The 60,948-nt window shown below is 47.9% G+C and overlaps 2 protein-coding genes and 1 non-coding gene across 4 annotated transcripts; all 3 read right to left on the bottom strand.

The window, feature by feature from the left end:
• Positions 1-1,580: 1,580 nt before the first annotated feature.
• On the bottom strand, positions 1,581-57,264 carry NT5E (5'-nucleotidase ecto). Of its 2 annotated transcripts, XR_008557183.1 has the most exons (10): positions 56,857-57,264; positions 32,158-32,380; positions 30,017-30,205; positions 12,177-12,374; positions 10,787-10,941; positions 9,344-9,449; positions 8,310-8,459; positions 6,741-6,941; positions 4,659-4,761; positions 3,536-3,601 (listed from the first exon to the last, which is right to left on the bottom strand). XR_008557183.1 is itself a non-coding variant. In XM_008145541.3 (9 exons), the coding sequence occupies exons 1-9, from the start codon at positions 57,193-57,195 to the stop codon at positions 3,438-3,440; spliced, it is 1,725 nt and encodes a 574-aa protein (XP_008143763.3). In that variant the 5' UTR covers positions 57,196-57,264; the 3' UTR covers positions 1,581-3,437. The 2 variants fall into 2 exon arrangements, 1 of the variants encoding a protein (XP_008143763.3); XM_008145541.3 differs by lacking the exon at positions 4,659-4,761 and having other exon boundaries at positions 1,581-3,601.
• Positions 48,682-48,754, bottom strand: MIR9202 (microRNA mir-9202). Its single transcript, NR_130494.2, is given in 1 exon segment — positions 48,682-48,754. It is a non-coding gene; the product is annotated as a microRNA mir-9202 (primary transcript).
• On the bottom strand, positions 49,956-50,982 carry LOC114227307 (RWD domain-containing protein 1). The gene is given in 2 exon segments (XM_028129213.2): positions 49,956-50,514; positions 50,517-50,982. Coding segments are annotated over 2 exon segments (735 nt in total). The 5' UTR covers positions 50,892-50,982; the 3' UTR covers positions 49,956-50,154.
• Positions 57,265-60,948: the final 3,684 nt, after the last annotated feature.

The following is a 60,948-nucleotide window of genomic DNA, read 5'->3' as shown; positions in this document are numbered from 1 at the left end:
GGGGGGCAGTTAGGAGTGACCAGGTCGGCAGGGAGGGGGCAGTTGGGGGCGACCTGGCCAGCAGCAGGGGGCCGTTAGGGGCAATCAGGCTGGCAAGCAGGTGAGCGATTAGGAGGCAGCAGTCCAGGATTGTGAGAGGGATGTCCGACTGCTGGTTTAGGCCAGATCCTGGAGATCAGGCCTAAACCAGCAGTCAGACATCCCCCAAGTGGTCCCGGATTGGAGAGGGTGCAGGCTGCGCTGAGGGTACCCTTTTCCCGCCCCGTGCATGAATTTCATGCACCGGGCCTCTAGTTATTGATAATGAACTACAATGTTCGCTAATGACTGATTACTATAATCATGTTGCATTCATTTCCCTTATGTGCAGGCGCACCATTTCTCTCCACTAATACTAGCAGCAAATATTTTAGCAGCCGATTGCCACATCATTAGTCTTGTACTGACTTGTTTGGTGTGTGCAACAGGAAATATTTCACTTTTGGAGAACAAAAAAATAGGTTTATTTGCATTACGCTTATTAATTTGTGCAGTTATTCAGTGTTTGGTAAGTTAATGTTCAAGAAAAATATTAATTTTTATTAAAATGTTCTATTTTATGTTAACAATTATTTCAGCCCTTTGTATTCAGCATGTCTCTATCGAAATAAACCTACGTTTCTATGAAAATTGAAGCTTTTGTTTTTTGTGGCCCACATAAACCTTGTTTATTTGGCCCGTGTTAGCCTTAGAGTTTGACATGCTTGCAGCGGTCGCCAACCGGTGGTCCGCGGACCACTGGTGGTCCGTGAGGTTCGAAAGATTGGCGACCACTGGACTAGAGAATGGGGCTACTAAGCACTGCAGACTGTTGAATTGCACCAAGTGCTCAAAGTCGTTTTAATTTATGTGCAACAGATTCTCAAAACCTTAGAAGGAACCAACCCTGTCAGCTTGATCTGAGACTAAACCTCCAGAACTGAGATGAATATCTGCTGTTTAAGCCACCCAGTTTGTGGCACTTTGTTACAGTAGCCCCATGGAACGAAGCCGGGACCTTTCCTAATTTAGGCAAACCTAGCCAAACATCCATGGGACTGCATACTCCCCGAGGGAGCAACTTTTTCTAAAGGACAGCTGTTAGCAGTCTAAGCTTTCTCCTAAGAGAGCCAGCTCACTGTCTCAAGCTGCTGAAGGCGCTCGCCACCCAATGGATTTAATGTGTCTGATAGATTAAAGTCTATTGTGTCATCCGTATGCTTGAAGATTCTTAGATGCACAACCAGTTCAGATAAATTAATTAAAATCCCCAACACTAACGTGGACCTTTTTTATTTATAGGAAACTATTACAGGCCTCAAAACAGTTTCTACATCAGATTCTACATATGAAAGCCAGAAAATGTAGTAGTCTTACTTAAAATATTCTTTACTTACTCTTTTCGCCTCCCTAAAAAGTACATGTATTTTTCCATTTTTGGGGTGAGAAGGGGGACAGGGAGGGTTATCGATAGCAAGTGGCCTTTGATCAAGGGAAATGATATCAGTGATAAATGTCAGTTTTCTGTCAGTCATATTGTCTTGGGTTATAGGTGTTCACTTGAGAGAAGAAATAATACCAAAGACAAAGAGCCTATCTTCCATTTTATTGTTTGGAATCTGCAATTGCAAAGTTTTGAGGTCATTTCTTAAACCATTGCACAACACATGCACACATATTTAGAAAAGTTATAAAAATGTTCTTTAAAGTTTGTGCTCTAGTAGAATTTATCCTATTTTACAAGGCCAAGCAGAAAAAATATACCCCAAATGCACCTCTAATTTTCCCTACAATCTTACTGACATTATTTATAGCTAATGTGTATATACATAGAACTGAGGACATTATTTTACTGCCACAACATTTATACAGATGTTTTGACAAGTATATTCTATGCCAAGGGCACTTAATATTCGTAAACATTAAGAAACAAACATATTCCCTCTCCACACCTCTAGCTGGTGTTCACTATTTTAACTTTTTTATACGTATAAATATATTTGGAAATGTGTATAAATCACAAACGTACAGTTCAATGGACTTCACACACTGAACAAGCCTGAGTGACCAACCAGACAGACATGGAATACTGCAGCACCTCAGAAACTCCTCCCAGACTCCCTTCTGGTCCACACAAGCTGCTGTTTGGTTTTATTTTGTGGTCATTGTAGGTGCTCTTTCTTTCTTAGGTGCTCACTGTTTTCTAAGGTGAATGTTTTCCTTTCTCATTGGATCCTGCAACGCTGTGCAGGTTCACATGCTCCCACAACCACCTTTGGGCAAAAATCATCTCCTCAGTTGGGTATTTCCTGAGCACCCACTCAGAGGGGCCCACTCCCAGGTAGGAGCTCTCATATCTAGACTTGAGAATGACTTAAGAGTGACTGTTCCGGTTTGGAGGCAGAGCGACTTCAAACTGCTGTAGTACACCGTTTTTATTTTTAAAAAATATATTTTATTGATTTTTTACAGAAAGGGATAGAGAGTTAGAAACATCAATGAGAGAGATCAGCTGCCTCCTGCACACTCCCGACTGGGGATGTGCCCATAACCAAGGTACATGCCCTTGACTGGAATCAAACTGGGACCCTTCCGTCTGCAGGCCGACGCTCTATCCACTGAGCCAAACCGGTTAGGGCTGTACACCATTTTTAAAAATCAACCCTTGTCTCCCCTCTAGATTTTCCATGACTGGGGGAGGGAGTGTGTGTGTGTTTGTGGTGCGACTAGAATAAGTACAGTATTGGTACTTTCTGGGGAGGTTTAGAATTACACCTGGTCAAAGAAGGTTCTCTTCTCATGACACCTTAAAATTAAGAAGAAAGGAAAGAGCACAGAAGCAGAACTGATGGACTCTCATAAACAGTTAATACCATGTGTCAGGCACTAGGCTGCTAGCTCAGGAAATATTTAATAAATCTATGTACTTTAGCTCTCTTCTGCAATGAAAATCGGTCCTGGGTGCCCCTCCTTTCCTTCCCTTTCTCCCCGCCCCTTGACTTGGCCTGTCCCATTATCTGCTGCATCATTTGTTCCTTGATTCATCAAAGGAACGTAGGAGGCACAAGAAAGAATGCTGCCCTTGTTTAGTCCATGAAACTTGTTATAACAGGAGCTAAAAAGGAACAAGAGACCAGAAATAAAGCAGAGATTTGTTATCCTTGAAGAAGAGAGGAGTCCATTAAGTATTCTGAACAGCTTAAAATTTGCATATGCAAACCGAAGATGGTGGTCTTCCTCTCTCGGGGCTCATTTTAAATTCTTTTCCTGTGTGTTCACTAAGTTGTGGATCCTGAGTGATGATGTCTTCGTTTACGATCTTCCAAGCTCAGCTTCCAGGAGCCTGTGAGGATGGCCTGTGCCATTATAAAGAAGGTTCCTAAAGGCAGTTTCACACAGTGGCAAGGAGAGTTTTTTGGCTATTGGTATAAAACAATGATAGCTGCCAAAATTGAGAGGAATATTAGATAAAAGTTTCCATGGTAACGACTTCCTGCAGAAAACGTGATCCGACCTTCAACTGCTGGATAAATGACTTTCATTTTTGAGATGTATTGAGAAACCACGTTGATATCTTGGTCACCTAGAAAAATACGGACATTATTTTAGTGACAGGAAAGGTATCAACAGATAAGGTATCGTCAGAGAGGAGACGACCAATGTATTTCTCTCAAGTCCTTTATAATTGTAATTGGGGGAACAGTCCTGGTAAAGTGCCCCGGGAGAATAGAAGAGTGGTGAGCACAAGTGCCTTTTCGTGTTCCAGGTGTGAATGCAACTCAGGGAAAGGTTGTGGACATCATCGCCTTTAAAGCTCTTGGGGAACTGGGCAAGAGAAACGCGTTGAGACATACAGTGGCTTCCTTTTGCTTGCCTGCTCCAGAATCATTTCCACATAATTGCTGGAGAGGCAACGGGACTTCATTTCCAAAAGGAGAGCTGATAAAGAAATGCTAATTGCCTACTACAACAAACCCTTAGGAACCCAGCAAAATTTATTTAAAAAATACTCTATAAATCATGTATCTGATAAGAGGCTTATGGTAAATATATATATATGTCATACAACTCAGTAGAAAAAAATGGTTAAAATTGGGCAGAGGATTTGAATAGACATTTTTCCACAAATGTCACACAGATGGCCAACAGACATAAGAAAAGATGCTCAACATCACTAATCATCACGGAAATGCAAATCAAAACCACAGTGAGGTATCCCCTCGCACCTATGGAAATGGCTGGTCATCAAAAAGACAAGGAGTAAGTGTTGGTGACGATGTGCATTGTTGGTAGGAATATAAATGCACACAGCCACTATGGGAAACCTTATGGAGGCCCCTCAAAAAATTAAAAATGGAACTGCCATATGATCCAGCAATTCCACTCATGAGTATTTATCCAAAGAATATGAAAACGCTAAATAAAATATATGCACCCCCATGTACACTGCAGTGTTATTTTCAGTAGCTAAGATACAGAAGCAACCTAAGTATCCATCAGTGGATGAATGGATAAAGAAATTGTGACCTACGTATATATAGGTGGGCAAAAGTAGGTTTATAGTTGTTCACATGGAAAACAATACAATAATAAGAATACAAGAATAAACTCTGTTTCAAAGCATACAACTGTAAACTTACTTTTGCCTCATGCTGTGAATACACATTATTCAGCCAGAAAAAAAAGAAAAAAAAAGAAATCTTGCCATTTGGGACAACACAGATGGATCCTGAGGGCATTATGCTACATGAAATAAGTAAAAAAAGACAGATATCATATGATTTTACTTATATGTGGAATTCAACAACAACAAAACCAACCTAACAGATACTGAGAACAGATTGGTGGTTACCAGAGGCAGGGGAGTGAGGGGTGGGAGAAATTGGTGAAGGGGATTAAAAGGTACAAACTTCCAATTATAAAGTAAGTGTTGGGAATGTAAAGCTCAGTATGGTGACTATATTAATACTGCATTGCTACAAGAGTAGATCTTGAAAGTCCTCATCACAAGAAAAAATATATTTTTTGTAACTATGCATGGTGATGGATGTTAACTAGACTTATTTAGGTGATTTCACAATGTATACAAAGATCAAGTCATTACGTTGTACACCCGAAACTAATGTTATATGTCAATACAATCTCAATTTTTAAAAAATCACTCTAATACTTAAAAAAGAACTCCTCTCTGGTTCTCACCTCTGGGAGTACATTAGATTCACTGGAAGAGACTTTTCTCGCTACCCAATTGAATGAGAATCTCTTAAAAGTTGGGGCCAAGGTACTGGTATTTAATTTAAAACGCTCCCCTAGTGGTTCTGATGTGTAGCCAGGGTTGAGAACCCTTAGGGCCCAGGCTCCCTCAGCTTTCTGGTTGAGTTCCTCTTCTCCAACACCCATCGGCCAGGCTGGGCGTGGTGCTGCCCAGCCATCAGCCTCTGCTTCACGGCGCTAAAGAGAACACCTTGCTAAGCTTGCCTTTGCATCTTCTGGCGTGGAGTGCACAGACGTGGCCAGTGCCTTTCCCCAGGGAGGGCTGCCTCCCCTGCCCTGACTGCTCTCTGCCGCCTTGGAACCAGCAGCTGGAATGGCAGGGCTGCCACGGCAGGGCTGCGGAGGAAGCTGGCTGAGCTGCATCCCGGAGATTCAGGGAGGCTGTGCCCGTGTCTTGCAAGCACATTGATTTCCCCCTGGAGAAGAGGAAGGGGTAGTGTATTCTCTCAGTGGACTTCATGCACATGATGTGGTTCTCAAAAGGACTTTTAAAAGGCTGGTGTCTGATGGCCCTAAATGCCGACAGAAATACTGACCGGCTCAAGTGTGGTTCCCATAACGGGTGCCACCAGCATGCTCTGCTGAAAGGGCAGGTCACCTCCCATGCACCCCTTGACCCATTCACGCTAAAAGCTTCTTGTAGAAAGCTGAGATGATGTACTATGATGATTTTCCATGGTCAACCTAAAGTTCTAGAGGTATGTTTTTTTCTATAAGTGAAAAACTCATTTTTCAACATTTAAATAGCTGTTTATCCTATATAATAGGAGAGGAATATGCTAATTATCTGTCATACCCTGAGGTGTAACGACCCACCACGAAACAACCAGATCACGGATCTGCAGAAGGGTGGGGCAGCGAACTACAAGCGGCAGTGACCTATTGGAGCTCGGATTCGGGTGTGGGGCTACTAGTAGGTACATAAAAGAGTTTTTTGTTTTTTTTATAAGAATCCCACTGTGTGTGAAGTGGTATCATTGTAGTTTTATTTTATTTTATTTTATTGATTTTTTTACAGAGAGTAAGGGAGAGGGACAGAGAGCTAGAAACATCGATGAGAGAGAAACATCGACCAGCTGCCTCCTGCACACCCCCTACCAGGGATGTGCCCGCAACCAAGGTACATGCCCTTGACCGGAATCGAACCTGGGACCTTTCAGTCCGCAGACCGACGCTCTATCCACTGAGCCAAACCGGTTTTGGCACATAAAAGAGTTTTAAAAACAGTTTTGATTTATAAATGCATTTTCCCTGGTGTGGATGGCTGGGTATGTGGGCTGGGAAGGGACAGGCACATGTTCCCACACACGGGAGGGAGGTGGCCACAGGGGCAGGTTCTGGCCTCTGCCTTCGATGCTCTGGCATCGTGAGTAGCTCCCCGCTTCAGACCAGCACTGCTGTTCCTGAGCTCCTATGGGACGTGGAGAGGAGCAGGCACCGGTGCTTACCTGAGTCATGTTGTAATAATTCTTCTTTTAACATCTGGTATCCATCTCCACCGTTGGCAAGGAAGCTCGGGAGGATCACCTTATACACCTCATCCGTTCTGAGAGGCTCGTAAGTGGGCACTCGGCACCGGGTGCAAAGAACATCTAGTTTGACCACTCTGTCCCCAGGTTTTCGGGAAAGATCATACACCACGTGGATTCCTAGAAAAGAAATGCGACGGTATGTTTTCATTGGACCCAAAGGTTCTGTTTTCTGAGAAAGAGATGTTGGCCAAAGCCTGGAGTTGGGGCCCTGGGCTTGGTTTTCACTGAGTTTGAGCGTGAGTGAAACTTCAGCAGGAGTTGCGGTGACACTGCAGCTCCCCTTCCTGGTTAGGGGGAGTCCTTCTGGGAGGTCTGAGAATCACTGGAGGGAAACTGGCTCTGGCTCCGAATGGGCAAGGACTGACTCTGTGGGGAGAAACTACATCTCTCTAAAATCCCAAGTGAGTGGGTTCAGCAGCTTTGGAAAATGAGAAGGAGATGAGAGGGCAGGTCATTTGTGACAATGTTGAAGAGTACAAAATGGCAATAATTTGGACTTGAGTGACTTCCACGGGACATACAACTCCCCAGCACCGTGCTGGAGCATCAAAACCCGTTGTTCCCTCTACTCTCCTGGAAAGATGCAGAATGTTTGGGTTACCCCACAGGCAGCAGGCCCGAGCCCAGGCCCCCCACCTTCTGCAGCCCCTCAGCCCTAAGTGTTCTGCAGAGGGAGAGCGCCACAAACAGTCACACCCATCGAGCGGGGCCACCATCTACAGTAAAACAAAACGAGGCCAGGATATGCTCTCAGGGTCAAGTAAGAATGTTAATTTGAAGGTTAATGCACTGGGCTGTGGGATTATTGACAGAAGCGTTTCAGAAGTCCTTGGCAATTTCGGAAGAATTTATCTTCATTCGATGTTCACCGGAACTCGTGAGATGAGCGGGGCAGGCGGGTTTCCTCTGCCTTCGGAGACGTTGGAGACTTGCCCAGGTCACCGCGGAACCAGACCACTGTGGGGGTGAGGCCAGGGCTGGAGCCCGACCGGAACAAATGTTCCGCCCAATTCGAACCCCTTGCTTCAATAATGAGGTGTGTCTACGCAGCAGGCTGCCCCTCCCGGAAATCGTCCGTGTTAATTGATTGGACGCTGCACGCCTTTGAACCTCTGCAGGGTTCCAGATGGTTATGACTAGAACACAGGAGGGATTTTACTTTATTTTACAAAGAGTACTGAATGTTTGAACAACTAAGATTTTAATAGAAACGCCTTCAAGGCAGCTGGCCTGTTAGAGTTAGGAGGGCCTGCACGTGCATAGGGCCCACCGGATGTCCCAATCGGACTGGGCCATACTCATTTCCAGGCCTCGGGGCTTTGACACTGACCTCCTCTTGGTGGTCTGCGAGTCCGCGTCCTTTAAAAGACTGTGCACCAGTGTTGGCTGATGGAAAACCTGAACAAGCCTGGCCACAGAGGTCCTGGTGAAGAGGGAGCTAAGCCCACCTGCAGGGAATCCCACCTCACCCGGGAGGCCACTTACCGCCCACCTGCAGGAACTCGCCGGTGGACTGGCCGTAGCGGTGCACGCTGTGCTCAAAGGCCTTCTTCAGGGTGGAGCCTTTCACTTGGACCAGGTCAAAGGTCCCTCCGAAGGGTAAGACGGCCGTCAGGCTCTCCCACGTAATCGTGCCTGAGGGCGGTCACAGAGGAGGCAAGAAGGAGCGCATCTTGAGAACAAGCATTCCCCAGACCAGTTTCCTTTAGGGCTGGCGGAGGAGGTGAGGGGCACGGGGGGGCGGGGGGGGGCGATTAGGTCAGCACCCGCGGAGTCTAAGTGGCTCCTGACGCAGCGCAGGTGGGAATGGATTCAAGAGGCCCTCGGCCGTGCCCTCCCCGCCTGAGCAAGATGGCAGGAGCTTGTGGCCGGCTGTGGCTCCCAAGTCGCCTGTGCCTTGCCTGGATCTCCTGGCGTGAGGCTGGACCTGCAGTGAGTGTCAACATTGCTTAGGTCCTCCAGACAGACAGCATTTCCCGGCCGCCTGCCCCTGATTGAGACAACGAGACGAGCTTGGGGCTTACACCAAAACGGACTGGTTCTGAGAGGACATCAGGCAAGACAGCCAGGGTGTCTGAGCAGCTGTCTGGCTGGTGTATTTCACCAGAGAACGTGACCCTGGATATCTGTAAGTGCACGAAAAGGACTGAACCCAGTGGTGTGTTCCCCAGCACAGAAGGCAGTGCTGCCTTTCTCTTTCCAGATAGCAGCGTGGAGGCTGCCAATATCTTGCATGAATCAGCGACAATTCCCATTTAACTCTGTGAGTCAGAGGCTTAGATCAAACTTGGGGTCCACGAACCCCAGTCTGCTGCCTCCACATGCAAATACACCTGAGAACACTCGTGTGTGTGTGTGTGTGTGTGTGTGTGTGTGTGTGTGTGTGTGTCTGGGCTAGGCGGGACTGAGTAGCAGCTAGCTCGAACTGACACTGTGGTGCGTGGCAGGCAGCAGAGCTCCGCTGAGGCTGCCCGTGGGCGCGGCCACCCCGAGCCCAGGGCCCGGCCTGGGGAGCATACCGTTGTTCCGCTCGTCAATGGGAGACCGGACGCCACCGCCGTTTAAAATGCACATGGACACGTGGTTCCAGGACATTTCATCCAAGTGTCGGAGGTTGTTGTTAATCTGCAACGGCAGCAGAGTTTACGTGAGTCATTCTGGGTCTTCCTCCTTGGGATCCGGTCCAGGAACGGGGTTGGCTCTCCTGAGGAAATGAGGCTGCTTCTCCCTGCTCCCGTGTTCCCAGAGCGCTCTCAAGCGTCATCAGAATGAGAAGCAAAAATAAGACATGGTGACCCATCTCAAGCTCCGAGCCCCTCTCCAAGGCCCCGTGCTCTCCATGGGCCTCAGCGAACCGGCTGAGTCAGGACGGGCCTCCGTGCAGACTGGCCCTCCAGGACGGGCCCCACCCCGGCTCCTGAAGGCGGGACCTGAAAGCCTTTTGACTCCAGGCCTCAGGCCCACGAGGACCCTGGCCTCCACGTCCAGGTCCCCAGCCAGTTCCCAAGCAGCTATTTTGAAGGCCCAAGGACAGCCTCCTGAAACTGGGGAGAATCAGTTGCATTCTTACTTTTCTTTTACAAAATATATATTTAGTTATAAGAAATAAAGTGAATATATTCCCGTTTGGAAAAAATAATAGTGCAAAACGGAGAGTTTTCTTACCCTGGCCCCAGTCTCCTAGCGGAGAGGTAAGCACTGCTTACGGCCTGGGCTATTTCCTTCGGGACCTTCCTCTAAACAGCACACGTACTGGCGTCTCTCTAGCTACTTCCCCGGCAGCCTTGGTTTTACCGTGGAGAGCGTGGACACTGTCATGGACTTGGCAGACATTTACTGGGCGTGGCTGTGTCCCAGGCACGTACAGAGCACAGACCGGGAGACGGCCCGTGGGTGTGGGCTTTGCATCTGACCCGGGGGGACCGTGGCTCAGCAAAGCCCCCGAGGGGTGGGCAGAGAGGTGCTTCCCATGGGTCACCGCGCTCAGCCACAGGAGTGGTTATCCTCATTGTGAATGTGTGTTGTCACTCTCTGCTTGTGAAGGAGGTTCTGGTCCCACAAGGCCTCGTTCTCTGGAGCCAAAGGACAGACCCGGGAAATACAGTCTCCAAGTAAGGCCCAAGCAGATGTGTTTTATCTACTGAGTCTACATCCTCAGAGCAGCAGAGGTTGCGTATTCCAATCATCTTATAGGAAAAGCAACACTCAAAATTCAGACATCCAAAAATGAACACCTTACTATAAAGGCTTCAGTCCTTGCAGGTCAAAGCGATGGTCAGCTGGTTTCGTTCACACTCCTCCCCAAGGTGCTCAGCGCGAATCCTGCCCAGCTTTTGTCTGGGCACTGATTTTGTTTTAAATGCTCAATTCTGTAACTACCAGGTTGTCCCCCTTGCATCTCCCCTCCCCCTCTCCTCCTCCCCTCCCCCGGCCTGGGCCCTGCATCCCTGCGGCCCACTCACCATGGCATCACAGATCAGGTTGCCCATGTTGCACTCTCGAAAGCGGCATGACTGGCTGGAGCCGTCCAGGTAGACGATGGTTTTCCCCAACTCCTGGGAAGAATAATTATCTAGTTTTATCCGCCATTTGTTAATGTCTGCTTTTATGTTCGGATCTAGAAGAAAAACAAATAAATCACCAAAAACATCAGTCTGTAGTTAAAGCCGGTCTCACACTGGCCTCCATTTTTAAAAATATATATATTTTATTGATTTTTTACAGAGAGGAAGAGAGAGGGATAGAGAGAAATATCGATGAGAGAGAAACATTGATCAGCCGCCTCCTGCACACCCCCTACCGGGGATGTGCCCGCAACCAAGGTACATGCCCTTGACCGGAATCGAACCTGGGACCCTTGAGTCCGCAGGCTGACGCTCTATCCACTGAGCCAAACCGGTTTCAGCATGGCCTCCATTTTGAGGAAGGAATCAAACACCGTTCCGCCTGCCTGTGTGAGGACGCGTTGCTTTGCCGCGCTGATGTGCATTTTGGTTTTGACTATGCAATCTCCTTAGGAGCCTCTGTTCTGTTTCCTGGTACGAAGGCCTGGAACGAACCTTTATTTGACGACGTGCGGAGTATCCGAACATCAGCTCGTCACCGCCGAGTCCCTGCTGGCCCCCCTGTGAGGGCACTGCTGGGGCTGGTGGGTGACGAAGGCCCAGGGGCAGGTACACAGGCTGCTGAGGTTCGGCTGTCTGCGTGGCCGCCCCTCCCTCTGGCTGTTGGGAGGTCTGTGTGGCTGTGGGGGGACCATTACCCTTCAGGGCACTGTGGCCCCTCACAGCCCCCCTTCCTTGATCCGATCAGGCTAAGCAGCAGACGGCGGGTGAGAGGTGTAGGAGTGTGTCTGTGTATACTGGATGAAAATGGATGAGATAAGATGTGTTTCTTACTCTGAGTCCCAGGCCAAAAAGGAAGAAAGATACTCCTTCATTTGGTAAGTAATGCAGCGGACGCCCCTGAGCTGGGGCGACTTGCCTGGGGAACACTCCTGCCGGGCGGGCAGGGCTGGGGCCCTGCTCTGCCGGGTCTGAACCCCTCTGCTTCGGTCGTCAGCTGTCCTCTGGACGTGAGCGGAGGGTGGCTTTCCCACACCAGGGCCACGCCTGAAATGCCCAAGGGGCAGGACAGTGTCTGATGCTAAAAGGACTCAAAAAAAGCAAGTGGGGATTTGTGGCATTTGGGCGTGTTTTAAGCCTCTTTATCCACGAAAATGATAAATTCAGGGAGAAGCCCAATTCTATAAAACTATTATAGTCTTGTCCTGAAATATTAACAAGAAAAGGGAGGGCAAATTCAGCCACCTCGTTTTGGGGTTCGTGGAATGGGGCCCCAAGTTTCACGTACCTTCAGGAATGCTGCTGTTGAGAAGAATGGGGTTTCCATGGGACGTGATGACATTTCCTTTTGCATCAAACTCAACCTTCAAATAGCCCAAGTATTTGCCAAAGGCATAGGCCTGGACCACGGGAACCTTCCGTCCGTCATCGGAGGTGACAATGAATGGGTAGTTCCCCGCCGGCACCTCTTTGGAGGGTGGGGTGCCTAAAATAGAAGGGCCAAAGCTGATCAAGTCCGCCCTGGTTCACGGCGGGCTGCGGGCCAGCGGGCCACTGGCCCGAGGACAGTGAATTCTGAGTTGATGACTTGCCAGCCGCTGCTCCACACAGCTGGTCTTTCAGAGCCCGCCGGGGCACCTGCCCCTGTGTCCGAACGCCCCTGTGCCACACAGATCCTTCCATTCTCCACTCAGCAGGCATTTGCTAAGCTCTTCCTGAGGCCGGGGCGCTGTGCCTGGTGCTGCGGGGACGAAAAGATGCGATGATCCTCCCTCCCTCCTGGCCCGGCCCATTCTCCCTAGCCACTGCACTTCACTGCACTGTAGTTCCCACACCCGAAAAAGGGGTGACAGAGCTCCTACTTCACAGGGCTGCTGCGCGGACTCAATGTCTGAACTCCCTGGCCCGGTGCCTGGCACAGGGTAGATAATAAATGCGTACTTCCTTCTCTGGTGAGGAGATGGCAGCGGGCCAGCAGGCCACTGGCCCAAGGACAGACACGCTAGACACACACTCCAGACCCTAGAATCGTTAATGAACGTGAACAGAAATGACAGAGGGCTGTCTTCAGTTTTGCTGCTAAATCCTGGGTCCCCTCAGGTGACTTTCGGAAGAGCCACATTCATCCTCTGGCTGACCAGCACGCACACTACCTGTCCACCCGGCCAGACCTCGCATGGCGGTTCTGCTGATTTCCGTCTCAAAGGGGACCCCTGGGAGAGCCGTAGGGGGCCACTCATCACCCCACTGTACCTCCTGGGCATGTGCCTGCATGAGGGCGGGGAGCCCGGCCACAGGCCACAGGGAGCCGACACAGGCACGTCTCAGTTCTGTAACTGCACCCTCCTTCAGGCACAACGCAGATCCTATCTTCCTCCTCAGAGACAATGACCTTGTTTGGGTTGTTCTGACAGAACAGATACCCTTGACCTGCCACTGCTCCTATCACCCCCCTCCTTCCTACCAGATGTTAGGGGTGCAGGGAACTTCAGCAGGCATTGCTTACTCACACGGACCAGTTATGGGAGTCAGCCAAGAGCCAAGCCGGGGCTACATCTCATTTAATCCTCCAAGAATCTCACGAGGTAGGTCCTATTATCCCCACTTACAGACTAGCAGACTGACTGCCATAGGCTCGTGCCCAAGGTCACAAGGCCGGTATGCGAAGGGCACATTGAAAAGCAGGCTGTGAGGCACGGAAACGCTGTTCTCTCCACACCCAACACAGCCCACGATGCTCTGTTCTCCTGCGGCGACAAGAGCTGGTTGCCACAGGCCCCTCACCGAGCCAGGTGCAAGCCCGGGAGGCCCCTCGGGCCCTATGCTGTTTCTGGGCTTGTCGAGCTGCAGTGAGTGTGCTGGAAACCCACCCCTGCTCTGCTCCTGTGCGAAGGGCGCCCCCTCCAGCTCAGTACCCACAGAGAAGTGCTGCAAAGGCCAGCACTTCACAAGCAGGAAGGGCTGCTGCCAGCCTTCATTTCCCGTTTTCCTGCTCCCTTTGGAAAAAAGATAAAAAAGAAAAAGAAGGTCTTAGCACTTTATTCTGACGAAAGCACTTTACTTGAGGAGGCGCGCAGGCCTTGTCCCAGCTCCACCTGCAGTGTACGGTTTGCTGGGCTGCGGCAGTTGTGGATGGTCTGGAGCAGGGCACAGGAGCAGGAAGATTAACATTCTGTTCTGTGCTGGTCCTCCTTTGGGCAAGCCTGGAACCTGCTTTTAGGGGGCCAGGAGGTGTGGCAGGCCCCGCCCACCTTCTCAGCTGGGGAGGGTTACCGGAGGTGGTTCTCTGAGCCCTGAGAAGCTTGGGGAGGCGCAGTTCCCAATATACCCACAAGGTGGCGCAAAACACACGTCCAGGAGGAAACGGCACTAAATGCCTTTGGGAAAGGACGTCTGGCAGTTTCCTGGAAACCCAAGAGAAGGGTTTAGCCCGCGTGTTTCTGCCTTCCATAGACATATCCGAACTTGAACAGAATGTCAACGTTAGAAACCTGGGCTACAAATCCCAGCTCCCATCCAGCAGGGAACATTCTCCACTTCTGAAAGCCCATGATGTTCCTTTTCTTAGAAGAAGAGACGTGTCCTCGGTGTCTTACCTGGACTCACTCAGGAACTGGGAGGCCACTTCCTCTGTGGCGAATCCCTGCCTCCACGGCAGAGCCCTCTTTGGCCTCCCCCCCCCCTTGGGACCCCTGAAAACCACAGGCAGAGAAAACAACCCCGGACTCCACATGTCCCACACCATTCTATTTCCTGCCAAAGACGTTCATACCCAAAATATCCTCTCCTCACATCTGTCTTTAGAAACCCAGCTCTTCATCTTGGCAGAAGTGATTCACCAGAACTCTACTCCAGCCACGGGGCAAACTTGGAGAAGCGGAAGTTGTGGGCTGGCATTTAGAGTTGGTCCGTGGGGCATTTCCCAGCACAGAGTGGGTGCCTGAGAGACCCTAACAGGGAGCGCCCCGCCTGGGAGCCCTGGCCACAGCAGCCCCTCAGGACCCTGATGGCTCCAAGGCCAGAGGGGCTGAGAAGGTGGGTCATGGTGACCCCGGGGCCAGGGAGCAGGTCGTTCACATGGTTTCCAATTGGCTGAATGAATTATAGGTGGTTTTAAAAAATATTTTTATTGATTTCAGAGAGAGAGGAAGAGAGAGAGAGAGAAACATCAATGATGAGAGAGAATCATTGATTGGCTGCCCCCTGCAAGCCTCATACTGGGGATCGAGCCTGCAACCTGGGCATGTGCCCTTGACTGGAATCGAACCTGGGACCCTTCAGTCCACAGCCCAACGCTGCTCTATCTATTGAGCCAAACAGAATAGGGCTATAGGTGTTTTTTTAAAAAAATCCTCACCCAAGAACATGCTTATTGATTTTAGAGAGAGGGGGGAAGAGAGAGAGAGAGAGAGAGAGAGAGAGAGAGAGAATGAATCAGTTGTCTTCCAGTACTTGCCCCAACTGGGAATAGAACTTGCAACCTAGGTTTGTGCCCTGACCAGGAATCGAACCCCCAACCTTTTGGTGTACAGGACAGCACTCCAACCAACTGAGTCATACCGGCCAGGGCAAATTATAGAATACTAGAGGCCTGGTGCATGAAATTCATGCACTTGAGTGGGTCCCTCAGCCTGGCCTGTGCTCTCTTGCAGTCGGGAGCCTTCGGGGGATGTCTGACTGACAGCTTAGGCCTGCTCCCCTAGCAGGCTTAAGCCGTCAGTCAGACATCCTTAGCACTGCTGCAGAGGTGGGAGAGGCTTCTGCCACCACCGCTGTGCTTGCCAGCCGTGAGCCCAGTTCAGGGCTTCTGGCTGAGTGGTGCTCCCTCTGCGGGAGTGCACTGACCACCAGGGGGCAGCTCCTGTGTTGAGCATCTGCCTCCCTGGTGGTCAGTGTGCGTCATAGCGACCGGTCATTCTGCTGTATGGTCGATTTGTATATTATCCTTTTATTATATAGGATTTTAATGCCATTCATAATATGTTCCTTTTTCCTTTTTATTGAATTTGTTGGGGTGACTCTGGTTAACAAAATTATACAGATTTCAGGTGCACAATTCCACAGCACATCATCTGCATACTGTGGTTTTTCATATATATGGGAATCCGTTTAAGAACTTCCAAATTGCTATAAAGGAGTGGATAAAAATAATTGGTAATTAGCATATTTCACACCATTGCTTCTAAGGGACTTCAGTCTTTCTTTTAAATTACTTGGAAGTTCGAACTTCCAGCAGACACTGTTTTATCTGTCTGCTTCTCTACATCTCCTCAGGCAAGGTCACCATTATCTGACGTCTGGCCACAGCAGCCTGAGCGACCTTTCTGAAACACAGTACCATCATGTGCTCCCTGGCTTAAAATATTTCCTACTGGCCCTAGGCAAAACAATGCAACTTCTGGCGTGAATATCATAAACTGTTGTACCTACACGATGTGGCTCTTTCTCTCTTTACCAGCTTCATCTACATTCTAGACCAGTGGTCGGCAAACTGCGGCTCACGAGCCACATGCGGCTCTTTGGCCCCTTGAGTGTGGCCCTTCCACAAAATACCACGGCCTGGGCGCGTCTATTTTGAAGAACCGGCGTTAGAAGTTAAGTTTAAAAAATTTGGCTCTCAAAAGAAATTTCAATGGTTGTACTGTTGATATTTGGCTCTGTTGACTAATGAGTTTGCCGACCACTGGTCTAGACCAACGGCCCTGCCCGTCAGCAGTCTGTCCTTTCATTCCTAGACCACACCCACCTCCACAGCCTTCCAATAAGGACTAAGACCTGGAGCTAGAGACCTACACGAGAATTGCATCATTTTGCTTCAGTTTATTCATCCGTAAAATGAAGAAAACAACAATACCTGCCTTACAGGGTTGTTGGGAGGATTAAAGAAGTTAATGCAACAAGTGAAGCGGACTTAGGTAATTGCTCAATAAGATTAAAGATAATCAGTGTCAAGCTAACTCTTGGACATCTTTCTGACCTTAGCCCAAATGTCATTTCCAGACGTCATTTCCTCAGGAGAACACTCCTATCACCCTGAGAATGACCTCCTCCTGCACAGGCGCCTTACGTCATCCTTAACTCAGAATGTCCTGTATCCCCATGTTTCCTTGCTGTCTCTGAACCTTTCATGTATGTGGGGTCGCTGACTCTCTCATGTATGTGGGGTTCCCATGTGTATGTATGTTAGTTAAATTTGGTTATTTTCTCTTGTTAATCTGTCTCATAATTTAATTATTAGACCAGCTGAAATAACCTTGAAGGTAAAAGTCTCTCCCCCGTAAAATGTGACCTGACTGACTGACTTGCACACTTTAAGAAGAATCGGATCAAGGTCAGTGTGCAGAAGAGACTATTCCGCGATGTGACCACTGCCTGGGATCCAGGCCAAAGAGGCTGCTTCCCGAATTCCCAGGCTGTCGGGCTGACCCTCTCCTGCTCCCCAGACATGCTGGTTCCTGGCACAGGCTGTCACCCCTCCCCAGGCAAGTTTGCAAGTCACCTTCCCCTTATCTGGGGCAGGCCACGCCCCAGTGCCCTTATCCATCCTGCCCTGTCTCTATAACCCCTTAGCACCTGCCACGTTGCACTGACATCCACATCATCTTGCCACCGCCAAGATGTGTCTCCCTCACGTGTAAAGTCCCTTAATAAACTCCACAAGCACCGTGGAGTTTAGGAAGGGCCGCTGTATCTCTGGAATTTGCCTAGCACATAGTAGGTTAGGTGGTGGGTAAATGTTTGTTGAATGACTAAGCTTAAGTAATTTAGCCAACACTTTCCCATAGATCTGACAAGATTTTTATGCCTTTTCTGTGGTGAAATCCATTTGTAGAGAGGGGCAATGCCTGTGTGCCCACCCCAACTCCCCACAATTAAATTTCCTCAACTAAAACTCATTTGGGCTCCCAAAGCGAATCAGGAGCTGGGAGTCAAGAGAATGGGTTTTGGTGCAAGCTCAGTTTCAATCTGGTTTCATGATCTTGGGAGAGACCTGGAGTTCCTGGGGTCCACAGGTATTTCCTAAATCTATAAAGAGAGATTTGATTAGTGTTTTAAGCCAAAAGTGGTTTAAGGTTTCTTTGTTGTGGTTTAAAGCTCTGAGCATGTTTTGCACGCAGGAAATTGTGTGGCAATGAGAGCCGTAAAGCAGGCTGCTCAGGTCGCGAAGCGTGAGGTGAAGTCTGGCTTTAGGTTCTGCCCCGGCACTCCTCAGGGCACCGTGTGGACACTGCTGGCCCGGTGCCCTCCATGCCCACCAGTGAGCCAGCTGCCGTGTGCCCTGCCTCTTGTACAGGAGCAGCTCCGGGTGCCCAGGGCTCCCTCCCATCTTCACGGCAGAGGTAAGAGGTGGTCGGCAACTAGAATGCTGAGTCATGGTCTCCCTGGCCATCTCTGTACCCAACCATGATGTGCCCACTGCCATGTTCCCTTCAGGGAACCCAAGGGGCCACGTGATATTGTCCATATCCAGACTGCGTCCCTCTAATATATTTTCTTGATTTTTTTACAGAGAGGAAGGAGAGGGATAGACAGCTAGAAACATCGATGAGAGAGAAACATCAATCAGCTGCCTCCTGCACTCTCCCTACTGGGGATGCGCCCGCAACCAAGGTACATGCCCTTGACCAGAATCGAATCCAGGACCCTTGAGTCCACAGGACGACGCTCTATCCACTGAGCCAAACCGGTTAGGGCTACTGCTCAGATTCTTGCTCTTGGGCTTTCAATGACAACTGGGAGGTCTCAAAGAGACTAATTATGCATCTTCATGTAATACCAGCATGGTACCCAGGGAGGATGGTCTACAGCAGCAATTTTCTTTTTTTTTTTTAATTGAATTTATTGGGGTGCAGGTTTCTAAAAACATCATCTGCACACATGGCATGATGCACCCATCGCCCCAAGCAGTCTCTTTCTGTTCCCATTCCCGTGCCCCCTTTGCCCACCTCCACCTAGCTCCCTCTGGCTATCACACACCGTTCGTTGTCTGTGTCTATGTGTTATGTATATATGGCTTTTTGCTTAACCCCTTCACCTTCTTTCATCTAGTCCCTCAAACTCCCTCCCCTCTGACAGCTGTCAGTCTGTTCCATGCATCCATGCCTCTGTTTCTATTTTGTTCATCAGTTTATTTTATTCATTAGATTCTACCTATAAGTTGGACCATATACGGTACTTGTCTTTCTATGACTGGCTTATTTCACTTAGCATAATAATCTCCAGATCCATACATGCTGTCACAAAAGATAAGCTTTCTTTCATCTTGACAGCTGCATAGTATTCCATTGTGTAAATGTAACACAGCTTTTTTTACCCACTTATCTACTGATGGGCACTTGGGCTGCTTCCAAATCTTGGCTATTGTAAATAAGGTTGCAATGAACATAGGGGTGCATACTAGTATATTCTTCTGAATTGATATTTCGTGTTTCTTCGGATATACATCCAGTAGTGGTTTCACTGGGTCAGAAGGCAGTCCCATTTTTAATTTTTTTTTTTTTTTTGGTATAGCAAAGGTGGAAATTTATTAAAGAACAAGTACAGACTCCCACATGGGGAGGGGGAAAGAGTCCCCCAGAACGGACTCCCACATAGGGAGGGGGAAAGGGTCCCCTCTCATTTTTAATTTTTAAAAAATTTTAAGTATATTTTTACTGATTTCAGAGAGGATGAGAGAGGGAGAGAGAGAAACATCAATGATTGAGAGAGAATCATTGATCAGCTGCCTACTGCACACACCTTACTGGGGATTGAGCCTGCAACCCAGGCATATGCCCTGATGGGGAATTGAACCATGGGTCAATGCTCAACCACTGACCCACACCAGGTGGGCTTGAGATCTTTTTTGGTTCTATATAAATTTTTGGAATATTTGTTCTAAATCTGTGAAACATGCCATTGGTATTTTAATAGGAATTGCACTGAATCTATAGATTGCTTTGGGCAGTATGGGAATTTTAATGATGTTAATTCTTCCAATCCATGAACACTGTATATGCTTCCACTTTTTGTATCTTTTTCAGTTTCTTTCTTCAGTGTCCTGTAATTTTCTATGTACAGATCTTTTTACCTCTTTAGTTAAATTTATTCCTAAGTACCTTATTTTTGTTGTTGTTGCAATAGTAAATGAGATTGTTTTCTTAATTTCTCTTTCTGATAGTTCATTATCCTATATAATAAAAGCCTAATATGTTAAGTGTCCGGTTATTCAGTTGTCCGTTCAACCAATCAGAAGGTAACATGCTAATGATATGCTAAGTCTGCTCAACCATTCGCTACAATGTGCACTGACCACCAGGGGGCAGACACTCAACACAGGAGCAAATAAATAAAATCAGAAATGAAAGCGCTGCTCAACCAGCAGCCAGGCTCATGGCTGGTGAACACAGCGGTGGTGGCAGGAGCCTCTCCTGTCTCTGCAGCAGCGCTAAGGATGTCTGACTACCGGCTTAGGCCTGCTCCCTGAGGGATCCCCAACTGCAAGAGGGCACAGGCTGGGCTGAGGGACAACCCCCCCCCCTGAGTGCACAAATTTCATGCACCAGGCCTCTAGATGGTGTATAAAAATGCCACCTGTTTCTAAATATTAAATTTTGTATCTGCTACTTTGCCACATTTATTTATTAGATCTAGTTGTTTTTTTTTGGTGGAGTCTTCAGTGTTTTCTATGTACAATATCATGTCATGTGTGAATAATGACAGTTTTGCTTCTTCCTTCCCAATTTGGATGCCTTTTATTCTTCTTGTCTGAGTGCTGTGGCTAGGACTTCTAGTATTGTGTTGAATCAGAGTGGTGAAAGCAGATGTACATCCCTGTCTTGTTCCTGATATTAGGGCAAATGCTTTTAGTTTTTGCCCATTGAGTATGATGTTGGCTGTATGTTTGTCATATATGGCCTTTATTATGTTGAGGTATGATCCCTCTATTCCCACTTTGCTGAGAGTTGTGTGTTTTTTTTTTTATCATAGATGGGTGTTGGACTTTATCAAATGCCTTTTCTGAATCTATTGATATGATTATGTGATTTTTAGCCTTCATTTTGTTTATTGATTTGTGAATATTGTACCAACCCTGCATCCTTGGAATAAATCTCATTTGTTTATGGTATATGATCTTTTTAATGTATTGCCAGATATAGTTTGCTAATATTTTATTGAGGATTTTAGCATCTATGTTCATCAGGGATCTTTGGCTATAATTTTCTTTATTTCTAGTCTCTTTATCTGGTTTTGGAATTAGGATAATGCTGGCCTCATAAGAAGAGCTTGGAAATCATCCCTCCTCTTGAGTTTTTTGGAATAGTTTGAGGAGAATAGGTGTTAGTTCTTCTTGGAATGTTTGGTAAAACTCACCTGTAAGTCCATCCAGTCCAAGACTTTTGTTTGCTGGGAGTTTTTTATTTTTATTTTTTATTACTGCTTCAGTTTCATTAGTTGAAGGTTTTCTGATTCCTCCTGATTCAGTTTTGGAAGATTGTATGTTGCTAGGAATTTATCCATTTCACCCAGGCTGTCCAATTTCTTGTCATATAGTTGTTTATAGTATTTTCTTACAATCCTTTGTAATTCTGTGGTGTCAGTTGTTACATCTCTTTTATTTCTGATTTTATTTATTTGGGTCCTCTTTCTTTGTTTATCAATGAGTGCATCCATCTTGTTTATCTTTTCAAAGAACCAGCTCTTGGTTTCACTGATCCTTTGTATTGTTTTTCTTTAGTCTGACGCTATGTCATTTATTTCTGCTATGTTCTTTATTCTTTTTTCTACTTCCTCTGGGCTTTGTTTGTTGCTCCTTTTCTATTTCTTTTAGGTGTAGATTGTTTACTTGAGATTTCTCTTTCTTCTTGAGGTAGGCCTGTAATGCTATGAACTTCCTTCTCAGGACTGCTCTCTCTGTATTCCATAGATTTTGGGTTGTATGTTCATTTTCATATGTCTTCAGTAACTTTTGACTTCTTTCTTGATCTCATTGTTAACCCAGTCAGTATTTAATAACATGTTATTTAGCCTCCATGTATTTGAAAGTTTTTCACTTTGTTTTTTTTTATTGTTGATTTCTAGTTTCAAACCATTGTGGTCAGAGAAGATGCTTGATAAGATTTCAATCTTCTTGAATTTCTTAAAACTTATTTTGTGGTCTAATATGTGGTCTATCTTTGAGAATGTTCCAGGTGCACTTGAGAAGAATGCATATTTTGCTGCTTTGGGATGAAATGTTCTGTAAATATCAATTAAATCCATCCAATCCAGTGTGTTAAGGCTGCTGTTTATTTATTTTTTTGTCTGGAAGATCTATCCATTGATGTTAGCAGAGTGTTAAAGTACCCTACTATGTCTGTATTGCTGTTGATCTTTCTCTTAATGTCCATCAAGATTTGCTTTACATATTTAGGTGCTCCTATGTTGGGTACATATATGTTTACAAGGGTTATAACCTTTTGTTGGATCAATGCCTTTAGTATTATTTAGTGACCTTCTTTGTCTCTTTTACTGCTTTTGTGTTGAAGTCTATTTTGCCTGATATAAGTATTGCTACCTTACCTTACTGTTTTTTTCCCATTTTCATGTGCATAAAATTTTTTCCCCATCACTTCACTTTCATCTGTGTACATCTTTAGTTCTAATGTGGGTCTCTTGTAGACAGCATATATATGGGTCATGTTTTCTTATCCATTCATGTCTTTTGATTGGAGCATTTAGTCCATTTACATTTAAGGTTATTATTGACTAGAGGCCCAGTGCACGGAATTCGTGCATGGGTAGGGTCCCAAGGCCTGGCCAGGGATCAGGGCTGCTGGCCGGGGTCTTCCTTCATTCTACGCCACCCCCTGGTGGTCAGCACACGTCATAGCAAGCAGTCGAACTCCCGGTCAGTCAAACTTCCAAAGGGACAATTTGCGTATTAGCCTTTTATTATATAGGATAAGTTATTTATTACCATTTTATTCTTTATACCTATAGTTTTTCTTAAAGTAGGCCCTTTAACCTTCCTTGAAATGCTGGTTTGGTGGTAATGGACTTTAACTTTTTTGTCTGAGAAGTAGAACAGCAATTTCAACCTTTTTCATTTAATGGTACACATAAAGTAATTACTAAAATTCTGCACTACACCAAAAAATATATTCTAGTTTTTGCCAATCTGACAAAAAATAGGTATAATTTTGATTCATTCACACTGGATGGCTATTGTTGTGTTGGCTGTTGTCATTTCTTGACAACCTAAGGGAAAAGAGCTCAGTGCCTCTGACTAAATAGTCAGGCATTGCATGTTTTTAAAATTCTTGTGGCACACTGGTTGAAAATCACTGGTCCAGGTGAAGCTGGCCTGAAACCCAATCCAGGCTACACTCAACCCTGACTGGTTATAGGAGCATCAAACCAGGGAGCTCTGCACGGAATGGGCTACCACATCACTCACTCGCTCCGCAAACCTGTACAGAGCTCCAACACCTGCCCCGTGCTGTGGATGCCCTCTGCCCACGGGCCAGACCTAAGGGCTTTGCTTCATCTGTGTGGGCCGGGAGAGGCTGCTCCATGGAAACAGAGCAGGGAAGGAGGAATATCGCCTTCTCTTCTGTAGGATCAGCCTTCCCATGGCTTAGTACCCATCCAGATACCAGACTTCCCATTCCCTTTTTACATTACAGAACAGGGCTTTATGAAACAAATGAAAAATAAAAACGAGAGCCGTAAAAACACAGTCATTCTGAAACCAAGGCTCCTTGTGACTTTCATTTAGTTTTAGATCTTAGCTCTAGAAATCATATTCCCCTCCCCGACGCCCTTACCCCCTCAGAGACCTAACCTTTTCTCCTGGATAATCAGCAATTCCCGAGGCAGCAGGGGACAGTAGCCTGGAGCTGAGTAATGGTCACAAGACCTGGACCTCTGGCAGGCTAAAGATAACATCTTAACCTAAGTTATGCTTCAGTTCCTGGTCCCTAAGGTGGAATGACCCCCTCGCTACTTTCCCATGAGACCAGACAGAGGGACCCCAGAAAACACCTGAGAACTATATCCTCCACTCACTAACAGTGTTCTTTTCAGAAGCAACACCTAATTTCTGGAGATTCATAAGGAGGTACACACAACCACAGATTCATGTAAACCTGATACATTTTTTAGGGAAAATCGGTATTTAGCTGGAGAAGGCAATCCCAAGGTAGTGGTCACATCCAGTGGTCCAGTGGGAAGTGCTGTGTTTGTGCTCAGTGAGGGGTCTTGACAGCTGATTCCCACCAACCATTTCTTTCAGTTGGGTTGGAGAGCAAGGGCGTGTGCAGTGCACAATTTAAATAAAGAGAACCTGGAGATCGTCTGGCACGGAAGGCCCAAGCTCTGCTTCCGAAGCCCGACAAGGTCTTTACAAATCCCCCTCTAGAGGAGCCTCAAAGAACTTAGAGGTAAAATTATGTTCTCTGCAGTACCCTCGAGAAATTATGAAGTGTTTTATTTCCCCTAATTCTGGAAAGTAAGCAACCAGCCTCTTTGCACGGATGACTTTCTGGGGAACAGGGTGTTCGACTGGAAGGAATCAATCCTGTTATTCTGCAGATAGAGAAACTGATGTCTACTTTCACCCAAGGCCACAGCCAGCCAGGCTGGCTGGTACAACCCAAGAATAAGTCAGAGTCGTGGGAGGCCGAGAGACAGCACCTTAGGAGTTGGTCCGCCTTCAAGGGCTGACAGAACAGAGTTCCCGGGAGTACCTGCTGCCTCTTTCAACCTGCACTCACCTTACTACCTTTTTCTCCAAAGGCAACAACCTGGATTAATTCCTTCAGAGAAGATATGTGCGTCCCAGCCCTTGTCCTTGCAGCTGTAACGTTTTGTAAGCCCGGTGGGGGGAAGCTCTCCCCTCTTCATTCGGACATGAGCACGGGGGTTGTAATCAGCAGAACCGTGACTGATGCTCAACATTTGCAGAGGGGCTGTTTCTGTGCTATTTCTGTCGTGCCTCATTTAAAGCTGAGTTTTAAAATTTTTTTTCATTATTTTATTTTTTCAACTCAATTAATTGGGGTGACGTTGGTTAATAACAGTATCTAAGTTTCAAGTGTACAATTCTACAACACATCGTATGTATAGTGCATTGTGTACTCACCACCCCAAGTCTAATCTCCTTCCATCACCATACATTTGATTCCTTAAGGGGTCAAACGGAGACTTCCAGGCTTCAATCTCCCCCCACCCTGCAGCTGAATTTTCAAAACTATGGGCCAGCTACAACACAATGAAATTAATTTAACAGGTGGTAACTGCATTAAACAAATTAAGTAACAAAATAGAAAAAGTCCTGGGTGCAATCCAGATCTTTGTGAAATTCTCTTTCAGGTGTGTGTGTGTGTGTGTGTGAGTGAGATGTGTGTGTGTGTGTGTGTGATGGTGTGTGTGTGTGTGTGTGTGTGTGTGATGGTGTGTGATGGTGTGTGTGTGAGATGGTGTGTGATGGTGTGTGATGGTGTGTGTGTGTGTGTGGCAGGTCCTGTATGTGTGTTGAAATGATTCTCAGCAAGATTTACAATTCCAAGGGATGCATTATTTTAAACTATATTTTTATTAACTAATAATATTTAACTTAACTTTATGCTAATGCAATTCAAACAATTCAGTGAAGGTTCGTGGGTTTTTTTTTTAAAGCTGAAAAAATGTACTTAAGCAAGGAAATATGCCTCATCCCGTACTGTGTCTGGAATACCCTTATTACTTTTGTCAGCTCATTCCTCAAAACGATGAATATCAAAATTGAAAATTTTCACAAGAGCAAGTTTAATCTTGCCAAGCAATCAGAAAATGTGAAATGAATGACTAAGACTCTTAGAGGCAGTGTTTTTCAGAGACTGTAACTATCCCCCTGGAGATTTATGGATAAGCAGCTTATAATTTTTACCCATGCATCCTTCTTTCACCCAGTCATTCATCATTAACTAGGTTCGGCTACTTAGCAAAAGGCACACAGTGTTTTGCAGGACTTCGTGGGCTGGAACAAAGTGGCAAGAACAAGAGGACAGGCTGCAGAGTGAGTGGGAAGCCAGGCAGGGCCAGCAGCCCTTTCCAGACCCAGCCGGCCTGCGGGCGGGCGGAGGCCTTGCCAAGGCTGCGGATGGAAGTGGTGCCGTGGGAGGGCGTCATTGAGGTGCCCTGAAGACAAGCCCCGAGGAACCGGGGAGTGACTTCGGCACCGGAGAGGCTGGAGCCTGTGATTGCGCATGCTCTGTTTTGGCCACACCCATTTAAAGCTGAGTTTTCCAAAATGTGGGCTAGCTACAATCTGAAGAGATGAAGGGTGGTAACCGGCACTTAGGAAAATGGAACAATAGAACAGAAGAGATCAGAGTGCATTTTGGGTGCTCCATAAAAGTTTCTTTGCGTTTGTGTGTGTGAGAATGCACACGCACATGTGCGCGCGCACACACACACAGACACACACACACACACACACGCCTTTCTTACTATGGATTATAGCAAAAAAGTTCAAAATCACTACTCTAAAGGATGATGTGTGGGAAGCTCATATCCAGCTACCACGATGCATCCTGGGTTCTGCCTCTGCCTCAGAGAAAAGCTCAGAAGAGGCTCCAGGGAAGGGTTTTCGTGCGCCTTATCCACCGAGCAGGGACAGAACTGAAATGTGGACGCCTGGCCCTGCTCTGAGGCTCTTGCCCTACACCCACCCTTCCACACAGGGGTCCCAGTGACCCGTGTGATAGGTTCTGTGATTACCACCCTCACTCTACAGTGAGGGAAATCAGGCCGAGTCAGGGTCGAACCCCCAGTTAGCGGCACAATCAGAGTCGGACCCCAGAGCACTGGACCCAGTGCGGCTCTGGACTTGCCCCGTCTTGGCACGATCGGTCCCCGTAACTCTCCCAAGTTACTGCGTGTCTCTCTGAGGTTTGACCGCACCGTTACCCGCACTGAGAAAGTTCACATCACTGCCTGTCCATCCCCATCCTCGCCACACGGATGGACTTACTGCCTGCTACGTGCCTGGGCTGTTCTCGCCATTTTATATAGACATCTTTTTCCATTAAACGATAGCAAATTAAACACAGGTGTGACGTTTGCGTGCCTAATCTGTTGGAAAAAAAAAAAGGCACCACCTACTGTTTTTTTAACCCCCACATTGCCTTCACACTCACTAATGGGTATAACGAGTTTGAACTTCGTTAGCCTGTGTCTACCAACAGGGAAACGACCTGAGAAGGCCTTGAATTAGCTCCTGTAAATTCTGGCATTATTTTCCCCAGGAAAGCCAGCCCCACCATGGGAAACAGTTCACCAGTGTCACCGCTCTGACTGGCATATTTGCACCCGTGGGCAACTCCACCCACTGCACACCCGAGGGGGTCAGACAGCCTCCCCACATGTGCCACTCGGGCCTGTGGGTCATTTTCAGCTGAAGGCCATCGAGACCCCGAGGGCCCAGAGAAACGTTCACTTCTCCCGTCAAGAATTTAAATGGGAGCCTTGCCCTTAGTGAGAGTTATCACCAGAAATAATGTTTTATCACCTCTCTTTAGGGCAGGGGAGACTTCTAAGAGCTGAACACCTGGTCTTCAGTGGCCTCTCCCCTCATCCTTAGCTCAGAATGTCACAGGCACCACCTTTTGGCCCTCAGTCTCTGACTCACGTGTGGGCGGCTCCCAGAGTTATGTATGTACTAATTTTGGTTATTGTCTATTTCTAATTTGTCTCAAGTCTATTTGATGACAGAACCTTGAGGAGACGTTTGCTCCTTGTCCACACTCTTCTCAGTGATAACCCTTTTAAACATTTTCTGCTGTTCGGGGTATCGTCGGTCTTTGCTTTTATCACGTTAGAGAGCCCACACGGAGTCGTGCGAAGGAGCCACCTCAAGGAGTGGGCTGTTCCCCACCAAAGCCTTCCTTCTCGCTGCTGAGAAAACCCCTGACCAGCCAGGCCCTCTTCGTTTTCCTTTTCTTGAAAACACTTTAAAGCTCCATGCAGTGGAGGTGTGGGGCACCGAGCCAGGCTCAGACATTTTGGGGCGCTACAAGTTAGTTTCTAACTAAAACTATATAACACCAAGGAGAGAGGGGGAGGGTGGGGAGAGGAGAAGGAGGAAGGGAGGGAGGAGGAAAAAGGAGAGGATTGAGAAAGGTGTGGATGAAAAAGCAACTTTCACCCTGACCGGTTTGGCTCAGTGGATAGAGCGTCGGTCTGCGGACTCAAGGGTCCCAGGTTCGATTCTGGTCAAGGGCATGTACCTTGGTTGTGGGCACATCCCTAGTGGGGGTGTGTGCAGGAGACAGCTGATCAATGTTTCTCTCTCATTGATGTTTCTAACTCTCTATCCCTCTCTCTTCCTCTCTGTAAAAAATCAATAAAATATATATTTTTAAAAAAGCAACTTTTCTATGGAAAGTAACCTCACAGGTGATCTGATCATAAATTCCTAACTGGCAGGTCATGGTGGGGAGTCACACCCCAGGCCTATCGCTTCTTTAGTGACAGGTTTTAGGCCAGCTCTGCCCATTGTTCCTGTGCATCCAGTTAATGCACCTTTGAAATGCCAGAAGTAAGACCCCTGAGTGGAGTATTCACCCTCAAGAGAGCACACGATCTTGTTAACTATCCTGTAATTCAACTGCCACCTTGTTCTCTCCAATCTTCCTTATTTCCTCTTCTTAATTTCAAGTGCATAAAATAAATGGCAAAACTCCTATTTTTAGAAGCATCTGAAATCTTGCCCCCGGCATATATCCTGTTTGGCTCCAATAAATGCTCACAAAAATTCTCCACAGCTTTGGATGCTTCTTACATAGACGAAGGGAGGGAGAGAGAGGATTGAGGTGGAGGGGGCAGGAGCAAGAGATAGGGGAAGAAGAGGCAGGAGAAGGGAGAGGGAGCAGGGGGAGGGACAGAAGGGAGGCAGGGGAGAGCTCACACTCTCCAGAGGGCCAGGGGCAGCGCAGCTCCAGGACTCTCAGAGGCCTGTATGCAGCTGTGTCAGGACTTGAGCCCAGGGTTCCAGCTCCTGCCACCTGTGAACCTACAAAGCAAGCCCTGTCCCTTTGAGCTGTGAAGGCCTTATTTACAGTAGCTTGTTTATGCTTTAATGTCTTCATATGACTTGTTGCTTTATTATATAAACTGACTTTTGGTTGGGGTTCAGTAATCTTTTTGCTATATATATATATACTAGAGGTCTAGTGCACGAATTTGTGCACGGGTGGGGTCCAGCTGGCCTGGCCCCAATTGGGGTGGATTGGGGCAGGGCCTGTCGGGAGGAGGAGCTGGCGAGAGGTTGGCTGGCCAGCTGGCCTGCCCTGGTCAGGGCCCGATAGGGGCTGGGCTGGCTAGGGGAAGGGGCCTCGGGCAATTGGCCGGCAGTCCCCACCCCCGATTGGGGTTGGGGAGGTGATTGGGGGTGGGGCCAGCCATGGGGGGGGCTGTGGGTCGTGGGCTGGCCGGCCCTGCCCCTGATGGGGTGGGGGGCTGATCTGGGGTGGGACGGGGGAGAGGCTGCAGGAGGTTGGTGGGTTGGCCCTGCCCCCTATTGGGGTTGGGGGGGGGGAGATCAGGGGTGGGGTGGCCAGGGGGAGGGGCTTCAGGAGGTTGGCTGCCCAACCCCACCCCCTATTGGGCTAGGGGGTGTGATCAGGGGCGGGTTGGCAGCAGGGAGGGGCTGTGAGCCTATCATGGTGAGGTGGGCTGATCCGGGGTGGGACTGACCAGGGGGGGAAGGGAGGGGGCGTTTGGCCAGCGGCCAGCTCTTGATCGGGGTGGGAGAGTGTGATCAGGAGTAGGCCAGCAGTGGGGAGGGGCTGTGAGGGCCGGTTCGCTGGCCACAGTGGGCATCATAGCGACTGGTCGTTATGGCTGTTATGGTCGCTGGCTTTTTATATATATAGATTATGTATATTTACAATATACACACATGAAACTGACATAATAAGAAAGCAATAAACTGTTCTTAGTAATGTCTCTGAGTAAGATTTACACCTATTACCTTTCAATGTGTATTACATATGTATAATACATTACATATATAATTTCTGTAATATGCTAAATAGTAGTAAAAATAATAATAGCAGTTGCAAAGGCAAAAGAGACTAAGCTATGTAGACCCCCGGCTGGAATAACCCTTACTGAAGCAATTACCTGTGTAAAGGAACGTGTTGGTGTGACCTCCCACCACGACGTCCACGCCCCTCACTTTCTGAGCGATAAGTTTATCCATTTCAAAACCAGAGTGTCCCAGGGCAATAATTTTGTTCACATTGAGAGTCGTTAGCTTATCTACTTGCAGTTGCAATGCAGTGATTTCATCTTCAAATACTAAATTTGGCCCTAAAAGGAACAAAACAAATACAATGGATATGTATTAACAATACTTTTTATACTTTTTATTATACTACTTATTGTACACACTAACATGCTAAGTAAAAACATCTTAATCTGCTAAAGCTCTTAAATGACTAAGGCTAACACATTTTATTTATTTATTTAAAATATATTTTTATTGATTTCAGAAAGGAAGGGAGAGGGAGAGATAGATAGAAACATCCATTAGCTGCCTGCCTCCTGACACCTCCTACTGGGGATCACGCCTGCAACCTGGGCACGTGCCCTTGACCGGAATTGAATCTGGGACTCTTCAGTCCGCAGGTTGATGCTCTATCCACTGAGCCAAACCAGCAAGGGTGCCAACACATAGTTTTTAAATTAAATATAAAATCGCTACAAAGCCCCCTTCTGCCCATCCAGGTTATTGATTCTCAGTTACATTCACTTAATGTTGCGTTAGTTTAAGGTTGCGGATGATATTATGTTGCTCAAGATTCAAGCTCAAACTATGAGGAGGCTTCAGACCTGCAAGCCTATTTTTTTTCTATTCTATTTTTATATGTAGACTTTCTTTACACCAAAGCAGAAAATGCCTGGCACATATGCATGAAGTACAAAACAGATGATTAATGCTAAGACTTTGTTTGCAAGTTTAGGATAATCAGTCTTAAACTTACAACTCCGTCAGCAACTAGTTCTTGTATGCCAATCTTAACACACTGGCTGACAACTCTGTTCTGCTCACTGGCTAAGGTGAGCATGAGAGTATCATTGAGCTCTGCATAGACAGGGGTCCCATCTGGGTATTGAGAGTGCACGGGGGTTCCCGTTACTCCACATACTCGCCAACATCGGTTGTTTGCTGATTTATTGATGGTGGCCATTCTGACAGGTGTAGCAATTAATTCTTGATGGAAATCCTTGTTTCTGATAGCTCCTACTTTCCCTTTTTTCTTCAAATATGGAAAGAAAATTAATTTGGAGAATTTAGAAAAAATGTCATTTCTCACTGTTAGTGTTTCTGTGAACGTGTTCCTTCCTGTAAAAGTGTCTCAGAAATGTTTCTTGAATGGTCTTAGGGTTACATATAAAAGCTTGTGTATAAATGTATATATATAGACATAGGCAGATATATGTCTTCTAAAACATACAGAGTGGCCAGATTATTTTGATCTCTGAACGCATAATAATCTGGCCACTCAGTGTATATCCTATATAATAAAAGGCTAATATGCAAATTGTCTTCTCGACCAGGAGTTCGACTAGCAGGCAGGCTGGCCAACTGCCCATGTCCCCTCCACCTGGCCAGGCCCCACTCATGCACGAATTCATGCACCGGGCCTCTAGTGTACACACACACACACACACACACACACACACACACACACTGAGTGGCCAGATTATGCGTTCAGAGATCCTAATCTGGCCACTCAGTGTATATATGGATGTAGATATCATCAGACCATACATATTTCCCAGAAAGCCAGATAGAGCAACGTCATTCAACTACAAAAGACGAATGAGGCAAAGGCAGAAAGGAGAATTAACTGGACGTGTACTAATCACACCAGAAAAGGAAAGGTAAGGTAAACGACGTAGTACCCTCACTCTAGGCACCCTGACTCCACAGGACGAGGGCAGTGATTATGTGGCTCTTATTCTCCAGTAAATGACTCTGCACTGTTTAGCTCTGGCTTTAAATAGATTTCTCCTCCAATCTTAAACGCACCGAATTAACCAGAGACACTGTCAACAAGGAAGTTCACGGAACAGAAGAGCGAATGTCCTTACGAAGTAGCCTAGAACGATGTGGGGGCCACCAGGCCATCCTACGTACACCATTGCCCAACACCACACATGGTTCCTCCTTCTACCCACAGTCCATAAAAATAGTGCCAAGCTCTGATTTGCTGCCTCTATTTTCAAGCAAGGAGTGCTACAAACATAGAAAGTACCTGGATTTGAGAGAACAGGAGTTTCTTTTGAGGTGTATCCAACAATTCCCACCGATTCACCACCAACAGTAAGGATTTTATACGGCAAATAAAGATTTGCTATTTGAGATGCTAGCGGCCCCTTCGCTTTAATGTTTGCACTCAGAATTGGAAATTTGGCCTCTCTGAGGAGCGGATCAATCAGACCTTCGGCACCGTTATCAAATTCATGATTTCCCAGGGCCTAGTAGGGAAAGAAAAGAGAAAAAGAATTAGGTCCTCTGGAATTTCCAATAAAAGCACACTTTGACGAATACCGCCCAGTGGCTCCAACTCGGGCAGGGCTGCCGGAGGCCGCTCCCAGGGCCTCTGCCCTCCTCCCGCCCGAGGTTTAGGCAGTTGTCCTGGAGTTGGGCCAGGGACATCCAGGTCCTCGGGCTGGTCTGAGCCCTGCTCCCTGGGGCCCACACCTCCTACTGTACTGAAGGTAGCAGCAACACAAGAGTCACTGGGAGGCGGGCTAGACGTCCATGGTCCTGCCAACCCAGATCTGGGCAGGGCCTGCACTCACCAGGTGCTGCCCAGCCTCTTGCCTCCTGTTTGCTCTCAGAAACCCACATTCCAACCCACCCACCCCACGGTCCCAGCCTCCATCTGCAAGAGGGAACCACTGAAATCAATGGGACGTGAGCCACGGCGACTGGAAGGTTCTGTTGACAGAGAACAGAGGCCTCTCCTCCTCGCAGCCCCACGTCTCCTGGGTCACGATTCCACAACGGTTCCTTGCCAAGGACTCTGTGGCCCTCTAATTCCTCTGGGGAAGTGAAAGCCCCAAAGACAAGCAGGAGAAGGCCTGCTTCGCATTTTACAGGGTGGCCTGGTTTCTTCCTTCTGTCTGCTCGGGGCTACCCCATTTTTCAGTCCCAGCAGGTTCCTGTCTGAGAAAAAGCAGGTGAAATGACTGTGCTCGCCTCGGGTTTCTGGACCCACTCTGAGCTCGGAGCTTTGTGAAGAGGTGGGTAGTTTTATTTAAAATTAATATATTTTTACTGATTTCAGAGAGGAAGAGCGAGGGGGAGAGAGAGATAGAAACATCAATGATGAGAGCGAATCATTGATCGGCTGCCTCCTGCACGCCCCACACTGGGGATCAAGTCCACAGCCCAGGCATGTGCCCTGACTGGGAACTGAACCATGACCTCCTGGTTCATAGGTTGACGGTCAACCACTGAGCCAAGCCAGCTGGGCGAGCGGGGGTAGTTTTTTAATGCAAACCTTGCCTCCTACCTTCTTTGCTCTCTCCCACCCCCTACTGCTCTAGGAGTAGCTATTGGGTAACAAAACAACCATTTTGACACCTGGCAGTTTCCCCTGGAATAATACCGACAAGACACAACATGCCAGCTACCTCCCCTGAAAAGCCTGCACCCCTTTCTCCATTGGCTCCTGGAATTAGTCTTTCTCCTCCGGGCACCTGCCTATCTGCTCTGGTTGCTAACCTAGTATTTAACCCAGTAAGTCTCAAAATACCTAAGCCCGGCTGGATTGCCTCCATGGTTGAGCATCAGCCTATGAACCAAGAGGTCATGGCTTGATTTCTGGTCAGGGCACATGCCGGGGTTGTGGGCTCAGTCCTCAGTGTGGGGAGTGCAGGAGGCAGCCAATCAATGATTCTCTCTCATCACTGATGTTTCTATCTCTCCTTCTCCCTTCCTCTCTGAAATCAATAATAAAGTATCTATATATATAAAAAGTCAGCAATCGGAATGTCGAAATGACCTGAACCACAGGTCACTATGATGCCCACTGTGGCCAGCCAACTGGCCTGATCAGGGGCAGGGTTGCCCGGCCAACCTCCCATGGCCCCTCCTCCTGGCTGGTCCTGCCCCCCAATCGCCTCCCACCCTGATTGGGGGTGGGGCCGGCCAACTGTCTGCAGCCCCTCCCATTGGCTGGCCCCTCCCCTGATTGGCTCCCATCAGGGCGGGTGGGCCAGACCCCACCTGTGCATGAATTTGTGCACTGGGCCTCTAGTGTTTTAAACAAACAAACAAACAAATAAACAAACAAACAAACAAACAAGTGAATCTCAAAATTTCTTAATACCACATCGGATTTGCTTCACTTTGCAGGTCATCTGGGAACAGGCCTAGAAGTACTGGCTAGTGACCCTTAGTCTAAATTAGCACCCCCCACAGTATTCTCTTTGTGGGGGTCCTGCCACCTCCACCCTGCTCCACCCTGTAGCCCCTTGCTGGCCATACAGGCACTCCCTGTGTGTCTGCTCGCAGGACTGTGTATTATGTCCTACAGTGTACACCTCTACACAGAGAAAGCAACACAGTGTCCTCACTCTCCCACCCACCTGTCTCCCCAATTAAACGCAGAATTTCTAAATTTGCTTTTTCCTCCATTTCTGAGAATCTATTAATTTTTACCTCTTCCTCTTACCCAATTACTTCCCTCTTAAAAGCTGATCTAGCCTTAAAGTTTCTCCCGGTTTTGGGTAACCGTCTTATTCATGGTTTCTTCCTATGGTGAAATGTCTCTGTTAGATTTCAGTAACTATCTTGCTTAACTGTAAAGCTTTTTAAAACAAATGTTTCTATAGTTCTTCATGAAAGACCATTCAACATGTCAGCCACCTTGCAGTTTACCAACCAGCATTATATGGCTGGACTGCAGCAATAGTTGACGTTATATTTTTCATTTATTTCTTCTTGGCCCAAGCTGCCAATATCAATAAAGCCAGAAACCCTGGAGCAGCTGAATCCTTCCCACTCACTCCCCCCACTCCTCTTCCACCAGTATCTCTCACCTTCTCCTAAACATGGGTTCATTCCATCCCACTGCTGCTACCTGCTTCAGTCCTCGCCTCCTCTCTGGACTAAAGCCACAGCTTCCTAGCTGGGCTCTCGGCGGCAGCCATTCCCATCTCTAAACCCTCCTGCACGTTGCAGCCAGAACAACCTCACTAAGATGCAAGTCTGACCTTGTCAATCTTAACCTTCAGGTCCTACAGAGGCTCTCCGCTCCCTTTGGGGTCAAATTCAACACCCTGAGCACTGTGGGCCACCAGGCTCTTGGAGATCTGGTCTCATCCCACCCTCCAGCCTCATGTCTGACGCCCACCCCCTGACGTGCAAGGCAACCAGGCAGGGCTGACTCCTCCTCTCATGAGCAGAGACCTGGGCACATTTCTAAACCACAGCTCCTCCTGGAAGGGCACTGAATGAACAACACTAAAATCTCTATAAAAATGAGCCAGCATTTACTAAGCACTTGCCACACACCCGCATCACGCAAAGTGATTTCGTACAGAAAACCTGGTTTCCTGCTGTGAGGTTGGTATTACATCTCACTTTGCAGGTGAGAAAACCTGAGATCTGGAGGCACTACATGAATTGTTCAATTCAGAACATTAGTAAGTAGTGGAGCTGGGACTAGAGCCCCTTCTGTTGGACTCCAACCTTCTCCAAACTTGATGCTGGGATATAAAGGGCTTTGTATAAGGCCTCGTATATAGTGGGCACTCAAAACCAAATCCTGCTTGCAGTTTTTCACGCTCTTCATTTATCTTTGCCCCTTTGTATATGACAAATGATGAGTGACCTATAGATGGGCGGGACAGAATAGCCTTGTTCAACGATGGCGTCGGTTCCTGAAGTCTGATGCTCCTTCTGGAAGACAACTTCCCAAGGACCCTTCGTTGCATTCCCTCAGTTAGATGTCCTTCCTCTGCCCTGAGGTCACCTCTGCGCAGCCCTAGCCGACCCTGCACTTGCCCGCTGGCCTCCCTAATGCCCAGCACAGTCCCTGGAGCAGAGCAGGGACACACCATCGAATGAATAAATGAATAAGCAGAAGTATCTCCAACACATTTCTTTCTTCCACACACAGCTAATTTTTCCTACAAAAATTCATGCAGAAAATCCCTTTGCAAATACTCATTTTCTTTAGCAACTCCTGTTTTAATTTCCCTACTGTGACTCCTGTTCGTCTCTCTTCCTTGGCACATATTAGAATGTCATGACGCCTAAGCGCTTCAGAAGGGCGACCACGTCGCTCACCCAGGCACACTGGGCTCCCTCCCCACCCCCCTGTCCTGCTGACATGCAGCAGCAGCTCAAGAAATGTGTTGAAGAACTTGAACAATAAAAGGTAGAATAGCAGAGCAGATCGTTGCCCCGTGTTCTTCTACATCTTACAGAGCATTTGTAGCACAAGCACTAGAGAGTTTAAAAAATTCATACTGCAGGAGTACTCTGCCCTTTTTGTGCCCTCTGAAAATTGCTGTATGTGAGTGCCTGCCAATTTTTTGCTGCTCTGCCCACAGCTTCCCTCGTGCCTTTAGCCACTAATCCTGATCGGATCTAACCCATTACTTGCCACTCTTTGCTGTAATCCTCACATCAGGCAAGTGATTTCCCTGATGCTAAATCATATTCTTATGTTCTCCTTTTCTCTCTTCTGTTATTTTCCCCTCCAAACATTTCATTTCTACGATTGGGTTCATTCGACCACTAATCTTATTCATTCACTAATTCTAGCCCAATGACAACCTTGTATATTTTTACTATAAACACTAAATTTCACTGTCCTACCCCTTCCTCTGTCCACGGCAGATGCCAATGCACTTTCCTGTAAAGAGTTGAGCCTAGTCATTTTCCTTTCTTAGACACATTTTCAGGTAATTATGAGGTGATCACATCTCTAATCACTTATTTCCACTATACTGTATGCTAAAAAGAATTTAACTTAACATTCACTTACCCTCTTTGGATACCAGAACCATAGGAATATAATGCGAGCTTCTGGCCTAGACCCAGCTTCTCACCCTCACTGCTTCCTTTGTGCAGGAGAAGCCCAAAATACGACCGAAAACCAGGCCTGATGATTTTATAGGAAAGAAACTTTCCACACTCTCCATCTAGCCCAGGCCAGGGTATTGGACCACCCACACACCTGAGCTGCTGTCTGCTGTTTAAAGCTAAAAACAAATGAACATGGAAGGACAAGAGGAAATCTGCTGCTGCTGTGACTCAAAATCCTGTTGTTGTTAAACGAACTCTGCGGAATACAGTCTGATGTCTTTTAGCACCTTCTGTGGCAGTTGTCAATATTTACATTTGATGGGATAGTCTGTGGGAGTCCAGTGGTGTTGGAGAAACTCTCTGTTGACTAAGGATAAGGCCCAGAAGGCTCCTGAGGTCATATGAATTGGTGATGGGAGGATGAAGATATTCTAAGATTTCTGACGCCAAACTTCTTGTTTTGATTATTAAAGCTGTGGGGTGTGGCTACAGTGTTTGGACAGGTTCAAGTCTCGGACTAATGAGAGGGCACAGTCCTCTCGTGGCCACGTGCAAGTCCCAGCTTGGAGGGCAGAGCCCTCCCAGCACAATTATAGCCAACAGCTATAGTTGTAAGCTTGAATCTATGGTCCGAACACGTGGCCCCACGGGCCTAAGTGATATAGGCTGCAAATAAACAAAGCTTGATCAGGTGCATGTAGTTGAGTAGGATTGAAACTCACGAGAATGTTGTAAACATCTTGACCACGCCCTTACTTTGCCTCGGCATCTGCTATAAAGTAAAGACAAGGCTTGTGGGTGCTGGTGCTGTCTCTCAGGAAGCAGCGTCCCACCGAGACCCAGCTTTCATTCTCTTGTCTGTCTTTTCTAAGCCTTTCCGCCGCCCCCACTCAGGGTCACCTTTGGCCGTGCTGGCGCGGCACATAAAGCCCTGGCTGGTTTGGCTCAGTGGATAGAGCGTCAGCCTGCGGACTGAAGGGTCCCAGGTTCAATTCCTGTCAAGGGCACGTGCCCAGGTTGCGGGGCTTGATCCCCAATGTGGGGCATGCAGGAGGCAGCCGATCAATGATTCTCTCTCATCATTGATGTTTCTGTCTCTCTCTCCCTCTCCCTTCCTCTCTGAAATCAATAAAATATATTAAAAAATAACCTGCTGTTAGGAGGAAAAGCTTGTGTCTAAACTTTAGTTTGAAATTCATACAAATTCTGGACACAGGCCAAAGTAAGCAATATATATATATATATATATTTTAATTTTCTTTTTTCCATCACCATTTATCCCCTCTATGCTCTCTTCCACCTCTACTCCTCCCATTCTCTTCCTCTGCAATCACCACACTGTTGTCCATGACAAATTTTCAGGTAATTATGAGGGTGATCACATCTCCTATCATTTATATCCAATGCACTGCACACTAAAAAGAATTTAACCTAACATTCAGTTATCATCTTTTGGATACCAAATTAAATGAAAGGTACCTAATATCCACCCAAATTGTACTGCAAACAAATGCATGATGTCATAATGCCACTCTGCCTCACACCTGCAATATCTCCAACACCAGGATCATCTATATACTAGTATATAAAACCCTAATAAGCAAATAGACTGAACGGCAGAACAACTGAACGACCGGTCACTATGATGTGCGCTGACCATCAGGGGGCTTGTGTGGAACATGGTGGGCTTCGGTCACGGCAGGATGGTGGAGCAGGTGAGTACCTGTTGCTGGCGCCTGGTGCCGGCCCCGATTGCTCAGTGCTGTCGGTGGGTGCAAGTGGCAGCTGCTGGCCCCGATCGCCCCTGGGGGCTTCTCCAGCTCCCCCTGCTCCTGAGGGGTGATTGGGGGCAGCAACCGCTGCTCACACCCACTGATGGTGCCAGCCCTGCTTGCACCCGCTGCTGGCGCCAGCCCCAATCGCTCTGCGCTGTCAGTGGGTGCGAGTGGGGCCGGAGCCGTCAGTGTGTGGGAGTGGCGGTGGCGGGAGTGGGGCTGCCCGCAGAGAGGGGACCGGGGCCGTGGCGGAAGAGGCTGGGCGGGAGCACGGAGGGTGAGCCGAGACCTGCCCTGGTGCCCACTGCAGCCTCGCAGCCCACAGTTCCTTTCAAGATGCATGAACTCGTGCACTGGGCCCCTAGTAGAAATATAACGTCCATGGCAGGTGCATTGATTGAGTCAGTCTTTCCCACTGAGTTTGGACTGAACCTCAGAATCCTGCTTATCCTGCCCCTGCAGGGAGCTACTGTCAATCAACTAGACACCAACTAGTTCAACTTGAGATGAAATTGTTTTTCATGCTTACACTATGATAATGATTATAAATGTGGAATCTCTTTATTAACTTTTAGCAACAATAAAATATGTCTTCAGTGAGTAACAAATACTGGAGGCAATACTTTCGAATAAAAAAGAATCTAAGGACTTAAAATAGCAGACATATGTCGTAGCAATATCTTTACTGATACCGCTCCTAGGGCAATGGAGACTAAGGAGAAAATAAACCAATGGGACTACATCAAAATAAAAAGCTTTTGCACAGCAAAAGAAACCATAAACAAAACAACAAGAATGCCCACTGCATGGAAGAACATATTTGCCAATGCTATTTCAGATAAAGGTTTAATCTCCAAAATTTACAGAGAACTCATACAACTTAACAAAAAGAAGTTAAACATCCCATTCAAAAATGGGCAACGAACCTAAATAGACACTTTTTGAAAGAGAACATACAGAAGGCCCAGAGACATATGAAAACATGCTCAAAGTCACTAATCATCTGAGAGATGCAAATGAAAACAACGAGATACCATCTCACACCTGTCAGAATGGCTGTCATCAACAAACGACAAGTGCTGGCGAGGATGTGGAGAAAAAGGAACCCTCCTGCACTGCTGGTGGGAATGCAGACTGGTGCAGCCACTGTGGAGAACAGTATGGAGTTTTCTCAAAAAATTAAAAATGGAACTCCCATTTAACCCAGTGATCCCACTTCTAGGACTATATCCCAAGAAACCAGAAACACCAATCAGAAAGAATATATGCACAGCTATGTTCATAGCAGCACAATTCACCATAGCTAAGATTTGGAAACAGTCTAAGTGCCCATCAGCAGATGAGTGGATTAGAAAACTGTGGTACGTCTACACAATGGAATACTACGCCGCTATAAAAAAAGAAGGAACTTTTACCATTTGCAACATCATGGATGGAACTGGAGAGCATTATGCTAAGTGAAATAAGCCAGTCGGAGAAAGATAAATATCACATGATCTCATTCATATGTGGGATATAATGATCAACATAAACTGATGAACAAAAATAGATCCAGAGACAAATGGCAGGGGGGGGGGGGGGAAGTTAGAGATCAACTAAAGGACTTGTATGCATGCATATTAGCATAACCAATGGACAGACGCTGGGGCGGTGGGACTTGTCCTTGGGGGTGGGAGTGGGGGGGTTCAATCAGGGGAAAAAGGAGACATATGTAAAACTTTAAACAATAAAAATTTATTAAAAAAAAAAAAGAAAGAATCCTTTCTGACTCCTCTGTCTTTGCCATGTTTGTGCCAGGAATGGTGTGGATGGGTCCTGCAACCGAACTCAGTCGTTGCTCAGCCAGTCTGCTGCCTGACCACACTGTCCTCGAGGCTACGTGCCAACTTGCATGTTTTCTCAAAGCTCCTCCTAGGAGGAGCTGCCATTTCATTCACTTCCTGCTTTCCCCCATAAACAAATGCTCCCACTGGTATCGAATAAACGGGTAAACAGAAGAAATAGTGAGGACACTCCTCAGGGCGAGAGGAAGGGAACAAAGCACGTGGTGTGAGAGTGGGTCAGTGGTGGCGGCTAAGGCAGGGGGGGGACCAAGGCCGGAGTTTGCCACTGGCAAAACCATTAATTGGCCTCCAAAATCCATTTAAGATGTACCTAGCGCAGGGGAAATCACCGATAAATATTTACTGAATGAATGAACAAGCCAATAAATAATTGGTGAGCAGGAGAAAGAAGGAGAGAGTTAAGCCCCAGGCTGGAGTTACTGGTCCTCAGCCCCGGGCTGTTCCCTCCACAGCCTCTTCCAGGAACCTGGGATTCTGTGCCCGGGGCCCCGCGTCTGAGCTGCAATGGGAAAAGGGCTACAAGACACAGTCTCCCTGGCCTTGGTACCAAACCAGTGAAGAGTTCTGTTTTGAAAACCTCTAACGAATGGCCACAGAAGCCACAGAATGATAATTTCATCAGGAAACTGGGCCACAAAAGGCAAGCAAGCCGCCAGGCCTGAAAGCAGAAAAGTCCTCACAGGCCAAGAACCCGTTAGGCCTCACCGAGGACAGAGCCCGCCTTCTCAACTGGGAAACGTGTCCCCAAATAAATGAGGCTGTGGGGCGCTCACAGAGGCCCAGCTCGGACCAGTTCCTAATTAACGCAGCATCCTTGGTTAGTCTGCCTCGACCTGCAGCAGAATTTTTATTCCAAGTTTTACCGGGACATTTAGATTTTTCCAAGTTGTGAAAAGCTCCCCCTCCTTTCCCCTTCATTTCAGGCCTGCCAGGCTTGAAACCAGGCCAGGTGGGTTACAGACACAGTGAAACTGCACAGGCCCAGGAGGGGGCTGCTGGGACAGAGGCCTGGAGGAGACACTAGATGGCGTTGTCTGGGAGTGAGATGGTGGTGACTGCGTTCCCTCCCCCACCCCTCCCCGAGGCTCCCCATTCCTCCCTCTGTGCAGGCCAGTGAGCCCTCTGCCAGCTGGAGCACCCGGAGAAGGGCACTCACTCCTGGTAACCTATGAATGAGACACGTGTTGGGATGCATGTGGTCCCAGAGGTTGGGAAAGAGCCTCCACCACCACTGAGAAACACCTGGAGAAGCAGCGAAACAGCCGGCAGCTCCCCCTTCTCCCCTCGGCCCTCCCTCCTGGCCAACCAGCCTTGAAGTCCTGTTGCTTCTGCTCCTGCCTCATCCCCCAAGTGGTCTCCTCCTTCACCTCACTCCACTGCCCCACTCTGACTCATCACTGCTCACCCGGCCCCTCCCAGAGCCTTCCAGCTGATCTCTGGCCAACGGGCTCACACACTTCCCAGCCTTTCACGGCAGGCCGCCAGACTGCCCTTCCCCAAACACCCAACCGCTTCCGGCTTCAAGTCTCTCTGGGGCTTTCCACCTCCCACCTCCCACCTCCCACCTCCCACCAAAATTTCAGTCCTGACTCCCTGGACAGCCCCTCCCTGGTCTCCCTGAGCTGCCCCATTCTTTTCTGCCAAACTTCAGGGGCTCTGAGTTTCAGGAACACTAAACTACTCCCATGCAGTGAGCTGCCTTAGACACAGCTCAAGCGTGACTTCCATGAGAAGCCTTCGTGCCAGTTCCACTGTAGATGCCGGTCTCTGTGCGTCAGTCATGCCTGGCACGCATGTCTCTGACAGCATTTGTCCTCGCTGTGGCTGTCAGTCCTCACATCTTTCTCCCAGAGGTTGGGAGTGCTATCAACTGTCCCTGTAGCCCGTGGTGACACCAGATGGGAGCCTGACCAGTGCCCAGCAGATGTTTACTGAACGGATAACAGAACCATCCACTTCTCTGCTCCTTTTAAAGGTTTTTAAAAATTGATCTTTTTTTTTTTTTTTTTTTGAGAGAGAGAGAGAAGAGAGAAACATTGATGTGAGAGCAGAACATCCATTGACTGCCTCCTGCATGCCCCCTACTGGAGATGAAGCCCAAAACTAGGGCATGTACCCTGACTGGGAATCGAACCAGCAACCTTTCGGTGCAGGGGACAATGCTCAACCAACTGAACCACACCGGCCAGGGCTCCCCTGCTCCTCTTAAATGGCCTCCATTTCTCTCTGTGATTTGGTATGTGAGTCATTAAAACTTTCCAAAAGAAGGCAGGACATAAAAACAAACTTGGTAAACTAGTTAAGCAATAACTTAGTTGTAAAATGAGAGGAAACCAAAGTTGCTTGGAAGCTGGTGAGAAGCTTAGTCACCTGCATCACAATTCAAGGCCTGAGCCCCTGGCAGCCCCTCCTGGCAACTGGCCTGGTTCTCTTCATTCTTGTAATTTTATTTACCGTATTTTCTGGCATATAAGACGACTGGGCATATAGAAGATTTTCCTGGGTTAAAATGTCGTCTTATACACCGGAAAATACGGTATATTTCTACTAATATCTCATTGGCACTAGTTTGTGGGCGAAATAAGTACGTTTTTAAAAAAACAAAGTTTGAACTGTTCCGAGTGTGTCTTGTGTGTGCACATGTGAACATTATTTAGATTTCATGATGGCGGTTAGGGAGAACATGGGACATTTTAAAAGTCTCTTATTGTGGGAAATCTGCTAAGGGACCAACTATTTGGTCTGTCAAAGGACACCTATATCTGAATTAGAAAGAGGGTATGTCATAGCCTCGGCTCTGTTCACAGAAGACTCACTGGTAAAAATCACCAGTGAACTTGACATAAGGGAATGTCAAAAAAGAGAAGGTGTTTCATTCCTTTTTTTTTTTTTAAGACCAAAAAAAAAAACAAAAAAAAAAAACACGACAAAAGAAATATTAATAGTTAAGACTTTCCTGCTACATGGCTAGGTCCTGTTGACATATTAACTCGTTTAATTCTTTTAAAAAATATATATTTTATTGATTTTTTACAGAGAGGAAGGGAGAGGGATAGAGAGTTAGAAACATCGATGAGAGAGAAACATCAATCAGCTGTCTCCTGCACACCTCCTACTGGGGATGTGCCCGCAATCAAGGTACATGCCCTTGACCAGAATCAAACCTGGGACCTTTCAGTCCGCAGGCTAACACTCTATCCACTGAGCCAAACCTGTTTCAACCAACTCGTTTAATTCTTACGATGCAATGAGGTAGATGCTATTATTTTTCCTTTTTATATTATATTTTATTTATTTTAGAGTGGAAGGGAGAGGGAGAGAGAGATAGAAACATCAATGATGACAGAGAACCATTAATTGGCTGCCTCCTGCACACCCCACACTGGAGATCGAGCCCACAACCCAGGCATGTGCCCTGACCAGGAATCGAACCATGACCTCCTGGTTCATAGGTTGACGCTCAACCACTGAGCCACGCCGGCTGGGCTATTTGTTCTTTTTAGAGATGGGAAAACTGAGGCATAGGGTTCACACCACTAGCATGGCGCAGAGCAAGGTAGTGAACAAAGGTAGTAAGGTTTCAGCATCCAGGGCCTTAACCACTCTGCAAAACTGCCGCTGATGTAAACACTGGGAAGGGATAGGTATCATTCGATAATTCATTTCTTCCAGGGTCCCAGAGTGCCAAGTATGAGGCCACGGTCCCTGTTCTCAGGAAGCTGGCAGGGCAGGCAGGGATAGAGTAAGACATAGCACATCTATCCATCCATCCATGCATACATCAAGCACGTGGGAACGTGTGTGAGACAGCCCGGCAAAGATGCAGGCACACCCTGCCCGCTAAGGACCGCAGGGGCTCAGAGCGTGAGCTTCACCTCCATGGCGCCATCAGGGGAAGCCCACAGGCAAATGATATCACCTGTATAAAGAGATGAGGAGATGAAAACACGAGAGCCGAGGCAGTCAAAAATGCTCCAAGTGAAGACAAGAGGCTTAAACACAATGTCAGAAGGAAAACAAATGAGAGAAGAATTGATTTAAGAGCAGTGCAATTTGCATGATGCAGAAGAAAAGAATTTGTTTAATCCGCAGATACCAACTGTAATAATGTCAAGAAGACATTTGAACAAATTTGCAACACAGGAATTTAGTCATTTCCACACTAGCTCACTTATTAAGGACTGGAGGTTGCAGTCTACCCTGTAACCTGAGGGTTAGGGCTCAGTTCCTCATCACCCAGCAAGACTCCACAATAACCTTAGGAGGGGAGGATTATAAACTATGTTTGGTTTGGCTGATACGTTTCTGGCATCGAGGCCACTTTTGGTTTTGGGGTGTGCTCCATCCTCCAATGTATTGGAATGGCAGAAATAATCGAGGGGCTCTATCCAGCTCATCTGCACTTCAGTGTTTGTTGAATGAATCAATGAAAAAGTACTGAACAGACAACATTTCCCATTTCCCATATCAGGTGGAAAATTTTACAAACTCTGCATAACCTGCAAAATATGCATGTCAATGTTACATTTACAATTACCTGTTCAACTAATTGAGGTTCAGGCAGGTTTACCTACACCTCTAAGGGGCTAGAGGGCTCCAGCTAATGTTTGTATTATGTATAGAAGTAATTACTCAAGTGAGGGAAAAGAAGTGTTAAGAGAATTTTCAAATTCTAGTCATGCGGGTGAAGAAAATAAAGGGATTTACACAGCTGAACTGGTGAGTGAAGTACGGAAAGCTGCCAATTTGGTTTGTAATTTGTTTGGCTTTCCCGTTTTCAGCTAAGCAAACACAGATGCCAGAACAAGGACAAGCTAAGAAGTTGCCTTTGGTTTATTTTTTTAAAAATTTTTATTTATATTTATTTATTTATTTATTTATTTATTTATTTATTACAGAGAGGAAGGGAGAGGGATAGAGAGTTAGAAACATCAATGAGAGAGAATCATCGATCAGCTGCCTCCTGTACCCCCCCACTGGGGATGTGCCCGCAACCAAGGTACATGCCCTTGACCGGAATCGAACCTGGGACTTTTCAGTCCCCAGGCCGACGCTCTATCCACTGAGCTAAACCGGATGGGGCTGCTTTCTTTTTTAAAAAATCCTTACCCGAGGATATGTTTTTATTGATGTTTTTTGTTGTGTTTTTTAGAGAGACAGGAAGGGAGAGAGAGAGAGAGAAACATCTATCAGTTGTCTCCATAACGTGCCCCAACCGAGGATCAAACTCACAACCGGTTTGGTGTATGGGACGGCGCTCCAACCAACGGAACCACCTGGCCGGGCTGCCTTTGCTTTCCTGAGGTCAATCCCGCCCAGCCCAGTCCTGGTGTGGAACTCAGAATGGAACAGAGGAAGCCGAAGGGCCAAGACCACACATGCAGCATCACGTCACTGAGGCTTGGGCACCCACAACCCCCAGACACTTGCAACTCCTGAGGTGTGAGCTTCGGAAACACTACCAACCTCGTTGTCTTTTAAAAAAATACCACTTGCTTTCAGGCTTCCCAAACTAGCACTGTAATCGGCCTTCCTTAAACCCGGCTTTGCTATTGAAGATAAAGGAACTCTGAGAGTTTCCTTGATATGAGAATATCATATTCCTCTGTAAGAATTTTATTTGCAAGCACTTGACTCTAAGGTGACTTCTCTTCACTTTCGGGATTAGTTTTCTGGGGAGGAGGGGAAACGCTCACTGTCACAATCCCTATGCACAGGTGTCAGAGTTTCAGTCAGTTTTGCTTTGCTTTGCTTATCCCCCACCCTTCAGAGGCCCTACCCAGCCTCTACTTGGTAAAGGCGGGCACTGCCCCCTCCATCTACTGAACAGTAAGTTTCACCCTAGCAGGTCTTGTTCACTGTTCTGAGTACTTTGCCCTGCGCCTGGCACATGGTCGTGCTTAGTGAATATTTGCAGATTGAATGAATAAATGAACAGCAAGGACAACCGGCTTGGACCTAGGCTCATCCTCCTCCCCTTCCTTAGGCCATCGTTTTTGTTTTTTAAAAAAATATATTTTATTGATTTTTTACAGAGAGAAAGGGAGAGGGATAGAGAGTTAGAGAGTTAGAAACATCGATGAGAGAGAAACATCGATGAGCTGCCTCCTGCACACTGCTACTAGGGATGCGCCCGCAACCAAGGTACATGCCCTTGACCGGAATCGAACCTGGGACCCTTCAGTCCACATGCCGACGCTCTATCCACTGAGCCAAACCAGTCAGGGCGAGGCCATCATTTTCTATTACCAATAGAGTAACACTCCATTCAGTATCCGGGACCCTCTTTATCTGGAAACAATGGGAGAAGACCCAAACCACCTCTCCACAAGCAAACAGCTGCCATGAAAGTCACTGTGAGGAGAAATAAGAGTTGTCAAGCAAACTTAGACCCGTGTGTCACGTTGAGTCCCAGGACAAACCACGTTATGTTGGCAGATTAGAAGCAAGACAGTGGGCTGGGCAGGGGTGAGATGCTGAGGAATGACATGCAACAGACTACCTTCTCCAGTTCCTTCATCTTATAGACGAGGAATCCACTGCCCAAACTCACACAACTAATGAGTCGGAAGAGGCCATCGTAAACCTGGGTGTTCAAATCCTTTCCCACTGCTCCTCTCTGTCACAGTCACATAAGTGTCCAATCATGTCCAGTAAACCCAGGAAAAGCCTTCAGATGGCATCTCTGGGCTGCAAATAGCAGGCATTAGCTGTCAGGGGGTAAGCTTAAGTAGAAGAATCCGTGCCCCTGTGTAGTAGTGTCAAAGTCTGCTGACTCTCCCGCTGCCCCTGGCTTGAACCCTCTTAGTCATCTCTTGATCACACCCTCTCCTGAGCCACTCCTGCCCAGAGAAGGTGAGCATGGTCAGCACTTAATGACCGCTTGCTGTGGGCCGGCAAGGTGCAAAGCACTTAACATGCGTCATCGTCTCCTTTAAACCCCACAACAACCTCTGGAATGAAGACTATCATCATACCTACCTTTCACATGTGGAAAGGGAGGGTTCAAGAGATTAAGTGACCTGCTCACAGTCCAGAGATTCTAAGTGGCAGAGAGAGGACTTGATTCCAGACAGAATCACCAGGGAATCCATCCTTTTGGCCATAGGCCATGCTGCCGGCCTATTGAGGCTGGCTCCCCTCAAGTCAGCCTTCCTTTCCCCATCTCCAGAGTTCAGTTCTTAGCATCTCACACCTACACTACTGCCCTGCCTCTCCTCCCTGCCTCTTCTGTGGCATCTTCTCCTTCCATCCATTTCTGCTCATCTTCCCAAACTGATTCTTCTATGTCGCTCAGAGGTTTTTCTCACATTAACCAGTTCCCTGCAGACACCAACTGGGTGTTTGACAATTCAATCCTGACACTATCTACCTGGTGTGGGCATCAGATCCCACAAGGTAGGGGCTCAGGCCTACCAGACTTCCCCCACTTCAGATGCCCGTTGCCTGTCCTGGGCCACCTGTGCTACCGACCAATCAGCTATCAAACCTCCACAGGTTTGACAGTTCACTAGAATGCCTCATGAAACTCAGGAGAGTGCTTCAGTCACTATTACTGGTGTATTATAGAGGATCCAACTCAGGAACAGCCAAATGGGAGACATGCATGGGGAAAGGTATGGCGGGAGGAAGAGGGGTGTGTGGGTTTCCATGCCCTCTCTGGGCATACCACCCTTCCAGCACCTCGTGTTCACTGACCCAGCAGCTCTTTGAGCTCCATCACTTAGTGGTTTTTAATGGAAGGTTCATTACAAAGGCACAATTAATTAAATCATTGGCCCTTGGTGGCTAGCTCAATCTCTGGTCCCTCTCCCATCCCAGGAGGTTGAAGGGAAGCTGAAAATTCCAAACCTCTAATTATGGATTGGTCTTTCTGGCCACCAGCCCTCATTCTGAAACTATCTAAGGGTCCCAGCCATCAGTCATCTTATTAGCATACTAGGGGCCTGGTGCACGAAATTCGTGCACTGGGGGGGTGGCGGTCTCCTCAGCCCAGCCTGCCCCCTCTCACATACTGGGAGCCCTCAGGGGATGTCCTACTGATGGCTTAGGCCCGCTCCTTATGGGGAGCGGGCCTAAGCCACAGTCTGGCCTCCCTTTGTGAGAGACAACCAGGCTGATCAGGGAAAGGCACCAGCCCCATCACCCCGCTGCTGGAGCCACTGCCAGTCACCACAGCCACCAAGGTGTTTTCATCAACACGGACTCCAGTCCCTTCAGCAAGAAAAAATGACAACTTTCTTTAGGCATTTTCAAGATGTGTCTTTCATAGAATATGACATTTCTTTCTTTCTTTCTTTTTTTTTTTTTTATCCTCACCTGAGTATATGTTTCCATTGACTTTTAGAGAATGTGAAAGAGAAAGGGAAAGACAGAGAGAAACATCAAAATGAGAGGAATACTTAGATTGCTTGCCTCCTTCATGAGCCCTGACCGGGGCCCCAGCCAGGGAGGAGCCTGCAACTTAGGTACATGCCCTTGATCAGAATGTAACCTGGACTCTGCGGTTGGCAAACCTAGGCATTATTCACTAAGCCAAAACGCTGAGGGCAGGTTATGACATTTCTTAGCCCCTCCAGCAGTGGACCTTCGTTTTTTTCTCCAGGAGTGTGGTGGAAAAGCCCTAGATCACCTTTTTGGATTCTTATACCCAAGTTACTAAGAATATTACCAGTGGCATACAGGGAGCTTAGCCAATGAGCGGTCAGAAAAGGTATTTCCTCTGTAGTTCACGCCTATCTCCTGTGATCTCCGGCTCCGCCCCTGCCAAGGCCTAAAGCCTCCAGCCCTTGGCAGGGGCCCCCCAGCTGGCTTGATCGCCAGGCTCCGCCCCTGGCCAAGGCCTCAAGCCTCTGGCTGAGGCTCGGGCCCTGGGCAGGGACCCCTAGCTGGCTCTGATCGCCTGCAGGGGACCCCAGCTGGCTCTGATCACCTGTGGGGGACCCCCCACTGGCTCCGATCTTCCCCTCTGATCTTCGGCTCCAATATCCCAGTTCTAACAACCGCTGCTCTCTGAGGCTGCAGCCATCTTGGTTAGGTGTATTTGCATATTCACTTTCTGATTGGCTGGTGGGCGTGGCTGGTGGGCGTGGCTTGTGAGTGTAGCAGAGTGATGATTTGCATATTACTGTTTATTAGATAGGATACAAGACACTCTCAGAAACTGGGGACAAAGACCAAATATTTCTTTTTTTATTAGACCACTGTCAGGCTCTCCTCAGAAACCTCCAGTGGCTCCCCTGACAACAGAGGTGATCCCAAACTTTTCAAGATGCCTGTAAGCTGTGCACCTCACCTCTCATAATTGCTGGCACTCGCCATGGTCCAGGCTGGTCCACCTTGCAGATTCCTGCCTCTGCACCTTTGTCTCATCCTCCTACCCTTTAACCGAATCAAAACATTTCTTTTTTTAATTTTTTTTTTGAAATTTTAAGGTCAGTTTATTAGTTCATTGAGGAAAGCTTTCAGAAGAATATTCTCCTGAAAATTGTTTTTTTCTTAGAAAAAAAGGAAGGAAAATCAACACCCTCTCGGCCTAGCCACAGATGCTGTGGCAGTCAAGCCTCTGCAGACGGGGATGGTCCATCAATCGGTCAAGTCGCTCTCTGGGTCAGCAGGATTGTAGTCTGGATCATCCTCGTCATCCTCCAGCTCCAAGTCATCCATTTCCTGGAACAAAGACTCATCTACCTCCACATTGTTTCCAGCATCCTCCAAGAACTGGATATCAGATGTGTCAAGATTATGATCTGTTTCAAACAGCTGTTTCCCACTTAATTTATTTTTTCCTGCTTGTTCTTCTTCTTTCATTCGTTTCTTTTTAATTTCCAAGAGTTCTGCATCAAACTTGGCTTTCCAACTTAAGAAATTCTCAATTGTAACAGGAGTGACATGAAATAATTGCTTTTCGGCTTCTTCTGCTTCTTTTTCTTTTTGTTTTTTTTTTCTTCTTCTTCTCTTCTAGTTTTTATTTGATCCACTATTTCATTTAATTTTTCTTGGACAGCTGTTACCAAAGTAAAGATCATCACCATACCAAGGTTTTCTTCTGCCTGTAATGCTAATAATTTTAAGATGCTTGTGACATCATTATCTTCTAGATTTTCCTGGGAGAATATTTCATAAAGGGGGGCTTCATCTGGGTATTTCTCACTGTATGTAAACTTGAGGGTAGTCTGTACAGTTTCATCATTTTCTCCAGCCTCGGATGTCACAGTAATGGTGAAACTAGGAGGGTTTTCTGATAATACTGTAAAGGAGTCGGGGTAGATGGACTCCAGAGCCTCCAGCTCGTTGCGCTTCTCCTCACCGTAGTCTGTCATCGTGGCCCTCGCCGCTGCCCATGGATCGCCCAGACACCCAGGCGGTGCGCCGCAGCCGGGACCACAGCGGTGCCGGTAGAGCGGGCAGCGGCCTCAAAACATTTCTTAGGACATTATTTGTTTAGAGACGTGAGAAACCTCAGAGATGAGCTGGTTCAAATCTTTTATTTTACATACTAGAGGCCTGGTGCACGAATTCATGCACCAGTGGGGTTCCTCGGCCTGGCCTGTGGGATTGGGCTGAAACTGGCTCTCTGACATCCCCCGAGGGGTCCTGGATTGTGAGAGGGTGCAGGCCAGGCTGAGGGACCCCACTTGTGCATGATCAGGGCTGGGGAGGGACTTGGGAAGTTGGCCAGCTGGGGAGGGACCGCGGGAAGGCTCCAGGGCATGTCCAGCCCATCTTGCTCAGTCCCAATCAGCTGGACCCCAGCAGCAAGCTAACCTACTGGAGCGTCTGCCCCTGATGGTTGGTGCACGTCATAGCGACTGGTTGACCTGTCCACTGTCTGCCCCCTGGTGGTCAGTGCACATCATAGCAACTCATCGACTGGTCGACTGCACCCTGGTGGTCACTGCACATCATAGCGAGCGGCTGAACAGCCTTAGCATATCATTAGCATATTATGCTCTGATTGGTTGAATGGCTGACCGGTCAACTGGACACTTAGCATATTAGGCTTTTATTATATAGAACTAGAGGCCCGGTGCATGACATTTGTGCACTGGGGGGTGGGGTGTCCCTCAGCCTGACCTGTGCCCTCTTGCAGTCTGGGACCCCTCAGGGGATGTCCGACTGCTGGCTTAGGCCCGCTCCCTAGGGGACATCCCCTGAGGGGTCCTTAGCGCTGCTGCGGAGGCAGAAGAGGCTCCTGCCACCACCGCTGCGCTCACCAGCTGTCTGAAGCCAGTCTCGCTGCTCCTTAGCACTGCCTCAGAGGTGGGAGAGGCTCCCGCCACCACTGCTGTGCTTGCTAGCTGTGAGCCTGGTTTCTGGCTGAGCGGCGCTCCCCGTGGGAGTGCACTGACCACCAGGGGTCAGCTCCTGCGTTGAGCATCTGTCCCCTGCTGGTCAGTTTGCATTATAGCAACCGGTCATTCCACTGTTTGATCGATTTGCATATTAGCCTTTTATTATATAGGACTAGAGGCCCTGTGCATGAATTCGTGCACCGGTGGGGTCCAGCTGGCCTGCCCCTATCATAGCCAATCGGGCTGGGCTGGGCGAGGGGATGCGGGAGGTTGGCCAACTGGCCCCACCCCCTGGTTGAACTCCCGGTCAAACTCCCTGGTCCAGGGGACAATTTGCATACTAGCCTTTTATTATATAGGATAAGGGACTAATGATTCAGAGAGGTGACTCCATAGCCCCAGATTATAGATTATTATCCTCAAAAGGCAGAGAGATAATAATCTAATTCAACTTCTGAATTTCTGGTGATAAGTACCAGGGACAATAAGCTTCAAATGAATAAAGTTATGTAAACTTTCTTTTTTTTTAAAAAAATATATTTTATTGATTTTTACAGGGAGGAAGGGAGAGGGATAGAGAGCTAGAAATGTCGATGAGAGAGAAACATCGACCAGCTGCCTCCCGCACACCCCACACTGGGGATGTGCCCACAACCAAGGTATATGCCCTTGACTGGAATCGAACCTTGGACCCTCCAGTCCACAGGCCGACGCTCTATCCACTGAGCCAAACCGGTTTCAGCAAGTTATGTAAACTTTCAAAAGCACAAATCGTAAGGCAAAAGGAAAGATTAGTTTGATTATACCAAATGAAGGATTTCTGTTCAATTAAAGACACTATAGACAAAGTTAATGGACATAACATAATCAAAAATATTTTTAAAACTTAACCGTTAACTGCCACAATAATTTGAATTTAATTAAAAAAGGTCCACCGCTTGCGTCTATAGACGCTTATGGCGTACACATGGTTAAAATTGATCACGGATCAATACCTAGAACTTCTGGAAATCAAGAAAAATAGAGCAAACCCAATTTTAAAAAAGAGCAAATAATGTGAACATGCAATTAGGAAAGAGAAAGCCCCCCCAAAAGTCAACAAATATTTCAAACTCACTATTTATTAGAAAAATACAAGATCAAGCAACCATGTCACTTGACACCTACTGGAAAGCTGGGCAATGCTGCAAGGTATGGGTGAGGACAGGGCTTCACATCTTCGTGGGGAAGAGGGTGAGGGGAGGGGGCTCCAGTCACTCAGGAAGCAATGTGGCAGGCCTTAGTCAAAGTCAATATATGCGTGCCTGTGGTCAGCAATCCTGCCCAAAGAAATGCTCCCAGCGGGCCTTGTAGGAGGCTATTGGGAGCAGCATGCTTGTGAAATTGCAGCATAATTTGCGTGATCTCTGTGGACCCATCACTGGGGGTGGGGTGGGGGTGGGGAGGATGGTAAAGTCTATGGAGATCTCTGTGGAGCATGATGCACAGTATATGTATGTGCATGGTAGACACAGAATGACAGGGACAGATCATACAACCAGTTTAGGACAAAAGTAAGGACCAGAATGAGCTGAGGAACATAATTTAAAAACAAGCACCTCAAATAATAAAGGTTCTGCAAGTACACACAGGAACAAAACATAAACATCTCACACATTAGAATGGTTGCCTAAGCGTGACATGGGTACCTGGCTAGCGGTCCCCTGGGCGAGTTCAAGACAGGGGCGATGGTCCCCACCCCAGCTGCGGGCGCAGGCTCCTTGGAGCAATTCATTAAGGCTAAGGCCGAAGACTTTTGGGCAGAAAGTGGGCTCAGGGGCCAGGCCTCGGAAGCAGGGGCAGCTAGAGAGGAGGCTGACCTTCCCTAAGAAGCCGTCTTCCTCACAGCCCACCCACCTCGATGGTGAGACTCACTTGCAGAGATGATCTCACTTGTAGAGATGAATTCGTTTGGCTTTGTGCTTGGGGGTGGGGGGGGGGGGCGGATTTCATAAGTCTGCTCAATGAGTAAACATTAAGGATAGTTTAGACAATGGGACTTAGAAAAGATGGTGGAAGGGATGGAGGAGGGAGGTAGACTGTGCCAGGTGGTCAGAATCAGATAAAGGGATGGTTGCAAAACCCAAGCCTTCCCATTCTCTCAACTTTTTTTTTTTTTTTAAGAACCCATGGAATGAGCCTCTATCCAGCACTGGGGAGGTTCACATTCCTTATCACATGCATTGTTCACAAAAATCCCACGTGCAGGGTGGGGGTCATCCCTCCTGTTTTACAGTTAGGGAACATGAGGTCTGAGAAAGTAACCTGGCCTCGCTCACACTGAGAGTGAGCGCATCCATGTTGTCTTCCCGCTGCCCGGGGACACCAGGCCTTCCCCTGCTCTGCTGTCCTCCCTCTAGAGCTGTCTGCCAGCAGTGGTCCGGGTCCGGGTCCGGGTCCGGGAGGTCCGCAGTCTCACCCTGGGACCTGCAGGGCTCTCAGAACTGCTCCAGCAGCTCTCAGCCGGCTGCAGCAGGTCTAGGAAGTCTCCGCCTCCTCAGAGACTCTGCTGGAGGGAACTCCTGGGGTTTAGCTGGGTTCCAGCAGCTTCCTCTTTGCCACCCACACCCCTGAGTCCTTATTTGTGGCTCCTCTAACCAGGTCTGGCTTTTAGAGAACTGGAGATTGCCCCTCCACAACTGTTTTCCACTCTGATCGGAATCTCCAGCTTCCTGAGATTCAAGAAGTGGGTGGCGGGCAGGCGGGCAGGGAAACCTTTATAGCGGAACATCAATAAATTCCCTGAGAGTAGCATAAACAAAAGGACAGTGAAAAATCTCTGTAAAACAAGAACATGGCAGTGTTTTGCCACATGCTAAAGCATTACAAGAACTAGGATTTGATGCAGGTCAAAAAATTACGCTCGTCAAACCCCAGAACTGCACAAAGTCCTGAGGAGATGCTATCAGGAAGGTGGCTTTCAGCCAGCCCCCACTCCCACCCCACCCCACCCCACCCCCTTTACCCCCTGCCAACTATGTCAGTAGCCTCAAGCCCCAGCCCAGTCACTTTGAGTGAAACTTAAAAGAAAATAATTCCATCCAACATTCTAGAAAGCATTCAAAGCATTCCTGGTGGGGATGGGCTGGAACTTGCAGACTGCCCCAGCCTCACCCAGAGTCCTGTCATAAACACTTGATAAGATGGTTAACACCAGGAGCTCAGTTTGACTTAAAGAGGAAAACAGTATTATTAGAGAAAACTAGGAATTCTTCCCCCCAACCCTGCCTCCTACCCCAAAGGAGTTTACACAACTGTGGAGAAAAGGGTGTCACAGAAAGAAAAGTTTACAAAGTTGTGGTTTATATGTGAAATAAAAACAAACTCATGTAAGGTTTATTCTGCCCTTCTGGAGGGGAAATGGAGAAGTCGGCTAATAACAACTCAATTAGATAAATATTTATCCGGCCATTACTGTGTACTAAGCATCAGCAGGTCGGGCTGTGGAGAAGCCAACGCCGGGACCACACAGAGTTCTTGGGACCCGCCATTCTTCTGCTGAGCAGCCCATAAACTCTGGGGCTTGGGGGACCCCTTTGAATCGCTGCTGCTTTGAGAGGGTCTGATAACCTTAAACCCAGCAATCAGAATGGAGAGGAGCTGGCCGCCCTTCTCTCCTCTCTCTAAAATGAGCTCTCTTGTTGAAGAAAACAAAACAAAACGAAACAATTGTACTCTCTTATCATCTTTTCCTGTCCTCCTTTCTCCAAGTTTCCAGGAAAAAATACAGCATTGTGCTTTGCCGACCTCTGTGCTCCTCTCCTACAAAGTATCTTGTTAGGCCTCTGTTCCCCAGACTCGTCCACACCTCCCCTTCCCTTCCCCACGCCAGGGCTTCACCGATGGCCCTGGACCCTCGCTCTGTTCTTTCTCTTCTGCAGCTCCTACATTCTGGTTCCCAGTTTCTCCACACACTTCCTTCCTCAAGGATTTTACACAGCGTTAAACTTGGGGGAGGGGTTGGCTTAAACAAGCAAACTGGTTATACTTATTTATTACTGTGTAACCCTCTCTGCTCCTTCTCCAAAATTCAGCCCAACAAATAAGGCAGCATCTTTAACAGAGTACTTGGGAGCTTGGACTTAAAACTCCTGCATGTGTTCTAAGAGTCCCTCGTCTCTTAAGCTGGATGCTTCCTAACCCTCTGCTGCCAAACTGATTTTATTGAAGTCCTTTGGAACCCCAGTGTCTTCCGCATTTCGGTCCTCTGTGGGAATTTCTTTCTTTCCTTAGATTTACACAGCAGTGTCTGGTAAGAAGACGAACTAACATGCATGGAAGCTGTATGTACTACGTGCCAGGCAGGCACGTGAGGTACATAGAGTTCTTATCCCCGCTTCCTAGCGGCCGGAACTGAGGCACGGAGAGGGTCAATAGCTTGCACACTTCAGGTAGCTGAGCAGAGAACCTAACCCGAGGCTGGGAACTTAATCAAGGTCAAGTTGGGGTCAAAGGGCTCCAGAATCCACACATAACAGGTCTCCTTCTTTTGGAGCTGGTGCCCTGGATAACGTACTCAACGTCTTTGACCTGGAGTTTTCCTCCCAGTAAAACAGAGATAAAGCATCCTAAGATAGCGGGGGCAGCCAATGAGCGGGATGCGTGACAGACAGGTCTCCTTGGGTCCCTGGCGCTGGAGAGTCGCCCGACCCCGACGCACCCCAGCTTACCCCTCTGATAGGCAGGGCTGGTTCCTGCTCCCCTAAATAACCCAGATCCCATGGTGGGATCCCCAACTTCAATACGTTTAGACGCATCATCCAAAAGACTTCTGCATCTGTATCTACTCGGCTCGCTGGCCTTTCTCCCTACCTCGCTCCCAGGCGCTGGCGGGCCACCCGGTGCCCGGCCACGGGCTCCTCCTCCTCCTCCTCCTCCTCCACCCCGGCTTCCCTCTCAGTTCCGACTCCTCTCCTACCGGGGCTCCGGAGCCCCCGCCCAGCCCCCCGCTCACCATGGCATCGTAGCCCAGGGCGTTCATGAAGTGTGCCACCTCCGCTCCCTTGTACACGGTGAACCAGATGGTGCCCTGGTACTGGTCGCCGGCGTCGAGCAGCAGCACGTGGGGCTCGGCGCTGCGGACCCGCCGCACCTGGGTGTAGAGCCGGGCCACGCCGCCCACGCAGCGGCTGGCGTTCACGCACTTGCTGGAGTCCTCGCTGGTCTGCTCCAGCCGGCTGTGCACGTCGTTGGTGTGCAGGATGGTGAGCGTCCAGGCGCCGGCCGCCGGCCACAGCAGCGCGCCCAGCGCGAGGAGCCGCGGTGCCAGCGCCCGCGCGGCTCGGGGACACATGGCTGCGGCGCGTGGAGCGGGCGCGGGAGCAGGCGAGCCGGGCGGGCGGGCGGCGCGGAGCGGCGGGAGTGCGGGCGAGCGCCGGAGTTAGGCTCTTTGGAGAGCGGGGCGGGGCGGGGCGGGCCCTCTGTCAGCCGGGAGCCCAGCCCAGCCCCGCGGCCAGGCGCACGCCCGCTCGGTCACCCGATCCGACCCAGGCACCCGGGCGCCCGGGCGGCGCTCGCGGCTGGCACCCGCTCCGGCAGTCACAGTGGGAGGTTGTCCCGGGCGGGGAGCGAGCGCCGGCCGCGATCCCGGCCCGAACCCAGAGCCCGGGCGCCGGCCGCCCCGCGGCTGGTGGAGTTGGAGCGTCCGCCCCGCGGCGACGTCCCCGCTGATGCTCGCCTCCTTGGAGGCACGGGCTTTTCTAGAGAGAAATCGCGCGGCTCGTGTTGGACTTGTGGCCGTGCGAGCTCGCCCCCGGGAGAAGGGAAAGAGGGTGGAGAAAGGAGGTGCAGAGAAAGACGGGCGACCTGGGGAGTGGGGGGAGAAGAGTGACGAGGGAGCGAGACGCCGCGGAGAGAGGCGCTGTGCTCCGGGGGCTGTGGGAACAAAACACGCCCAGAGACACCCGCGCTCCCTCTCCAGCCGCCGTGGGAACTCACCGCGTCTGCTTTGTCCAGACGTAGAGTCTCAGAAGCGAAGAAACCATTCGAATCCAGCCCGGGGTTAGGTGCGATTAGAACCGCGGTGGTACAGCAGCAATGGCGCGGTGTGTAGACAGCTATGGGCAGCTAAAGCAAATCCGGAGCAGGGAGATTTAAAATTAGGAGCCAGGAGGGAGCGAGGCCGCCCTTTGTGGCTTTTGTAGGCATTCTTTCTCTTGTCTGTCCTATTTTTGAGGGTTTAATGTGTTAAGGATGGCGAACGCGCGTTGTAAGCCAAAGCTTTTGGCAAGGAAGGTAATAGGAATGCGTACAACAAAGTAGTCATCCTTGGAATAGAATTAAAAATGGCAGTATGTCCCTCTGTTGAACAGATGGATTTCTTTGTGCAACCAGTAACCTAGCCGCTTGGGTTGCTGGATTGGGGTGGGTGGGTGAGAAAGGTGAAGGGGATTAAGAAGTGCAAACTGCCCGTTGTAAAATTAGTGAGGGGATGGGAATATAACATTGTAGTAACTCCGGAGAGTGTCAGATGTGTGCTAGCCACATCATGGTGATCACTTCACAAGGTATATAAGTGACTTGTCACTATGTGGAACATTAGTATAATATTGAATATCAACTATAATTAAAAAAATAATGTAGCCACTGTGGGAAGGGAAGAAGGGAATTAGTGTGGAGTCCCTGCTAGGTGTCCCATCGTTTATGCTTTACAGAACAGCCGATGTAGTCCTTACACGTGTCCAAATGCATCCAGCATTTTAAAAAAAGCGTTTTAGGATGAAATATACATAAGATTTACTATTTTAAACATTTTTAAGTGGACAGCTTAGTGGCGTTAAGTTTAGTCACATTGTTTTACAACCATCACCACCATCCATCTCCAGAACTTTTTCATCTTCCCAGACTGAAACGCTGTAGCCATTAAACAATAACTCCCCATTCGCCCTTTCCCTCAGACCTTGGCAACCACCGTTGTACTCTCTGTCTCTTTGAATTTGAGCACTTTAGGTTTCTCATACAATATTTGTCTGTTGCGACTGACTTACTTCACTTTGCATAATGTCCTCAAGATTCATCCACATTGTAGCATGTCAGAAGTTCCTACTTTTTATTTAATTCAAACAGCAGTTTTTTTGAAAAATTTATTTATTAATCGATATATTGATAGAAGGGAGGGAGGGTGGAAGGGGGAGAGAGAGAAGAGAGAGAGAGAGAGAGAGAGAGAGATGGATTTGTTGTTCTACTTATTTATGTATTCATTGGTTGATTCTTGTATGTGCCCTGACTGGGGCTGAACCTGAAACCTTGGCCAGAGCAGAATTTCCTTCCTTTTTAAGGCCGAATAACATTGCTTTGTATGTATATATCATATCTTGTTTGTTCATTCATCCATTGATGGACATTCGTTGATTCCACCTTTTGGCTATTGTAAATAATGCTACTTGAATGTGGTGTACAACTATCTTTTTAATTTGTTACAGAAGCAAAAGAAGGACCCTTGGAGCTTAGGAGAGAGGTAGGCAAAGGAAATACACCCTGGCGGGATGAAGGGGAGGGAAGGCCAGGTGTGTTCCCAAGAGGGAGAGTGCACCCAAACTTTTTTATATTTTGATGAAGTGCAATTTATCTATTTTTATCTCTTGTTGCCTATGGTTTAGTGTCATATCTGGTAAATCATTGCCAAATCTGATGTCATGAAGCTTTTTTAAAAAACACACACACTTATTTAGGTGAACTGAATTAAAAATCTGAGACCTGCTTTGAGGTGAAAACAGGAGAAATCTATTTGCCCATAGGCATCCTGCCACACTTGGGTTACCCAGTTCACAGTGTATTTTTGTTTTACTGATGAGAACTCTTAACGTGATAGTTAACCTGGCTAAGTAATTTATCCGAGAGCATCCAACTTGTAGGTGGAAGGCAGATTTTGAATACAACTGAATTCCAACACACATGTTAAATTATTAAGTCCTCACGAAAGTGTAAAGGGGTAGAAGTTATTAGTCCCCTTTTTATTTAATAAAACTGAGGTTCCACGTGTTAAATTAATTGTCCAAGATTTCACAGGTGAACAGGCTCCCCCTCTTTTATACATGTAACTATATTTCTTTCTTTCTTTCTTTTTCTTAATTGATTAAAGAGAGAGAGAGAGATAGATAGATAGAGAGAGAGAGGGAAACATTGATTGGTTGACTCTCACATGACCAAACTGGTGATTGAACCTGTAACCTGGGTATGTACCCTGACTGGGAATTGAACCCACGACCTTTTGGTGTAGGGGACGATGCTCCAACCAACCGAGCCACACTGGTCAGAGCACATGTAATAATATTTCACACAAGTTCTCTGCCCACTCACAATGTTTATACCTTGCTGCCCTTCCTCTCGCCATTTTAGCATATTTGACGGGAGCTGTTCTTGGTCTGGGGATTTCCGAGGAGACTCAAGAAGCTTAGCATCCTCTCTCACAACTTTTGCCACAGTCTTCTTGTGGCCACAGCAGAAAAATCAGTGTATATCTGCCCCTTTCATAAACTAGACCGAATAGAGAGGGTTGGGTCTGAGTTAGTGGGGACACGTAGAATGTATAGAGTGTGTGGAGACAGGTCCTCTTGCCCACTCATCCACTCTGCTGCCTCAGCTCAGACCCACCTGCTCCAGCACTGGGGCAGACAGGAGGTCAGTCTGCAGCCTCTGTCACAGCCACTCAACCACCCAGCAGCAGCAGCATCTCCCCTCCCACGCAAGTCAGGCCTTGCCCCCTTCACGCAGTGGAGCCCCGCGCTCCACCCAGCCTCATCAGGGTGACATGGAATTTGGGTCTCCCTTCCTCCAGGTGAGATAGTGATGCTTCTCGCAGGCAGGAGGACCTATGTCACTCCTGAGTGGGCAGGTTTGCTAATCACTGCTCCCTTCTAAGCCCCTTTCTGCCATCACATGCTGGAGCCATGTTGCTGGGTTCTAAGTCCAAAGAATTCAAATACATCATTCTGTTGGATCCCACCAACCACCAGGAAGAAAAAGAAAGGTGCACAGAAAGCTAGGTAAGTCCTTACTCCAGTTTATAGTGGAGGGTCAACATGAGAGCTACTGTGATTCTCAAAGG

Source organism: Eptesicus fuscus, chromosome 10, assembly GCF_027574615.1.
Source record: "Eptesicus fuscus isolate TK198812 chromosome 10, DD_ASM_mEF_20220401, whole genome shotgun sequence".
NCBI lineage: Eukaryota > Metazoa > Chordata > Mammalia > Chiroptera > Vespertilionidae > Eptesicus > Eptesicus fuscus.
Note: the sequence above shows the minus strand (reverse complement) of the source record. Positions and strands in the feature narration are given on the sequence as shown.

Coding starts and splice junctions, on each gene's coding strand:
- NT5E (XM_008145541.3), bottom strand. CDS start 57,195: ATGTGTCCCCGAGCCGCGCGGGCGCTGGCACCGCGGCTCCTCGCGCTG. Junction 10,942..12,176: donor CAACAGCAGCATTCCTGAAG/GTACGTGAAACT, acceptor TTTTTCTTCTAG/ATCCGAACATAAAAGCAGAC. Junction 8,460..9,343: donor CATTGACGAGCGGAACAACG/GTATGCTCCCCA, acceptor GACCGCCCTCAG/GCACGATTACGTGGGAGAGC.